The sequence below is a fragment of the Cupressus sempervirens genome, chromosome 10, assembly GCF_028749045.1.
Source record: "Cupressus sempervirens isolate cs-2001-9-10 chromosome 10, ASM2874904v1, whole genome shotgun sequence".
In the NCBI taxonomy this organism is placed as follows: Eukaryota; Viridiplantae; Streptophyta; class Pinopsida; order Cupressales; family Cupressaceae; genus Cupressus; species Cupressus sempervirens.
Window position 1 is genome coordinate 777,788,364 of NC_143127.1, and position 72,089 is coordinate 777,860,452.

Consider the following 72,089-nt stretch of genomic DNA (forward strand, 5'->3'; position numbering starts at 1 on the left):
ATCAATATTATATATTTTAACATCAATAATTAAATTTACAACCTCATTAATAATTTTCATTATTAATAAATCTTATTTAAATCATATTCAATTAAATTAATTAATAATTTATTTAAACAAATTACATTCTTTATTATTTTATCAAGTTATAAAATATTAATATAATTTAATAATAGAATTATTAATAAATGATAACATAAAATTAATATAATTAAAAATTAATATAATTAAAAATTAATAAAAATTGAATGCAAATTTATAATATTAAAAATTAAAATATATAACAAAATCGAATTTCAATTATTTTAAAAAGGGCATATGTTAAAAGTTTAAAATGATTTACAAATCATTGCATGCGTGCCCATATGACTTTGAATATAGTCGTGCGACAAGGCCATCGGCCTTTAATGCACCCTCCCCTTTATCATAGTACATTGCGACTGCGTAGTGCAAAGATATACCTGGAGCCGCCGAGAGTAGGTAAGAGGGGTAGGTGGTGGGTAAAACCTACCCCTCCCCAAAAAAAAATTATTATATAATTTTATAAATAAAATTTCTTTATTATTATAATTTGTAAAATGTTTGTTTAACTAAAATTTATTTGTTTTATAAAATTTATAAATATGTAAAATTTATTAAGTAATTCCTTTTTTAATATATATATTTTTTGAAATTATTTTCAACATTACTTTGATAGAGAAAATATTAGTAACCATCTGAATTTCAATCCAGAATTTCCCTATTTTTCAAATTCAAACCCTTCCCAAATTAAATTCTAATTTCTTTAATCTAGAAAAATGAGGCTTTCTAATTACTTTTCTAATCTTTACATGTGTAGAAGATATTGGCAAGTATTTAATAATTTACAATATTAAAATGTTTAAGTGTTCATCATAGAGAATTCAGATTTACAGTCAACAAGCACGAAGATGACAGGAAAGGAAAATTGTGTAATTAATCAGTGATCAAAACACAAGACCCTACCCAAACCAAATGCTAATATGCAACCACCCAAAGATTGTGATAGAATTTGCTTCTATCCAAAATCTCTCTCTGAAACTTTCCCAGAAATTCCCTTCCAAAATTCGCTTCCAAAAATTTGCATCCAAATTCATCTCCCCTGAAAAATGAACCTTCAATTGGTGATAAGGAGTTTTCTCCTCAAATCGGGGCATTAATTGTGCATTCACCCAAGAGGACTCCTTTCTCACAAGACTCAAACTCATATTAACTTTCTTTATCTTTTCTTTTATCTCTTCATGTATGTCAAATGAATAATTAAATAACTTTATTTAATTTTGCATTTGACTTCGCTTTCAATTAATTTATTAACTTTTAAATCTCATGCACACTTTATTAAAATATCTTTATTAAGTTCACATGTTTTATCTTTTAAATTAATTTCTCATAATTTTTATCTCATGCATGCATCATGTGAACTTAAATTTTTTTAATAAATTAATGCCTTTTCACTTTTTAATGTATTTTTGAAACTTTTTTTTTTTGAAAAAAGAGGGGTAAAAACTTTATTGAACTTTAGAACAAAACATTACAAAAAAGCAAAGGGTCAAAGCCCTAGGAACCACTAAAGACCACAAAAAAGACAACAACTATATCATCACTCCCTAATTCCACTTACATCCTCTACCAAAGTCCTCTCCAAGTCCTGGCATAACTCGCATGGCAACTGCTCCCACTCATCAATCTTTCCACCATCTACATTTTCGGACACCCATTTTTGCAGGCTATCAGCCACCCTATTCCACTCCCTTGGAATATGGGCATAAGACATTGAATCCATCATAGAGCTAACCTATAAAATTTGCTGCATTATCATAGACAACAACCATCTAACATTTGAAATCTTCCTCTCAAGGAGAAGATTAACTAGAACCTAAGAGTTAGATTCACAAATCACCTTACGCCACCCTAGAGTAAAAGCCCATTTCAAAGCATATAGGATAGCCAAACCTTCCATCCTATTAATAGTCTGCATCCCTTTATTGACTAAGAAAATAAAAACCACTAATCTAGAAGAGTCCCTACCAATCCCACCAATCCTAGCCAGCCCTGGATTTCTGTTGGAAGAACCATCCGTATTAATTTTCAAAATGCCAATAGGAGGGGCCTTCCATTTCCCTGTCCTTTGAACTTTTTTCTTCGCACTTCTACCTCTCCTGACATAGGCTAATGCTAGAGATATCCCTTGTATTCCAAACCTCTCAACCATCTCAGCATCATCTCTCTCAAGTGGCAACACTACCTCACTCTTAGCTAAAACTGTATCCTAAATCATTCCCATAATTCTAATCCAAACCTATTGAATTGCAAAAGTTTCCCTTGAAAGATTCTTCAATCTCATTCTAGCTAGACTTGCCATAGTAGAAAGATAGGTCCAGCATACCAAACATCTTGCAAGAAGGGAACTAGGAATGGGGGTCTCCCCAAGATCATCCAAAATTTTGCCAAGGAGGAGGCATGAATGCACGGGCATTTCCAAACACCACACTAGAAATGCCATAGCTGTAGGGTGAAAGAATAGTGGAAGAACAAATGCAAAGAGTCTTCCTCCTCACTACTACAAAGAACACACCTTGAAGGGCCAGAAAAACCCCTCTTAAGTCAAGCATCTATTCTAGACCAAAGTCCAAATAAAGCAATTACATTTTGACCAAGAAAACTTATTCTGAACTTTCTTCCACCAGTAAACCTCACCCCCTCCCCCCCTCGCACCAGTTGTTGGGAGAGCAACTCCTGATATCCAGAGGAAACAGTGTAAGCACCCTTGGGATTAGGGGACCAAGCCAACACATCATCATCCATAAGGGCACTACAGTTTTGTCCAGAAAGTATGTACTAAAGCTTAGCACGCTCCACTTCTAGATTGAAAATAGGCCATTCCTCTAGGTTTTTCCACCTTGCCTCCACTAACTGCCCTTGAAGGGAAAAGGACTTAAAATCACACACCCTTGACCAACTAGAATCACAAAACCTCTAGGCCAATATGTGAAAATGAGGATATTGAACAACCATGGGAGGGTAACCATCCCAAGCATCATGCTAGAAATGAGCCTCTGATCCACCTTTGCAAATCTAGAATAGGCCACCCTTAATGAGAGCAACCCCTTTCTTGAGAGTATTCCAAATCATCAAACCTTTGCCACATAAGATATATTGAGGGATATATTTCTAGGGGTCCCTGGAAAGTACTTTTGAGTCAAAATTCTAGCCCATACCTAGTCCTATTCCACACACCATCACCAATACAATTTGGCTACAAAAGTAGTACCAATTAGCACTGATTGCCATAATCCAAGACCACCAAATTGTTTTGGGCTACAAACAACCTCCCATTTGAAAAGACTCCACTTAGTTGAAGATAAATTGCTGGCCCATAAAAATTTTCTCCCTAAGTAATCTAGGTCCTTAACAAAGCTCATCACCGCCACCTGAACCATACTCCTATAGAGAGGAAGAGCCTGAACCACAGATTGTAGTAGCTAAACCCGACCAAAAAAGATAGCCAGTGATGGGTTCAATGAGTCACTTTGACATGAAACTTATCCATAATAACCTACCAGGAATCCCTAGACAACCTACCACCTGAGATAGAAATCCCAAGGTAGAGCAAAGGAAGACTTCCAATTTGGAATCTGAGAATATGAGCTACTCTCCTCTAAATAGAAGACAAAGTGTTGAAGAAAAAAATGGAAGATTTTCCCTCATTAATCAATTGGCCTGAAGCAGCAAGATAAACATCCAACACCTTACATATATTAGAAGCCTCCCGAATGGTAGCCATGCCCATCAAAGCCATATCATCCACAAACTATAGGTGTGATTACACAGGAAGGCCTCCTCCCCATTGCAAACCTTGAATGAAGCCCCCTTCTACATTATTTTTTATCAATCATCCCTAGAAACATTTTGCCAAAAGAAGAAATAAGTAAGGGGAGAGGGGGTCACCTTGTTGTAAACCCTGAGAGGCACCAAAAAGATCAGAATGTTCCCCATTAATCAAAACTAAGAAAGATTTCGAATTCACACAACTCATAACCCAACGGACCTATTCCTCCTCAAAACCAAAGGTTCCCAAAACCTTTTGGAGGAATGACCAACGAACTCTATCATAAGCCTTCGCATATCTAGCTTGATGAACATAGCCTTATGTTTAGAGTTGGCCATAGAATGAATTGTCTCAATAGCCACAACCATCCCATCCAAGATTTGGTGACCTATCACAAAGCCACTTTGTTCTTTAGAAATTAGAAATGGAGGCCACTTTTTTTAACCTGTTAGCAATCAACTTAGATATAATTTTACAAATAACATTGCAAAGAGAGATAGGGAAAAATTGACTTATCTGGTCAACCCCTTCCCCCTTGGGGATGAGAGCAAGGAAGGTAGAATTTAGGGCCCAAAACATTTTCTTATTCTTTTGAGATTCTTAAACAATTTCCAATAAATCTATCTTGATAATATCCCAAAATTCTTGGAAGAACTCAATCGGAAAGCCATCTGGATCTGGAGCTTTTCCTTTTTTCATCTAGAAAAAAGTCCTCTCTAACTCCTCCAAAGATATGGCACTCATAAGATCCTCTTTCATTTCCAAAGAAACCAAAGAAGGAATACAAGAGAGAACCTAAGCCTCTTCAACTGAGTCCCCTTGTGATTCCTCCCTAAATAAAGACACAAAATACTATACAACTTCACTGGAGATATCTTGAGAAGAAGAGACAACCTCCCCCTATCATTCACCAAAGTTGATATAGAATCACCATGTCAACTAGAATTCACCAAATTGAAGAAGAAAGTAGTATTCTTATCACCCTCTTGAAGCCATTCAATCTGAACCATTTTTTTCCAAAAGATTTCATCTCTTAGCTCCCATTTCTCCAAGGTTTTCAAAGCCCTAGCTTCCTTTTGCAACAAATACTCTGACACCCCATCCTCCCTTTAAATCAACCTGGTAATATCATTCAACTCAGCCTGACCCACATTTTTCACCTAGAAAATATTTCCAAAGCAATACATTTTCCACCATTTGAGTTGATACTTAACATATTGTAGGAGTTTAGCAAAAACATACATTGTTGTACCAAAGGTAGGTCTACCATCCTTCCACCACTCAACCACACATCCATATAGCTCCGAGTCCCTCAACCACATGAGTTGGAATTTGAAAGGTGGCCTTTGGTTAGAGGAAATAGCTAACTTAATGGGCCAATGATCCAAACCTCTCTGATCTAATATCTCAAACCTTGAAGACCACAATCTGCCCACCCAAAAACAAGAGACCGTAAATTGGTCTAGTCATTCAGCAATGCAATTGTCTTGCATCCTTCTATTATTCCAAGTGAATTGGCCATTGGTAGGCTTGATATCCACAAGATTGAGTGCTAATATATTATCTCAAAGAAGCAATAAAGAGGGCTCAAGTCTTGCAATAATTTTATAGATAAATCAAGAATAACATTAAAGTCTCCAGCAATAATCCATGGCAAATAAGGAAATAGACCAAAAACAAAATGAATATTATTCCATGTAAGAAGCTTACCTTGGAACTCAATAGGAGCATAGACATTGGAATAAAGAATAGACTCTCTCAACTTAGGGCATAAAGAGACCAAGGATAAGGAGGACCTAAAGGATATCCACCATAGAGGTTGGATCTTCCATGGGTTCCAGAAGCATGCCACTCCCCCTGAAGATCCCTGAGCTCCAATGCACTGACATTGACCATTCTTTCACAATTCAAGTGCTATACTCATCATGAACTCAAAAAAAACCTTGGTCTCCTAAAGAAAAAGAACATTAGGGGAATGACTTCTAACCAATTCTCGAACAACTTTTTGTCTAGGGCTGTTGTTTAAGCCCCTTGCATTCCATGAAATAATGATCATTTCGGGGGGTTGAAAAATGAGAATCCAAAGTCTTGATAGATCTTGACTCTACCAAAGTCTCCCTGATTATCTTAATCTTCTCTATGTCCTTCTTTCATCCACTTTTACCACTTTTCTCACAAACCCCCTTCTTGCCATCCTTCTGAAGAATACCAAGATGAGGAGAAGATTTTCCTCGCTCATCTGTATCTAAAATAGTAGTCTATGTAGGAAGGACAAAGCCCTCTTCTCCCTATCCCAAATCAACAATTGACCCAAGAATCAACTAAGCCCTTACTTGCCCATCAGTGACCATAGGCATGTCAGATTCCATGTGTGGAGTAGGAGGAGGACTAGAAGAGACAATCTGTAGGCTGGGCTCTGCTACAAATTGATCCACACTGATAAATCTAGGATTAAATTCTTGCTATCCCAATTCATCCAAGACTTCAAATCTATTAAAAGTATCCTCATCTTGTCTTTCCATCAAAGTCCTCTTCTGTCCCCTATACAATTATGAGCATTAACCTGAACAAAACCCTTAGCATCCTTACCCACACTACAAAGTGGCGTCTTCCCTTTATCAGGACCAGGAATGTAATGAGAGGTAAAGGCTATTGTTCTAGTGTCTTGGCCTTCGAGTACCTTCACAATAGGTGGCCATATTCATGACATAGGCAGCACCAGAAGGGAAGGGTCTCATAATCCAATTGATGCACCCAACAATGTGAACCTGCACACATCTCTATCGCATCTAGAAATGGTCTACTCAAATCAAGTTCCACACAAATTTGAGCAAAAGTCATAATCTTCTTACTAAGGGTTTGAGTTGAAGACCCCACTGGCTTCCCCAACATCCAAGCAAGCATATGAAGAACATCCTCTCGACAACACTCTATTGGAAATTTGGGTAACTGAACCCACACTAGAACCCAATTTGGAAGCTCCTCGAAGGGATTAAATCTTCCATGCCATGGCTTAACAAATAGCCCAACCTGGTCGTAAAAATAGAGCCTGCCCTCAAAAACCCTATTACAATCAGCCATGTAGGTGAATGTGACCATGAAAAATTTATTTACAAGCAACATGACCTCTATTTTTCCCTTTGGTTCCCAGATTCTCCGAGCCCAATTTTCTAGAAATTGAAGAGATACTCTTAATCCCAAAAATTTGCAATACAATGAATGCTTTTAATAGTATTCAACATCCTTAGCAGTCATTTCATAATGGATTACAAGTTTGGGTCTTTCTTTGCATCACTCAAGGCACCTGTTAATCTTCGTGATCTAGGATCCATCAGGTGGGCTCGATTATGTAGCTCCTGAACTCTGAGAAAAGAGGGCATTATCAAACACCCTCACCCCTTGTTTTGATAGATGTATATCCTTCACATCATGCAAAACTATGTCGGGCATAGCCCCAAAAGGCTCACCCTGTAACATAGCCTCCCACTAGCCTAGAATGATCATGGTAGGGGACCACCGTCCAGGCTCCACACAAGCAAGACAACCACTCTTCCTGCAATAAGGTGATTAGAAACAAGGATCAACCAATGATTTAAACACCAACAAGGAACAACTAGTGAATAAACCATTTTCCACTACAAAATCCCTCCCCATGCAATCAGAAACACACCTCCCCTCCTACACTTGCCCAGGAAGCATAGAAATGAGCTAGGGAACAACTGTCCTAGCTCAGTAACAAGAAACAGAGTTCGCATGCAGACATTTTTTATAGATCTTGTATATCCAAAAATTAATTGATAAAATATTTATTAACTTAAATAATAATGATATTTTGCATTTATTTAAAAATAGACTCTAAAACAATTTTAAGGGAAATAAGCTCTGCTTGCGAAAATGCCAAAAGCAAAGTTTTTCATTAATTATTCAGGCTCGAATTGAGGGCAGAGGGATAAAAGAAGACACCCTAGGAATTCATACGCTATTGAAGTAGCAAAGCATAGATGTTCTCTAACAAACTGAAGCAAAACTCATAACCAAAAATATGGAAAGACGGATGCAAGGTTTGATATCCCTACGACCAATAGATTTGAGGTACTGGATGAATCAATAGATGAATCTATCAGCTTTTATTAGGAAGGAGGGCTTCAAAAAGTTAAAACCAATGCAGATGCTTCTTCTGGTTACAAAGACCATTTTGAAGTTTGCCCCCAAATGCCAATCTTTATGGTAGATCAGCTTGACAACTAGATCAGGTTTTTTAACATGACTAAGTATGTGCATCCAAAATCATTCATAACTGAGCCCCTCTGGAGGAATGCCTCATTTCCTCCAAGCCTTTCAAATGTCAAATTAGATTTTAAACTAGTTTTCCCTCCTACATACATACCTCCTCACAGATGGCATATCCATGACTCCCATTCTCGTAACCCTAATAATTCTCCCAAAATGCTGTGGTCCTACCCCCATGATAACTCAAGTCACATCACCATTGATGACATGAAAAATTCTTGGCTCGAATGTCAATTGAAAGGGATCTTTGCAATTTGGACTGGTCCTTCCAAAGATATTTATCCTCTAATGGAATGGCTATTGGGTAATTGCCAGGGCCAGGTAAGTATTTTCCACCATTATGAAAACACATTGTTTTTAAAGTGTGAAGAAGAATCGGTTAAAAATGAATTTATTGTTGTCTCTGAATGTTTTTTTAAAGGCTACTGTGTCAAATTTGTAGAATGGTTTCCTAATTTCATATAGATAGGGTCGATTGCATGATCCCATTATGGTTTTCCATGTTGTCTCTTCCTTCAGAGCTATGTGATATTGATATCATTTATGAGATAGGCTCTGCAATAGGAAAAGTTATTGCTATTGAAGCTTCTTTTTTTAGCTAGAATAGTGTTCAAATTCTCATTAATTTAAATAGTAATCACCCTTCAGAGTTTCAAAAGAAAATTATTATCAGGAAAGCTTCTTATACTATAAGCTTTCAAGCTTATAAAGGGAAGATTATTGATATCTTGAAATTTGATATTACACATAATATCAAACCTGAGGTCCTTCCCCTTACCTCAGACTTCAGGAAAAAATTTCCAAGGCTGAGTTCTAAAATAGTCAGAAGAATCAAAACTCCAGGAAAATAGATCCGATATCCAAAAATCTAGATCGGTCAAGTTTCTTAGACAAGACAAAGGGCTTCATTGAAAAGCATTATTTTAGATAAGACAGAAGGCTCACCATTAGCCTCAAAAGTGGAATTAATAAAGGATACAAGAGTAATGAAGATTGGTGTCTCCCCCAAAACTGACAAGGAATTTAAGGAAATAGGAAATTGCAAGAATAAACACAAGATTAATAAAAGTGGATCTAGTGGCATAAAGACAAAGCTCCCAAAAGGTAGAAGAAACTGTACCAGTGAAATGGAAGAGCCAACTTGTAAACAGCACAAGGAATCTAAAGGAACAAAAATGCAAGTAAGCAAAGATTGTCAACTCAGAGGGATCCCTGACCCTCTATAAATAGATTATCCAGAAGATATCCAAGAAAATCAAGTAGTAGAGCTAGAAAACTACATGTTATTCACTTCATGTAGGGATAGCAGTGTTCAAGAATCTCAAAAGGATGAAAGCTTCCCAGAACCTAATCAGCCTAGGTTAGATGAAAGAATGCCAGAGAAAGCCACTGAAAAAAACAAGTTTTGGCAAACTCCAGTAGATACCTGCTACTCTCCATTTACCCCTAACAACAAAATTCAGTATCAAGTCAAAGACGGTGACACAGTAGCTAAGATAACAATCAATGAGTTTTAGGAATTTTTGAATAAGGAGATCTTCTTAGATTCATCATACACTGTATGAGACATGTCAGAGGCAGAAAGGGAAAAGATTGATCAGCTCACTGATGAATTAGTCCAAGCTTTCGGCCTTGAAGATTGTGACAATACTTCAACAACTCAAAAGGAAGAACTTATTCAAAGAATTATTCAATTAGGGGGGGAGAACTACACTCATGAAGATCTTAGAAGAGATATATTAAAGATTCAAATGAAAGATCTGGCAATAGAATCTACCAGTCAAATGGGTCTAGCTAAATAGATTCTATTAGAAGTTGAGCTAAAGGATCAGGAACAATCCATAACAAAAAAAAAAGGATATAGTATAGATAGCAGAAGTAAACCTAGATCAACTAGGTATCTACATGTCTCAATAAGGACCTAAATCTCCAAATTGTGGCAAAGTAAAGGGTAAAAGAGGCAGGAAATCTCTAAAGACTCTTAGAGAAGTAGAGGGTCTGAGCAAGGAATAGTAGAAGATAGACCAAATTTTCCACAATGGGAAGGGGAAGTGCCTTCCTGATCAGGTATGAAGATCACTACTTGGAATGCTAGGGGTCTCAACGCCCCTAGCAAAAAAAGGTTATTAAAAAAAAAACCTAATTTTTTTTAACTCTGATATTGTTCTAATTCAAGAATCTAAATTAAATTCTATAGAAATAGATAAGTTAAGTAGGATGCTTGGAGTATGGCGGTCCATGCTTCAGGAATCTTCAGGGGCATCAGGGGGGTTAGGAATCCTCTGGGACCCAAGAAAGGTTAGTTTCAATATCCTTAATAGTTCTAATAATTGGATTAGCGGTAAGGTTCAAAGTTTAAAATCAAACCTCAATTTCATTATCATTAATGTGTATGGTCCAGTTAATAAGACTGATAAAAATCTAATCTGGGAAGAATTAGGTCAATTCTTGAATAGTCATAATAATGAATTTTTTCTATTAGGAGGAGACTTTAATACCATCCTTAACCTCAACGAAAAAGTCGGTGGCATTCAGATGCTATCGCAAGCATCTAAAATATTTAAAGAGCGGTGTGCTATTCATAATCTAATTGACATTCCCACTAATAATGGCATTTATACATGGAACAATAGAAGAAAGGACTTTGCTTACATAGCAGAGAAACTCAATAGATTTATGATTAAAGGGGAACTAGATTTCATCAATCTTGACATTCAGTCTTCAATTTTACCCATTGCTGGATTAGATCATTTCTCGGTTAGATTTGAATTCATAGAGCCCCTTAAACCAGCCAGAAACCCATTCAAATGTGAGAAAATGTGGTTCCTAGATCCAAATTTTCTTAGTAATGTAAGATCTTGGTGGGACCAAGAGAGCTTTGTAGGGTGTAAAATTTTTGTCTTCGTCAACAAATTAAAAATGCTTAAGGATCATATCCTTAGGTGGAATAAAGAACATTTTAACAACATTTTTAGAGAAAAATTGGATATAGAAAACCAACTTAAAGATCTTAATTTGGAAGTGATTAGTAAAGGTATGGATAATAAGAGCTATCTCCTCGAAAAAGAACTGTTAGCCAAACAAGAAGATATTCTATCTAAAGAAGAGATATTCTGGAGGTAGAAATTGAGAGAAAGATGGTTGGCAGAAGGTGACCGTAATACTAAATTCTTTCATAATTCCACCATATATAACAGAGAAAAGAAGATAATCACGAGTGTCAAAAATCAACAAGGAATCTCAATCAAAAAACTAGGAGAAATCATGGACACCTTGGTTAATCATTTAAAAAAATTATTTAATAATCATAAAGGTTCAAATTACACAGCACAAATGAGCCTTCTGAAAGTCATTCCTAAAATTGTGGATCGCCAAGATAACATTAATCTGATCAAAACTATAACCTTAGAAGAAGTTAAGAGTGTGGTTTTCAACATGAATCTAGATAAATCTTCGGGTCTTGATGGATTCCAGGCATTATTTTTCCAAAAATGCTAGGATATCATAGGAGTTGACCTTTGGAAAGCAATCGAAGCATCCAGAAATGGAGGCTCTCTCCTTGCTGAAATTAATTACTCCTTCATTGCATTTCTTTATGCAACACAGTCTATAAAATCTTCTCCAAAATTATAGCGAACAGACTCAAAAAGATCCTCCCTAAGATTATTTCAGAGGAACAAACTGGTTTCATGCCGGTAGATCCATTCTAGATGGTATCATCACCATTCAAGAAACTATTCACTTTGCAAGGCTCAATAAGGAAGCTTGAATGCTCATGAAACTAGATATTTAGAAAGCATACGACATGGTATACTGTAGGTTCCTATGTAAAACACTAGAAGCTTTTGGGTTCTCACACCAGTGGATTAATCTAATCTTCAAATTTATTTCAATCCCTAAAATTTCTATACTCATCAATGGAACTCTAGAAGATTTTTTTGATATTTCTAGAGGAATTAGACAAGGGGACCCTCTATCTCCCTCACTGTTCATTATTATGGCAGAAGCACTTGGAAGAGTGGTTCAGGATGCATACAACAATCAGCAGATCTCAGGTATCATTGTCTCCAAAAATTTACCTAATATAACTCACCAACAGTTTGTTGATGACACTATTCTGCCTGGGAAAAGTACAATTGTAGAAGTTTGATCTCTTAAAAGCATTATTAACCTATATATGGAAGCCTCGGGATAGAAGGTCAAAAATATCAAATCCAAAATTTTCTTTATAAACACCAAGATAGAAATTGAGGAACAAATTTGTAGGATCATGGGTTTTAAGAAAGGAACCTTCCCTTGCAAATATCTTGGTGTGGCCTTAGAGAAAGGAACTAAGTCGGGTAAGGTTTGGGATGATACTCTAGGAAAATTAGATTCCAAGTTAGGTTTGTGGAAGGATATATGGCTAACTAAGGTAGGAAAATGTACTAAGATTAGTGTAGTACTATCAGCCATTCCTACCTACCCACTTTCTTGCCTCCCTCTTTCTAAGCAGAATCTTAAGAAATTTAAAACTAAGATGAGAAAATTTCTATGGAATGATAGGGATGGAGATAATAAGTGGGCTCTCCTCAAGTGGAAGCATATCTATAAACCTAAAGAATTAGGGGGATTAGGGGTCAAAAACCTTCAATGGAAAAATGAAGCTTTAAGAGCGAAACTTATTTGGCGTCTCTACAATGAACATAACCGTAAATGGGCTAAGATACTCTATAATAAATATCTCATCATAGAGGATTAGCTTTCAATTTTCAAAATTATTTCTCCTCCCAAAGGATCAGAATGTTGGAACTTCATGATAAAATGTTGTAGTCTGATTTATAAATTTCTAACTTGGGATGTAGGCTCGGGTGACGAAGCCCTATTTTGGGAGGATTCCTAGGATGGTAATCCACCTCCCTCTCTCCATCTCAATAACCTAACCCTCAAAAATAAATTAATGACCCTTTGGGGCAATAAAGTTAAAGACTACAAGATTCTATCAGATGTAGAAGATTCACCAAAATGGTCTTGGAAATCGCTCAAAGGACTAGGTTTTGAAAAAGAGATAACTAAAATCTTTGATAAGCTATTGGAAGGTAGAAAAATTAAACAAACTAATAGATAGGATACTCTAATTTGGGCAGCTTCCAATGATGGGAAATATACGGTCAACAATGGCTATAGGGCTATTGTCAAAGCTCACCAAACAGAGTTTGTGGATATCCCATCACAACTATGTTGGGATTCCTCTTGTCTCCCAAAATCTGGCTGCTTTCTTTGGCTAGCTATTCAAAAGAGGATCCTAACTATGGATAGACTATACATTCTTGGTTTTTAGGGTTCCTCCAGGTGTACCCTTTTCCATTGCAATATTGAAAGTTCTGATCATCTTTTTTTTTAACTGTTCCTACTCTCAAAGTTGTTGGGAATGGCTCAAGTGGATGTTGGGCTGGTCTACACCTTTTCCAAATTCATTGGCTGATCTACTCTTTGGCTGGCCTACGAAAATCGTAAAGGGTGTCTATAGTAAGCTGTGGAACATCTCCCCTTCTATCATTATTTGGGAAATCTAGAAATAAAGGAATCAATGTATTTTCCAGAGCTTGGAACTTGAACCGACAAAGCTCATGGTCAAAATTAAAGCTAGTATTGTAGAATTGGTCAACTCACACTTAAGTAAATCAAGGTTAGAGGAAGGTTCTTTTTCAAATTGGGATGGCCTTATGAAGAAGCGCTGGTCTAACCTGATTAACCCCCCTCTTATCTATATGAAGAAAAGTATAGAGGCTAGGAAAATTTGCAAGTGGGAGCCATCGCCAATTGGATGGGTCAAACTGAATTTTGATGGAGCTACGCACGGTAACCCAGGTATAGTTGGTATTGGTTGCATTATAAACAATGAGGCAGGATCTTGGATAGCTAAAAAAGCGATGTCTATCCAACCCACCTCTAATAACATAGCAGAACTGGAGGTTCTTCATCAAGGGATTCAGTTATGCCTTAAGCTCAATTTATCCAAAGTTATCATTGAAGGAGACTCTCAAATTATCTTAAATGCTGTTAGAAAAAGATCCACCTCCAACTCGGTCCTTAATTGACATTTAGAAGAAATTCTCTCCCTATTGGATAATTTGGAAGAGTATAGGATCTGTCACATATTCAAGGAAGGTAATTCACTGGCAGATTAGCTAGCAAATTTAGGAGCAGATGGAGTCAACTCTCTCCTCATTAATAAAAATACTCTAATTCACTCTAATATTTGACTAACTTGAGTGTATCTTTTTATTCTGTATAGTTTAATTATTTCTTCCAATAGGATATAGTTTTCGTCTTATTTAGTGACATCACTAAAGAAAAAGTTCAGTCATCTTCATCTTTTAATTATAATTTCTTGGTACATCTTTCTAAGGTATCTCGAGTGTGTGAAGTATATAGTCTGTATGATTTAGGTACCCTTCTCATCATTATTGCATAAACCATAGTTTGTAGGAAGATTTCAATCTTGTTTGATGATTTCCCTCTTAGGTGATATTTTGCGCCTTAAGTACTTAACATAGGCTAGCTTTGGAAATTTCATTTAGGTATTTTTTGAGATTGTATCTCTCATGTTTGCGTCTAGAAGTTTCCCCTCTGTATCTATAGGAGAGCTTGTCTAAGATATCCATCCCCAATTTCCCAATTTAAACATGGAATCCAACATTTACCTGTTCCATGCCTATGAAAGTCAAACTATGGCATTTTGTGGATCGGTGAAACCAGAAAGGTGGAATCGTATTTTATATCCGGTGGATGACATGATGCATTTTGCTATCTGCAGAGCTCTGGGAGAGGGAATGTTTGATTACCAATATACTTGGAGGACCAATAGTGACATCATCAGGTCATTTATCAGATGTTTGGCAAGAGCTAAAGTAGCGGCGAATGACATTATTAGGCTCTGTTGTGATCTATTTGTCCCATCATGGAGAAAGGGTCTAGAAAAAGTCATGTTTAGCATCGATGAAAAATGGAGGATTCCCCTCCCTAAAAGGTATATGAGTCTTCCTTTAGGGCATCCGAACTTAATCACTACTCCTTGCCATTAGTCCTTGACCATCTGGGATAACCTGGCCTTCTATAGAGAATGGCCCAAAATGGAGGCCAGTCTACATTTTCTCCTTCCTTGGCAAGGGATTATTATAGAAGAAAACAAAGAATGGCTCCTCAACTATCTTCACCACTTCAACGCCTACATCAAGCTAGGGGTTTCTTTCGACAATTTGGATGATCTAGTATTCAATACCCCAAATGTAGAGAAATCAAGCAGGGTGGAACACGACTATGTATTTCCTCCCAATTATCGAGTGGAGCATCCAAACGACATGGTAGAAGTGATTAATGTTTTTTGGAAGGAAGGAAAGGGCCCGACTAGTTAGATACTAGCTTTTTTGGTTAGATTTAGCCCTATAGAGATCTTTAGTGTGTATTATGATAGCGATTTTTTTATTACGCTTAATATAGCTAAGATGCTTGTCCTTCGGTTTTTAGCAAAAATGTATGGTTTGTAAATCGGTGTGATACATATAAATGTGGGGTCTGTAAATTGGTGATAAGCACTCTACTATAAATTGGTGTGTTAATACATTATGAAATATTTTATATAAGGATATTTGGATGAGGTTTTGTGTATTTCTTGATCTTGGATTCTTTTAGGATCCTATCTAAATTGAGATGGATTTAATCCCTTACTTTAGATTAGGCTTTTGATACATGTTAACACTGGGCAGTGCAAGGCCCAATTTATGTTGTTTTAATTTAGTTAGTAGCTTTCTTAGCTGTATATGTGATATCTCTAAGGTACAAATAAATCTTATGAAATTCACAGAAATTAAACACTCCGAGCTTTAATAAATGCTTAATTTCACCTTTAGATTAAGCTATAGTTTGTGGTAATTCTCATGAGGATATCATTAATCAGATGGTGATTTAAATTTAGAAATTATATAGATCTAGTACTTGGTAATCATCTAGCTTTCTCGGAACTGCTTATCGACTTCCATCCTTAGGAAATTCTTTGAGTTTATGCATACTGGGTGAAGTATCATTGTTTGGGATTCTATGTAATTTATAATATAGTAGTAGATTGTCAATGAGGATTAGACTCTGTTTCCCAAATTAAGACTAATTATTTAAAGTCAGTCAGATTTGCTCGATTGATCTATTTGATAGCCCCCATTTTCTTCCTTTTGGTCACTGGCTCTATCTCCATTAATGATTGGTAGGCAGGCAGCCTCTTGATATGGGTTCTTTAAATCTATAAATCTTTTAGTAAGCCTCCTCTATCAGTTATAGCTGGGCGATCTGATAGAAGAGGCTCATCTTCGCTATATTTGGTTAAGTTATGATTTTTAATTGTAATGATTTTTAGAAGTGCAATCATGGCTCGGGACTCCATTTTTTAATCTTTATTTATGATGTGGTATTTTGTCTCATATTGTTGGTTATTATGAATACATTCAGATTTTAGCATAGTGGTCTTCTAGCAGAGTTTCCCGCTATTCCCTCTCTAGTAGATTAGCTCGTTGTCCATTTTTGGTCTCTTTTTCTTTCCTTCATTAAACTTCTTTTTTAGTTAGGTTAGTTTTTTATGATTAGCTCTTTATCTTGATGGGTATCTATGTGTCTTGCTCTCTTTCTCATAAGCTTCTAACCCTTTGTTTGAGTGTCTAGCATAAAAAATGGTTGGATGTAGGAAGAAAGAATTGAGAGATTATAATCTATCCCTTGTTCGCTATCCTAGCATCACTCGGTAGAGACTATGGATTTTCTTAAGTTGTAAATTATTAGGGGTATCCCCCAAATTATATGTAAAAATTAGGTAAATAATTTCACTGGTACGCCCCTTTTAAATTTGTAATAATATAGGACATTTTGTCCCGGGCAAGACTGGAGGTTTTCTTCTCCGTTCTTTCCTACTAGTGCCCATTTGAATGGAGATATGTTCTGTAAGTTCTTTTAAATTAATAATAGATCAAGGCCTTGGCCGTTTATCGATCAAAAAAAAAAAAAAGACTCTAAATATTTTATTATTAAATTAAATAAATATTATCACATTCTAAATCAAACTTATAACTTTTATCTTCAAATTTAATTCTTTTATTTAATTAATTCTCCAAATTAATTAAATATAATTAAATATTAAAATATCGTAATAATTTTCCATTAAATTAAATCATTAATTTAATCTTTTAATTAGACTTAATTGATAGAAAATTCACCAAGGACTCATAAAGTAAAATATGAAAACCCATCAAAGAAATACACATAAAAAATCAAACTAAAGGGTTATAATCATGAATTAATGTCATTCGACACATTCATAAGGTACTCAACTCAGATACTTGTCCTAATTATCTAGGAAAAATGGATTAAAGGTTTAGGATTTGGACTTAAGAATATCTCCCCTCTATTACCATTGAGATAATGCAATAGGGTACGCTCATCTTGGCAATTTAGGGAAGTTGATACTCGGTACCTGCAACTTGCATAAAATTCATGCATGTACAAACACAATATTCTAAGCTAAACAGGCAATGGCAGAAAGTGGTGCATCTTGTAAATCTTGACTAGTAGGTGACTACGACTCCCTTCCTTAACCACATCAGAAATGCCATACATAAAGAAAAAAACATGTGCACCATACACATGCAGTATGGGGTAAGTGTCCATAAGAAAACCCATATCATAATCCATCTAACTAATCATCATCAATAAATCAAATATACTATATAATCATCATACATAGATGAAATATAGAGTACCAAGTAATCTCATCATATAATCAACTAAATCTAAAACAATATCTAATAATGTGAAAGCAATACTACTAGTAATCAAGCATAAACTGGCCTAAAAGATTTTGGCAATGATAATGAAAATGCAAACTAGGGGTAGGCACTATAGCGAGATATTTATCAGATGTGGGTCGAATTCCCGTGGTAGTCACCCATTAGTTATTGTTAGAGGAAAAGGCTAATTTAATTTCATTTATTAAATTACCTTTTCTCCCTTCTTAAGATTCCGCTATATGCATTTTTTAGTTTTCTCTATTTTATAATTATTAAAGAGCTTTCCCCTTTAGGTTACCTTTTGTAACTTATTAGGTTACCCTTTTTGGGTTTTGATTTCCTTTTATAAGGATTGATCTCCTTGTAATAATAATCTCTTCCTATTCTAAATATACAACTTGCATGTTTTTTTTATCAAACCCTTGCCTCTTCTTGTCTTTTTCTTCTTCGTAATAGGTTTTTTGCATGCAAGTATTCTTGGGCTTTGTGGATTTGATTTTCATATTTTCTTAAATCCTACATGGTATCAGAGCCAAACTTATTGTAGCTTGTTTGGAATTTGGAAGAAAAGGGAGAACAAGGGTTTGGTGGATCAAATTTGGTATTTTTTAGGTATTTCTAGAGAAAATAGGGGGGTCACTTGTTTTTGGAGTAGTTTGAGGCCAAGTAGAGTTCACAAATTGATCCAGAAGGTGTTAAAATCCCAGTTTTCATATAAAGTTTGTCTATTTTGCACAACGTTGATCTGGTAGGCAAAAGTCTTTTGTCCAATAGGCTCGTACAACCTTTGGTACATAGTTTGAGGTAGATTTTTTTTTAAAATCATAAAAAATATAAAAAGTGACCTTTCTTTTCTGCAACAGTTTAGAAAACCACCATCAATCACTGAGACCACTAGCGTTTGGCGATAACTACCTGCGGCAAACTGCCGACAGTCCTACTAATTGTAGCAGCTCTCAATGACCCGCAAACGGTGCCTCCTGCCTTCCCTCCACCATGGCTCTACCATTGCAGTTGTGCCACCTACAAGCTCCACCCACCTGCTACCCAACCACAACTCTGTTGGCGGTGTGGGGGTTGTGAGGTATTTTTAATTTTTAATTTATTATTATTATTTTTATTTTTAAAAAAATTGTGCATTTTTAGGGGCCTTGTTGATTTTTTCTCCATAACTTGAGCATACAGATGTATTTTTTCGATCCAAAAAATGTGTCAAAATTTGGTTATGAGACAAAGATAGTGGTGTAGCATTTTTTGGGTTTTGATGCAATTTGGTTGCCTTATTTGATAGTCAAAGTGAGATGTTTAGTTTTTCACTCCGGAGGGCATATCTTGAGCGTCCCATCTCCATTTTTCAAAAACATTATATTTTTGGAAAGTTGGTTCAGTCTACTTTCATAAATGATGTAATTTCATTTAGATTCTACTCCATGCTCTTTCTATCATATTTTTGGCTTTTTTTTCTCTATGATGGATATCTTGGCTATTTCAGGTCTAGGGATCATTTTCTTGGCATGGGATCTCTTCTCTTGGGCTATACCAACTTTTGCATCAACTTTTTTCCCTTTTTGATCATTTTTGATATCATTTGTAAGCATCTTTATGCAAACACACTAAGATAAAGTGTCACTCCTTGCTTTTCGGGATCCTTTTCATCATTGTGATTTATTTTACTCACATTATATTATAAAGTTCCATGGGGGATAGTTGATTGCCATTTAGTGCCCTCTTCCTTTGTCAAGTGAGTGTCCCTTCCATGAAATTAGCCCCATGATGTATCGGTGACATGCGCCTTCATAGGTGTCTACACCACTTAACTCACTCTCGATGTGCTTGGTTCTTTATGTTTTGCAGGAGATTTTTGACCCACTTTCTCAGCTGCCTGTCACCTCACCTTGTTTGCATTAAGGGGGGGTTCTTCTATTTCTCCTAATGCTTCCTTGGTTCATTGGAGTGAGCTATGTATTCATTATTTGATCCTATTTTTGGATATAATTAAGTAATTGTGTATTGTCTTTGATGTTACACAAATGGCATATCAGTTATCAGACAAAGTCTACCGAGTTCTGTCGGTCAGGAAAATAGTTTACAGAGTCTACCGAGCTCAGTCGGTCAGTAAAGCCTTTTGCAGTGTATACCGAGCGTTCCTGTATGTCACACGGTGAGTTAGTGTTAACCAAGTTTGCACGGTAAGCTAAGGAAAGTTTAGTTCTTACCGAGATCACTCGGGTATCAAAGGATTTTATAGCGGATAGTTAGTGTTAACCGAGTTCGCACGGTAAGCTAAGGAAAGCTTAGTTTTCACCGAGCTCACTCGGTAGTCGAAGACAGCTTTTACCGAGTCTAGTCGATTTCCAAAGGAAGTGGCAGGTTTACCGAATTCCTCGATAATTGTAGTTTTTACCGAGTTCTATCGGTTAACACAGGAAGCAGTTTTTTTTTTTTGTTCTGTATTGACCGAGCAGCGTCGGCCAGTGAAGAATTTTGTTTTGATTGTTAGTTCAAGCCGACTTTGGAATATGTTTTGTCAAGTTGGTTGGGCCGACCTGGTATTATGTATAGTATATAAAGAGGTGCCCAAGATGCGGAAAAGTATGGAATAGAGAGTGTATACAGATAGTGCAAGGAAGTGCAAGGAAGAGACTTGTGTGTGCCTAAGCAGAGTTGAGCAGAGGGAAATCTTGGAGCTACAAAGATATATTTAATTAGTAAGGATCTTGTGGAGCTAAACTGAGATTTGTATTTAGCAAGATAAGTTGCATGTATTTTCAGATCATTCATTGTTGCTTTCTAACCATTGTAACAGTGATTCCAAAATCTCCTAACAGAGTTGGTTTAACAGCCATTCCATAAATCCTTTAACAGGGTGGCAATTCAGTTGAATTGTTCTAAAGACCTCTTACAAGGCCACTCCTAATAGGGTGATTAAATCCTCTAACAGGGTCACACCTAACAGTGTGTTTTGTAACCTTTAACAAGGTTGGCTCCTAACAGGGCTTACTTCAGAAGAGTGAAAATTGGTGACTAATTGCTGGTGGTTTTTCCCATATTGGGTTTCCACGTAAATCTGGTGTCTACTGTGTTCATGATTACTTTCTTTTGCATGGTCACTTATTTCAGTAAATATTTAATAAATTAACTAAACATCTATCAAGTTTTAAGCAGTAATTTATGTGTTTACTGAGTAGTAGCAGCAACTAAGTTTAAGGCATCTTTGGGACTGTTGAATTTGTTTTTGTGGTAACTGATTCACCCCTCCCCTCTCAGTTACCCCATCTTCATTTTCCAACACCTATGTACTAGGCAATTGCAGTGGTTGGATACATATGCATTTCAGTGAGATGGATCATCTACCATATAGACACTCTTCTTTGTATTGTATTTCAGAGGAGGTTCTATAGATAAACAGTTTCTTTTTGATACAGTTTGCAACTTTTTCATGCTTCAATGATGTTCTTCATGATCTTCTTTTTGTTCCTATCTTCTGGAAAATTCTTCTAGTTGGAGGCTTTTGCAATCCTTTACTAGATTTTTTGCTATCTCTTTTTGGAGTAGAGTTTTTTTCACTGGGTTTTCTCCATTTCTCTATTTCAAAGAGATTTTGTTGTGATTGGGTACCTCATTAGGCCTTATTTTTGGGACCCAAGTTTACTTTCTACATTGTTTGTAGCTGCATTGTTTCTCATCTTAAGGGGAAGTGTTAGAGAAAAAGGTTAATTTAATTTAATTTATTAAATTACCTTTTCTCCCTTCTTAGGATTTCACTTTATGTATTTTTTAGCTTTCTCTATTTAATAATTATTAAATAGCTTTCCCCTTTAGGTTACCCTTTTTGGGTTTTGATCTCCTTTTATAATGATTGATCTCTTTGTAATAATAATCTCTTCTTATTTTGACTATACAGTTTGCATGTTTTTCAGATCAAACCCTTACCTCTTCTTGTCTTTCTCTTCTTTATGACAGGTTCTCTGCATGCAAGTATTCTTGGGCTTTGTGAATTTGATTTGCATATTTACTCAAATCCTATAGTTATCACATGATTGGTCAAAAATATCAATCCAATCACCAATGCAATATACATTTTAGATACATTTATTTTAAACATTTTTCCATCCTTTGCATGTTGTTTCTTATTGGCCCTGTAATGAACCCATTTTGGGGGTTCATTTGTTTTGTTCGAATTTTCTTTATTTGTATCTTTTTTTGGACTCCATATTGACTCCAGTGCTGTCAATACTTTATCATTATTATAGTCGATAAAATGTGTTGACAATAACTGTTGGATTGCAGAACCCCATATTCACCGTGGCCTCGGATTGCATATTATTTCCCAATTATTATATACCAGTGATTTTAAATATCTTTCTGCTACACCATATAGAACAATCATTTAATGAATCTCAACACAAGATTTGTGTTATCCAACTTAAATTGTTTCCACTCACCATGAAAAATGACAATACTCGTTATATCGGCTTATATAATTTTTCCCTCCATAAAATTGGATGACCTTCTATGTTCCCATATTTTATATTCCTGCTAGAAGTTGTGACTTTTGAAGGATGCAACTATTGGTTGTTGTCAAATTACTTATCTTCACTAATTTGGTGTTTCTAATATAATAATAGTTAGCAAGCATATTAATATGAGCTCAATTATTTATAATTGATTTATCATCTTATTATACTCATTATGTTAATTATGTTATACTCATATCATATTGTCATAATTTTGATTACAAGATACTATGCAATTTATAATTGTTAATAATATTTTTATTATAATCATCTTTATTGTGATATTCTTTCTGATATTATATTATTATCATAATATATTTAATAGTATTATTATAATACTATAATAATATTATGATATTATTATTATGTTTACTTGTTAATTATTCCTTCTTGGCTATTATCATATTATATGATTATTATCAACATAATTATTATAATATTATGTTCTCTTTTAAAAACTTATTATTTCTTTGACTCATTATGTTATTAAATTTGATTAGAAAATAGGGGACATGACAGTCCATCCTTCCCAAAATTGCTTGTCCTCAAGCAATCCAAATCTTCCATTTAGCATTGTCGATTACTGATCCTGAAATGACAATTGCGACTTGAAGTTAGAACTACAAAACATAAGCTTAACCAAACTAGAGATCATAATATTCACTAAGAATAATTTTTAAAGATGGGTACTTATCTTGATGTAATTTAGTATCTGTCCTCTAATAATTTTTGCTCGGATTCATTTGTAAGAATGTCTTTGTCACTTGGAGTTTACTAAGTATGCCTTGAATCCCCATCACTCACTAAGAATGTAGAGTCTTGTCATAGTTTATTTCTAAGCATTACAACATTCATTAGAGATCCTCTTGATCCAATCTTGATAGAATGTTCTAAATTTCCACACTTGCTATTCATCATCCATGGTGCATTGACCCTCACTAAGAATCCTTCATGCTTTGGATACTCAAAGATGTTGTCTCTGATCCTGGCACTCACTAAGAAACTATATACTAGAATATATGAAAACATAAGCATGCACTAAAAATGTATATAATTAGTGTACGGGACACGATGCAAACATGAAGTAGACACATGAATGCATGAAAACACGAAGCATACACGATGAAGACAAGTGATGCATAAGGGCACAAAGCATACATGATGCAGACACATCATACATTCTTTATTGATAATGAAGTAGAGTAAAAGGAATGAAAAATATACTTGTCAAATATGCCTTTTGATCATGGATCCTACAACACAAATAATTATTAGTATATAATAGCTCCAAAGAAATATGAGTGTTATGATGATCTCTTTCTCATTTACATAATTATTTGGAAGGAATCTTTCTCTCTCCTCATTAGGATCATTGTAAGATGGTAGATTTATGGCGCAGAGGGTGTGTGAAACAAGCTACAAGTGGTTCCCTGGAGGATATCCTATCATGTGCCCGAAAATTACTCTGCCTCTCCCTCCACCAACTCCCTACCTTAGGATATCATAATGTGGATGAGAAGATTAATCCAATGAATATAATTATTTAGAATATTTCTTTATATAGTACATAGACAACTTTTTACAATCATCTTGAGATGGTAGAATGATGGTGTAGAGGGTGCATGAAACAAGCTCCAAGCGAGTCCGACAAGTGCTCGAAATTACTCTGCCTCTCCCTCCACCAACTCCCTATCTTAGGATTTCATAATGTGGATGAGAAATAGACCCCTATTTACTATAATATGTTCCTAATGCCATCATGATTCCTTAGGAATGTATCTTAACATAGATATATACATGTATCTACTTATTTTGATATTTATCTAATTTTCATTTTTCATATATTCACATCTATAATTTTGTATATATACATATATTTATATATATACACACATTGTGATGATCCTTTTTGTGATGACCCCTTTTTAATCCTTTGAACTAATATTCAAATTTGGGCATAAGTTAGGGAGTCATCTAAATTAAACAAGCCTATGACCCTCATTGCTATTTGAAATATTTGAGGTGTTAAGCATTTAAAATTAATTTATTGGTTTGTTTGGGAGATTTCTTCTCATAGTACTAGATCATCTTCTCTCATCCTAGTTACAACCATCTCGAGATGGTAGAATGACGGTATAGAGGGCGTGTGAAACAAGCTCCAAGCGAATCCGACAAGTGCTCAAAATTACTCTGCCTCTCCCTTCACCAACTCCCTATCTTAAGAGATCATAATGTGGATGAGAAATAGACCCCTAGTCTAGCAGTCAATTGATATTATTCTCTTTTCTCATTGTCTATTGTTATTAAGAATACTAGTATGGTTTTTCTTATGTAAAATCAACTGCACACTCAATCCTTAATTGTTTTGTTATATTGCATATTATTCATAATCAAATTATTTGGTGTCTTCTTATTAAATTAAATCATATTAGTGATTGAACATTACTCTTCAATCTATAACTAACTGATGTCAATCGTTTTCTTGTAATTGGTGGTAATGATGTTAAAATTAATTATCATTTTACATAATCTCCTATTCCTCAATGTTGCAATAGTTCCTCCAATGTATTTATGCTTCCTTTGATCTATGTTTTTAATTTTATGAAGGTATTATTTTACTTCTTAATCTCCAATTCCTTTGTCAAGAATTCTTTCCACCATTTCTCCTCAAGGTGAAATCAATGCTTTCCCAAGTAGTTTTGCAATTAGTTTCAGAGATAGAGACTTTATTGATTAAATAAGATAATATACAATTGTGAATAATAATATATGATCATTCTAATAAATATCTAAATTAAAGACATACTTTAATTTATATTGTCTTATAATCATAACAGTGTGTATTACTATCTTGTTGTACATCAACCAATCCTCTTACATTTAATAAAATTTGTTACCAGACTATACTCTTGAATACTCAATAATTATAATATTGAGATAAGTAATTTCATCTCTATCATCAAACAATAATTTTATCTTATTCTCATTATTTAAAAATAACATTTATATTTATATTCATATTGACCATTATGAATTATTTTATATACCTAATAATATTATTAGAATTTGTTTCAAAATAATATTATCATAAAAATTAACATAACTTTATAAATAGATAATTTTGAATTAATACTCTTTCAATTAAATAATCATACTTACCTTATGGAAGTCATTTTTGTACTTATCAAGCATTTCCCCTTGTTTGTGTGTCTATTGTAGGTTGATGTAAGTTTCAATCCTTCAAAATATCGGTTGGTTGGTGCTATTGAAAGGCATTTCATTTCACAGGTAATTGAGTTCAATACTAGATATGGATTTGCTTTAAAGTATCTGCTACAAAAATCTTGTAACATTAAATATGATTTATCCTTTTTGGGCTTGGTCTATCAACCATCAAATGAAATTTTTTTGATGGTATTTTAAGTTGCTATCAAATCCATACAGAAGCGAAGAACATTAGTTCTAGTAGAGAAATGGTAAAAAGTTACTGTTCACTACATTGGAATTGGAAGATATTTACTTGAATTCTGAGGGATTTATCATTATTCATTGTGTAAAAGAAAGCACTATTTCATGATTGTAGAGTAGTTTTATGAGTTGTATTGACAATTAAAGATCTATAAACACTTTCTTGTGGTAGAGATTTTCTGGATTGATTTTTCATGTTGGTTCAGTTTGGCCTATCATTTTAATTGGGTCTATTTTTTAGATCACTTCCTCTTTGTTTGAATTTCCAAACTCTATATTCTTCCTTTTCCACTGAATTGGATTCTTCCAATCTTGATGCTTTCTCGGACTTCGTTCTATGTCTTCGTATTGTGAAAGAGTAATTCATGTTACTACTACAAATTCCTCTATTGATTTCTAGCTTGCTTCTCCGAAATTGGATATAGTTTTTGCTTCCATGGAGATTAGGCTATATTCATGAATAGTGATAATAACTTATCATGCTCCATCAAAAACTACTGCACCAAGATAAGTTTATGGCAGTTTGAAAGGAAAATATTAGCTATCTCGCTAGGCTTTATTTGTGCAACCCTGAAATGGAAAATTAGACCAATGATGAAATGTGCACCATAATACAAGTTTACTAGATGAGGTTCAAATGACACAATTTTGGAAAGACCAGGATCATCATTCAAGAGGCTATGAATCTGGTTGCGCATCAGTCATCTCTGTATGCATAAAAGCGCACACTCCCCACCACGGTTGCACTAATTTGTAATACATATCCCTTTGTTGGTACCAAATTACACACCATTATTATCTTTTATTTTGTTGTATCTAGGGTTTATAATATTGTAACATGACTAAAAGGAAGTATTTGATATGGAATTAGTAGCATTTTTGATCATATTCAACCTTCAACATGACTTGGAATATCGATGATTATGACTTCAATATTGGATCAGTGAGATGATTGACCTCCATATTTTCTGATGACATATATCAAATGTTTCTTTACTCACTTTGATCACATCGATGCGTGGCAGGATTTGATCATATGTGGCCTCGATTGCCTCTTATATTGTTGTGCAAACTCACAATTTACAAGATTAAGTAACCACTACTTCTCCTCCTCCTTTGGCTTCAAATCCTTTTTGTAAATGAGGTAACTTACTGCCCTTCCATTGAAAAGACACCATGTTCAAATTGAGAGGATGCCTTTGGTTGTTACTAAATTTTGGTTCACAATATAATCTTGCCAAGTTTCTCGGGCTCTTTGAGGCAAATGTTACACCTGTGTCTTGTTGATAACTCGATATATGAGATAGAGAACCTTCACGCATTTTGTCACATATTTCTCAAACCTTTATATCAATGCTCCCATTTTGGCTTGCAATTTCTCAAGGTGCAATTAAATATTCATCCTCTACTTTTTTTAAGGTTTACCAAATCTAGCAACATTCATTCTCTTCTATAATTTTGTCTCTTTGCAGGATAAGTTCGGGATGCCTACAATCTTCTTCATAGGGATCTTGTCAAATGGCTCATTAGCCCCTTAATTTTATCAGTGAGGAACTCTATGGTTGTTGGGACATCCCATCCAAGGTAGGGTGTATAGCATGATGGGCTATGTGAGCTTTCTTCATTATAACATCCATCAATAACCTTGTGCAATGTCCCGTAAAAACTCTAAACATGGATCCTTTCAATATCCCATCAATTTGTTGAACATTTGGTCACTATTACTATAGCGATGCCAACCTAAACCCTTAAACCTATTGCTCATTGTTGTAGCTTATTTTCTCAAAAAGTGATCAGTGATCAATTAGGTTTAGGGTTTTTCACTTCATTGCATTATTTTGTGCTATTTTTCTAGTACCAAGTGCCCAATATGTAGTAATAACACTAGGTATGCCTTCTGTAATCGCAGCAATAACCAAAATCACTGCAATCTCAAAGTAATACATACACTTTTCAAAAGAGAACTTGAAATTCCGTGGCCAACCATACACAATCTCCCAATTCAATTCAATACGTAGCAGCCATGGAGATATATTTTTTTTAGGTGTAATATCCTCATCAAGCATTTCACAAAGTCAACATCCTCCTCTATAGTAGCACTCATTGGATGTAGATCATACAACACTTTAGTAACCTCTATAACACTTCGCAAGGTTGTGTACTCTACAACACATTGGACATTCTTTTGTATTGGGCTCCGCTAAGCCATGCTTCCACTTTCAGAACACATAAAATCATAATTTGGGTCTGAAAAAAAAAATATATAAAATTTCATGTCTACAATTATCTTGTTTCTACAAATTTGTTCCCATAAACCTTTCCGTTACTTTGTTTCTAAATAAGCTTCACAGTTTGGCAGGACTTTTAGCTCTGATACCATTTGTAATGAACCCATTTTGGTGGTTCATTTGTTTTGTTCAAATTTTCTTTATTTGTATCTTTTTTTGGACTCCATATTGACTCCAGTGCTATTAATACTTTATCATTATTATAGTTGATGGAATGTGTTGACAATAATTGTTGGGTTGCAGAACCCCATATTCACCATGGCCTCGGATCGCATATTATTTCCCAATTATTATATACCAGTGATTTTAAATATCTTTCTGCTGCACCATATAGAACAGTCATTTAATGAATCTAAACACAAAATTTGTGTTATCCAACTTAAATTGTTTTCGCTTACCATGAAAAATGACAATACTCATTATATTGGCCTATATCCTTTTTCCCGCCATAAAATTGGATGACCTTCTATGTTCCTATTTTTTATATTCTTGCCAGAAGTTGTGACTTTTGAAGGATGTGACTATTGGTTGTTGTCAACTTACTTATCTTCACTAATTTGGTGTTTCTAATATAATAATACTTAGCAAGCATATTAATATGAGCTCAATTATTTATAATTGATTTAACATCTTATTATATTCATTGTGTTAATTATGTTATACTCATATCATATTCTCATAATTTTGATTACAAGATAATATGCAATTTATAATTGTTAATAATATTTTTATTATAATCATCTTTATTATGATATTCTTTTTGATATTATATTATTATCATAATATATTTAATAATAATATTATAATACTATGATAATATTATGATATTATTATTATGTTTACTTGTTAATTATTCCTTCTTGGCTACTATCATATTATATGATTATTATCAACATAATTATTATAATATTATGTTCTCTTTTAAAAATTTATTATATCTTTGACTCATTATATATTATTAAATTTGATTAGAAAATAGGGGACATTACATGCCCACATTCTCTTGCCATTACTACAACCAAATAATTTTTCCTTGGATTGGGCATCGCCTACCATTTTCCTGACGTGTGTCAACCACCAACCGCATTTAGCCAACTATTTCCTACTATGGGCTTGCATAGGAAGGTGCATTTTGTTCTTCATTTGACATTCCTACTTGTTAATCCCGCATAATTTTCCAACCTAGATTGGACTATAAGATATTATAATTCTATATAATTCACTCTTTTTTGGTCTAGAGATTGGCATTTCTTATTACTGCCAAAGTTTCAAAGTGCTAAGTGCATTGCCCATTGACTTGTGGACCCTAGTTTTCATAAAAGGCAAGTGGGTATGTGCAGGATCATGGTGTGCCAAAAAGTGGCGATGTTAACAAAATAGAGTTTGAAGACATCTAAAAGCGCTTCAAAATCCACTTTGACTTTTTTCCACCTATCCAGGTACCAAACATAGAAGGAAAGGCCAACCCTTATCGAATATCCGATTTGACATCAGATATTCGATCACATATCGGATATCTGATAATCAACAGCTTATAACATTATTATTATTATATTATAATAATATAATAATATTAGTATAATATATTATTTAATATTATATAATATAATATTATAATAATAATTATTATTATACTATAATATAATAATAATATTATTATTATATTATAATCATATAATATTATATTATAATAATAATATATTATAATGTATTATATTATAATAATATAATATTATAATATTATAATAATATTATAATATTATAATAATATTATATTATAATAATATAATAATATATTATATTATAATAATATAATATAATATAAAATATAATATAATGTAATATAATATATATAAAATATCATATAAAATATAAGATATATCTTATATCTTAGATAAAATATAATATGTCGTTGGTATCAGATATCCGATATAATATCAAATATCTGGTATTTGTGACATTACATTAAAAAAAATCAGACTCGCACGTCCTTATTTCGCATATTTGGGAGCCAGTATTTGCACCGCGATCGGATATCAAATATACGATCAGATATTCGATATCAAAGTATTTTTTGTTTTGTTTTTTTAATTCATTTTTAACCTAAATTAAATAGATTTTAGAATGATTTTGTTTGTTTTAGTTGAATCTAGGGTTTTTTTTTTTTAAATGGTTAAAATTAAGGTTTTTTTTAATATATATTATGTTTTGCAATTCAATAGGAATGGCTGATTAGAATGATGACACTGATGCAGGGAATAATATTCCTCGTAACCCCCCACCAAATCATCCAATACCCCCACAAAACCATCCACCAAATGATCCTCTACCCCCTCAAAACCCTTCTTGAATCGAGGATTTGATAAATGAAAATCTCACCGAGTTGAGAAGTTTGCATAGAACATATAATAATGTACCCGCATTGGCTCCTATGTTATCCACGTTAAACACCATAGTGGATAACATTGAAACCCTTATGAACCAACAAAATGCCACTCTTCATTGGCATGATGAAATGCACGAGATGTTTGATGATGGTTTGGACTATGATGAGGTTGTGGCCCTCAACATAACCAAAGACAATTTGGCTACCCATTTTGTGAACCCAAAAATGGATTTACCATTCAACCCAAAAAAATCCAAACTATCGATTAAATGGTGAACAAATGATGCCATATGTACAAACTTTTGGGATTGTTGGTGGATGGTCTTTGATATCCCTCCACATGGAAATTTAGACATACCATTTTATTTCCTTAGAAAATTATATGCAAAATTTGTGTTGAAACTTAAAGTGAACTATTGGAGCATGAAGCCCAACATGGGCTTAGGACTAGGAGCTCCTTAGGATAGACCCTCTTCCCAGTGAAAGAAAGCTGGCACTTTTGTCCCCCCCACTAAAATCTCCCCTCCTCCTTGACTGCAGCATCCAAATATTATGATAGAGGCTAGCTCTCAGACCATTAGAGCCATTCATAGGCTGAGTAGCCTAACGATATCTTAGCCTAGGTTAGTCCTACCTCCTCGTGTTGATGATGTTGGTGCCAGTTCATCATCGGCTAGCTCATCACACATTTGTGTGCCTCACACTTGCATTACATGCAAGAATATTTGCCTAGGTCCCATAGGTGATCTTCCTTAGTATCATTTTGTATTAGATGAGGATACACCAGACACATGCGTAGAGGCTACAGACCCTGATGTGAGAGAGGAGGGGAATGTAGAGACATGGACCCCTTCATTGTCGGTACGTGTATACTTTTTTTACTATGACATATGCAATTTAAAGTTAATATTTATAATAGAGTAATTTTAATTTTTAAGCCATATTGACTTTTATATGTATGTGATCTTCATTCATGTTTAGTTGATGACTGAGGAGGAGCTCAGATAGATTGATGATGCCATGCTCTTGGCCATTTCATTTGGCCTTCAGACATCTATAGTATATTATGTTGTGTTCGCATTTTTTTTCTATTTGATATTGTAGAATATATGGTTTCTAAACTTTCTTTTATCTTGCAAGTACCACTTGTCCTGGTGGGGACAAAGTGTGGGGGGTGAGCCAGCACGCATTGACAAAGGAAAGGTAATTGGGTGCTTTCTATTTGATTAAATATTGATGCATTCTTGTAACATGTTTTTGGTAATCCCATTTAATTAAATTCTTTATTGTATATAGGGCATGGCTACTGGCAATGAGCATGTACAAATTTCACATCATAGACCATCAGAGATTTCCATTCGCACTAAGAACACCATTGTATGTATAAGTATCATTTATTTTTTATTATCCTTATCTTCATAAATAAATTCAAAACTAATTTCCATGATATTAAGAACTACTATTTTGTATCTCATAGGAGACTCCTAGTGCACATGAGGTTCGACAAGAGAGTTATGTAGATTTGATGACGTGGCCACTCTTTCCTGAGGAGGATCCTACAATAGTAAGTTGTAGTTTGAATTCATGATTAAATATGTTATAAATTTAGCATGCTATGAATTATAATATTATAGTTTAAATTGTAGATTCATCTCACAAACATATTTGAACATATATAGCCCACAATCAGAGAGGTAGAAGCATTGCCGAGGGCATATGAGAGGACTCCTGACCGGTGTAGGAGGTCGACGAGAGAGGTATTTATTATGAAATTTTGATAGTATAAATCTTCATTACAAAAAAGATCATTATGCATTTGAGTAATTCAATGTTATATACAAAGAATCATATAAATTTAGTAGTCTAACTTTGGGTTTTTTGTTTTTGTTTACGTAGGATGCATCAAATCCACCTAGTGCAGCGAAGAGGTTGCATTTTGATCATCCACCATCACCCTAGGATAGTATAGTTGTCATAGGATGAATCATGAGACATTTTGAGATGGCATATGCCACATTGTATATAGAAACATTGATATTATACACATTCTGATGGCATGATCAACCATATTTTGTATATGGATCTATGTATTTTGATATATATTTGAGTACTTTGTCTATGGATACGTTGGTCTATTTTGATATGTTCATTATTAATAAATGGTATATTACAGTTCAAATTTTTATTATTGATTCATATTATATAAGTATTTTTTTGTATAGATTTATGACTTACAAGAATGTATGGTCTATTTAGCACTTATTGCATTCTGGAAATGCTAATATAGATGAAAAAACTTCTTTAAAATCTCCATCCTTGCACTACTCTAACTCAAAACCTATTTAACCATAAAACTTTCAAGGTCAAAATCAGTCAGTTCACTAGCCCATTTAAAAATTAATATCATATGAATTCAATATTAATTCTCAACGTCCCTGGCACTGGAAAAGTCTTATTCTGAGTGGTTGAGCTAACCAAATGCTTTTAACATATATTTTGTCTTTTAAACGTAAATTGTAATAACATAAAAAAGATGTGTGACTTAGGCAGATAATAATAGGAACAGAAGACATATAAGTAATTTTTGTAACATTAAATACTAACACATGATGCTAGATTCTCGAAGAAGCACCTCAGCCTTCTTACTTATTGTTTTTTTCTTAACCCTTTTCTAAGCATACCTACATGCTAACTTTCTATCACACCCACCTTTGATAACTAAGCATTTGTTAAATGAGGAAAAGGAAATTGTTATCACAAACTGTTAAAAAAGGTATACAATTTCCGAGGGATATCAAATTTTGCTACTTAGACAAGGTTTTAAATTCACCTCCTATTTCACATGCAATTGTCTTTTTATTACAAATATTACGGCTCTTGTAGACTTGGAGTAGAATGCTAATAAAGTTAACATGTGATGTTATTTGTTTTTGTAACAGTGGTAGTTTGGTCCAAGAATTTTTAAGAAGGTTGCAGTGCAAAGATCATGTTTGATAGTTGACTAGGATCCTTACAAATTTTGCAAAGAGGACATTGAGATTATTTGGTGTAGGACAATAGATTTCTCAGCATTCTATAGCATTGGACAGTCAAATGCATTTTTTCTAAAACTTCCTGATGGTATTGAGCTTACTAAAATCATTGAAAGCTTGTCTCTGCATAGAGCAATGATAGAGCAACTTATTCTAGAAAATGGCAATTCATTTTCTCCCTTTCCACGTATGGTTCCAACTGTTAATATTCTAGAGGGTGGTAATCTACCTTATGAGATACTATTTCAAATGAACTCTCTCATTCATTGTGGGATACTCAGTGGCCCAACACTGAATTGTCACTTTTTGATTTGCTAAATAATGAGAAGAAATCAGCTTTGCACATATGTCTAGCCTTAATAGAACTACATAAATTGAAGTTGACATGATTTGACCTAGAAACATGGCTTTAAAATCAAGTGAAGAAGTTGAAAACTAGTCAAAATCAGTTGAAGTCTTTGACAATTTCTGGACATAGTTACTCTGACTAGGGTCTACTTTTTGGGCCACAACTTGAATATTTCAAGTCGAGTGACAAGGAATTTTTCAAAGTATGTTGATGATTTCCTCAAAGTCTCTTTTATGGAGGAGGACTTTAATAAGCTTCATTCAATTTCTTTGACTACAAAAACTATATATGGTTTTCATGCAAGACCACAAAGATCACAAGCATATGATAGAACATTGTCAATTCTGAAGGAAGGCATTACAATAGGCAACAAAAAAATTGAATTCCTTGGTTTCTTGGCCAGTCAATTGAGGGAAAATTCAGTCTAGATGTTTGCTTCAAATGATGAAGTTACTACCAAGTCCATCAAAAAATGGATGGGAGATTTCCACTGTAAAAATGATTCAGCCATACATGCCACGAAAATGGGGCAACCATCTAACTCTTCAAGGTAAATATTAAAGATCATGAAGTTTCCCTTATTCCTGATAGTTATGTTCATATAGATAGTATCAACTACTAATATTTAGATGGAATTGAGAAGATTTCTTTACGTCTGGCAAAGAAAATAGCTCATATTTGTCGATTAAGTATGCCTCCTCCTTTAGTGTTCCAAATCACTGTGCTGAATCCAAATGGAATGTGATCTCTTATAAATGAGATAGATTATTGTAGGCGTCAGGATCACCATCATGTAGCATTTGATAGTTCATCGATAGCCCTCATGAGCTCCGAGTTATGACCCTTAGAAGATCGACCTCGAAATGCACTTAGAGAACCTTGGGGACTCCTCCATATGGGGTGGCTATGGATGATGGATGGTCTCCATTGCTAGAACAAGGGTATCACTAGAGTTCACATGCCCACCCAGAGCTAATGGCACTAACAATTCGATGCCAAGATCAATGGTTTCAAAGTTGCGTTGTGGTGCACCTATGAACTGAGGCACACTGCTAGTTTTGGCATCGAGCGAGATCATTGTGCCGAATCCAAATGAAATGTGATCTCTCAAAAATGAGATGGGTTATTGTAGGTCTCAGCATCACCATTTTGTAGCATTTGATAGTTCATCGATAGTCCTCATGATCTCCAAGTTATGACCCTTAGAAGATCGACCTCGAAATGCACTTAGAGCACCTTGGAGACTCCTTGGTACAGGGTGGCTGTAGATGATGGATGCTCTCTGTGGTTGGAACAAGGGTGGGAATAGGGTTCACGCACCCACCTAGAGCTAATGGAACTGATGATTCGATGCCAAGATTAGCGGTTTCAAAGTTATGTTGTGGTTCACCTATGAACTGAGGCACACTGTGAGTTTTGGCATCGAGTGAGATAGTTGTGCTGAATCCAAACAGAATGTGATCTCTCAAAAATGAGATAGTTTATTTTAGGCCTCAACATCACCATCTTGTAACATTTGAAATTTCATCGATAGTCCTCACGAGCTCTGAGTTATGACCCTCGAAAGATCGACCTCAAAATGCACTTAGAGAACCTTGGGGACTCCTTGGTACGGGATGGCTGCAGATGATGGATGGTTTTTGTGGCTAGAACAAGGGTGCCACTAGAGTTCACTTTCCCACCTGAAGCTAATGGAACTGATGATTCGATGCCAAGATCAATGATTTCAAAGTTGCGTTGTGGTGCACCTATGAACTGAGGCACATTGTGAGTTTTGGCATTGAGCGAGATCATTGTGCTGAATCCAAATGGAATGTGATCTCTCAAAAATGAGATAGATTATTTTAGGTCTCAACATCACCTTCCTATAGCATTTGATAGTTCATCGATAGTCCTCACGAGCTCCAAGTTATGACCCTCAGAAGATCGACCTCGAAATGCACTTAGAGCACCTTGGAGACTCCTCGGTATGGGGTGGCCATGAATGATGGATGGTCTTCATGGATAGAACAAGGGTGTGACTAGGGTTCACCCACCCACCCAAAGCTAATGGCATTGATGATTTGATGCCAAGATCAGCGGTTTCAAAGTTACGCTGTGGTGCACCTAATAACTGAGGCACACTATGAGTTTTGGCATCGAGCAAGATCACTATGCCAAATCCAAATAGAATGTGATCTCTAAAAAATGAGATAGGTTATTTTAAGCCTCAACATCACCATCCTATAGATTCAAAATTTCATCGATAGCCCTCATGAGCTTTGAGTTATGACCCTCGAAAGATTGACCTCAAAATGCACTTAGAGAACCTTGGGGACTCCTCAGTACAGGGTGGCCGAGGACGATGGATGGTCTTCGTGGTCAAAAAAAGGGTGTCACTAGAGCTCACTTGCCCACCTGAAGCTAATGGCATAGATGATTCGATGCCAAGATCAGTGATTTCAAAGTTGCATTGTGGTGCACCTATGAATTGAGGCACACTGCGAGTTTTGGCATCAAGCGAGATCATTGTACTGAATCCAAATAGAATGTGATCTCTCAAAAATGAGATAGGTCATTTTAGGTCTCATCATCACTGTCTTGTAGCATTCGATAGTTCATCGAAAGTCCTCATGAGCTCCAAGTTATGACCCTCGAAATATCGACCTCGAAATGCACTTAGAGCACCTTGGAGACTCCTCGGTACGGGGTGGCCGTGGATGATGGATGGTCTCTATGGATGGAATAAGGGTGTGACTAGGGTTCACCCACCCACTTGGAGCTAATGGCGCTGACGATTCGATGCCAAGATCAATGATTTCAAAGTTACATTGTGGTGCACCTATGAATTGAGGCACACTGTGAGTTTTGGCATTGAGTGAGATCATTGTGCCAAATCCAAATAGAATTTGATCTCTTGAAAATGAGATAGGTTATTTTAGGCCTCAACATCACCATTCTGTAGCATTCAACAGTTCATTGATAGCCCTCACAAGCTTTGAGTTATGACCCTTGGAAGATCAACCTCAAAATGCACTTAGAGAACCTTAGGGACTCCTTAATACAAGGTGGCCGTAAATGATGGATGGTCTCAATGGCCAAAAAAAAGGTGTCACTAGGGTTCACCCGCCCACCCAAAGCTAATGGCACTAACGATTCGAGTCCAAGATCAGCGGTTTCAAAGTTGCACTGTGGTGCACCTATGAACTGAGGCACACTACGAGTTTTGACATTGGGCGAGATCATTGTGGCGAATCCAAATGGAATGTGATCTCTCAAAAATGAGATAGGTCATTTTAGGTCTTAGCATCACCATCTTGTAGCATTTGATAGTTCATTGATAGTCCTCACGAGCTCCAAGTTATGACCCTCGAAAGATCGACCTCAAAATGCATGTAGAGCACCTTGGAGACTCCTTAATATGGGGTAGCCGTGGATGATGGATGGTCTTGTGGCTAGAAAAAGGGTGTGACTAGGGTTCACTCACCTACCTGAAGCTAATGGCACTGACAATTTGATGTCAAGATCAGCAGTTTCAAAGTTACACTATGGTGCACCTATGAACTGAGGCACATTATGAGTTTTGGCATCAAGCGAGATCGCTGTGCTGAATCCAAATGGAATGTGATCTCTCAAAAATGAGATAGGTTATTTTAGGCCTTAACATCACTGTCTTGGAGCATTTAATAGTTCATTGATAGCCCTCATGAGCTTTGAGTTATGACCCTCAGAAGATCGACCTCAAAATGCACTTAGAAAACCTTGGGGACTCCTCGGTACGAGGTGGCCGTGGATGATGGATGGTCTTCATGGATGGAATAAGGGTGTCACTAAGGTTCACTCGCCCACCCAGACCTAATAGCATTGATGATTTAAATAGTTCTAGCCATTAGGATTTAGATTTTGAAAAGTTGTCAAGAAAATTGTAAAAGTTGCTAAGCAACTTTTTGCAATTTTTGCAATTTTTGTGCTAAGACAAGTTTTATTGCAAATTTGATTGCAAATGGACTCTACAAACTCCTAGGGACCCTAATAGTGTTCTAAACATCTAGAATTACCTAAAAAGCATGGAATTTACCAAAAATCCACTTTATTGGACCAATTGATGGCCAAGGCTTATAGTTGCACCATGGGGTCTTGTGTCCATTACAAATGTGGATGGTCACAGGGAGATCATTAGATCTATCCCTAGACCTTATTACATCAAGAAAATAAAAATGATTAGGTTCTTTGCACTAGTCTCCCCTGTATTTCAATAATGTTATTGGACTAAGAACCAGTTTTGCTCTCAGTTGGAAGGGTGGGCCTAAGGGTTCAACACTAATGGGTGATGTTGAACCACCTTGGTAATGACTAGTTCATTTGGGGAGGGTTGAGAGACTATATGCAAAGAAATTCTTATTGGTTTTACTCTTGTTTCAAGGGGTGGGTCTAAGAGCTCAACTTATTAGAATGATGTTAAATCACCATATTAATGAATAGCTCATTTGGAGATGGTAGCTAACCAAAGCTTAGAAGATTATTTTTATAGTATTGTAAAAGTTTTTTGTGAGAACCTTGCTACTAAAAATTTAGAGTATATTCAATTTTCACAATGATTCTAAGCATGGTAACCAATGGAGGAAGAGTTACCATTGTTGTAATAATGCATGGTAACCATGATGAACCAACAAAAAGGAGAAACACTATGAACCATGATGCACTTGAACATAAAGATGATTATGGAGACGATCAAATGAAACATATTTCTTTAGTCCCAAATGTTGACAATATACAAGTGATGCAGAGGATAGGGTGATGGACCCAAGTAACAACCTAAAATGAGCAAATTTGTAACAATGTGCCAAGTGACCCTTCTAGGTCCTGATGGTCAAATCCCACAAATGGTCAACTCCAGGAGGTTTTAAGGCTTCAATGAGTTTTTTTTGACATATTCACCATGTTCCAACACTTAACCTTGAGTTTCAATACTTTTCAAGCCAAAATCCAAAACATACGAAAATATTGTCTATGCAACTTTACAATTTTGTGACAACAGCAAGACAAATAGGTGGCTAACTTCTTCTTTTTTCCAAAAGACTCCTTGAATAAATGGATGTTTTGGATACCCTTTATCATTTCACAAAAAATATATAAGAATTAGATGCCCTTCCTTTGGAAAATATCAATGAACTTTCACACTTCTATTTTTTAACAATGTAGAAAAGATGCATTTACAAAGCAACCACTAGAAGGACTTAAGATCTAGACACCAAACTCTGCATAGGCTCCTAAAATGACTTCAATTAGACAAATTCACTCTCAATTTTAGTCTATGGGTTCCCTAACCCCAAAAGCCTTAATTCACCTTCTCAAAACCCTTGTTCCTAGGGCATCACCAATCTCACACGTGTCGAGCCTTCTTGGACTAATTCAAAATTCAAAAATCTATATTTTTTCACCATAAACATGAATCAACTCACAAACACTACCCTCTTTAATGAAAATCTCTTCCTATAGGACTGTCCCCTCACTTTCAACCCTTGTTTTCACCCTTTTATGTTTGGTGGCCACCAATTAGTCTAGTTAGTTGATAATTTCAAGGTTAGAAGACATTATACATGTTACAAAAATGACATTGCATGAAGAATTAGGTAAGAATTTCATAGAATGACCATGATTAGATGGAAAAACTATCAAAATGCTTATGAAAAGGACTGCTATAGCTAACAGTCAGCAAGTTAGATGAATAACCCTTCAAAAATGAAATCAAAATTTGGTCCTAAACTTCCTTATAGATCTTAGAAGATGCTTGAATGCATTAGAATATCATAAAGAACTCAGAAACTCCAAAGAACCTTCAAATTGCTATTAAAATCCAAGCTTTTTTATTCAAAATTCTTAATCAGTCCATACATATTGCCCTTACAGTCCATACAAACACTATTTATAAGTTTCAGGGGATGGTTAATAAGCCCCTCAACCACCTCCAATCAGTTTCACTTCCTATTCCTTCATAAAATTTAAACTATGGAGTTTCCCTCCAAAATGCTCATGTAACCGTTACATTCAAGATTTGAATTTTCTAAAGCAATAAGCTAAATTTTAAGTGACTTATTGAATGTTTCAACTTATGAATTGACTTGAGATTATAATGAGACCTTATTAGGACCTATCTAATGACTCACTTACCCTATGCAAACCTAGCCATTACTAAATTTCAAATCTCATGGTCCTTTACAACTTTTCAATATGAAAGTCTTTCAAAACATTATACAATATTATGACACTTTATGCTTTCAAATGCCATGATTGGTTGCAAAATGGAAGAAATCAAGTATTCTAATTGTTCATCCATACTTTCTAGATTTTTGTTATTTGATTAGTTTGATCAAAATAGTTTTAATAATCATAATTTCAGCTTTATGTCAAATAAGGAAAAAGCCAAACTTGTAATAAGATATCCGCAAGCAATTATCTTTCATATAGTTATAAATGCTCTTAAAATTGTCCTTATAGCCTTGTATCACATGCAAATATGATTTGCAAGAAATTTTTCATTATCTTCCTCTTATAATTCCTTACAAAGAACCTACCAAAATACAAATTAGAATGTGCAACTAATTTAACCTAGCTTTTTCATTATTTAAAAAACCATATACAAAAAAAGTTCACATTTTACATCATAATACATCATAAATCTTTGGAATTCTCCCCAATACCACCCTCCTCCAACTCTTCATGATGTACCTACATTCCAATATCATAAAAAAATTAGTAACTTATTGTATTAAAGAAGATAATCATCATTTCATTGAATCATTATGAAGAAAATAACATAAGAAGTAAATATACCTAGTCAAGTGTTCCAATAAGGTCCTCTCTTTGTTTTAGGGTCTCCAATAGGTGTTATGATTAGCATTAGCAATAGTAAAAAGTTCTTTTACTTTTGGTCTTCATTGATGCTTCAACAACTTTACATTTGTTGCTATAATAAGATGTGAATATATGAGAATTATTTTGTGCTTCTGATAGTCTTCGAATGCAAGAATTTTGTTCCTTCTAAGCATGTCTATCTGTAGCCATGTTTCAGCAACAACCACTAAAACAATAGGATATGTGAATCCATCATCATCTATGATCGGTTGTGCAAGTTTTTGTTTACCTCTTACACAACGTGCTAACCAATAATCATATTTCTCATCATTCCCCTGTGGTACAACCAATGAAAAGACATGTCTTGGCTGAAGTAGATCTAATAGATGGTTATGCTCAAGTGAACTTTCCATGTCATCATTTCTGGTAGAAGGAATGATAGACAATGGAGTAAGATAATTTCTAGCCCATGTGTCCACCCACTCACTTGACTCATAGTGATCCCAATCACACTGAAAACAACTAGGACAAAAGCTAGCTAGTTGTCATGTTCAAATGGTCCATGTACTAGAATCAGAGCTCTGAAATGAATACATTTTTGATGAGTCTCTCACTGTAGCACAATCTGATCTATTAGCTATGGACCCTTCCTCAACCAACCAAAAGAACCTACGTACCATTGAATCAAGAGTCCCCCCCTATGATAATGCTAAACTAGACCAATCAACAATACTACAAGCATCAAGAAGCTCTATTGCTGAAATATTCAGTTGCTCCTTAACTAGAGCTCTCTTCACACATGCCCCTACTCCATCATGTTCCCATTTTCCATGCTCAAACTCAAAAAAAATCCAAATATGAGGCACCCCTCTCTCTACGTGCATCCTACACAACCAGTAAAACATGTGAGCATTCTTGAATTGACCTGTATAATTATCTGACCAAATGATATGTCTATCCATAGCAATTGTATGCTCATGTAAGAAATCAAAATAATTCTCGAAACAATGTTGCAAAAACTTGTGAGAGTGAGATCTATCATCACTCATATAAAAATGATACTCTCTACTAATCTTTTGATTATCTTGCACACTATCAGGGGCATGTCTATATGTTATGTGAACAAAAATAGCAATATGAATAGAGTTGTAATACTAAGATTGTGTCTCGTTTTGAGGTTGCAATGTGTAGTTCTTAGGAAAATCAACATCTAATATAATAGTGCCAATGGGAAAAGTCTCCTTACACATTCTAAATTGTTGATCCAACCACTGAGACCTGTGACTATGTCTTGCATACTTGTAAAAAAGATTTGCCTAGAAATCTAAAATAAAACCAACCACACTAATATCTTTTCCAACCAATTCACATCTAGAGCTCTCACACCCACTCTTAAATGTGTATTTAACCATTTCATATACCTTTTTTTTCACTATTGTCTTTCCAAGATCTTGTTCGCACCCCTCATGGAAACATGTGTCAAACTTGGATAAGCCACCACATTCTGAACACTTCTCATTTAAGCAAGCATTTCTATAAAAGATACAACCATCAAATCTATGACATAAAAGTTGATCTAGAAAGTCTCTTGATGATTTTGGAAGCCCACTAGCCCTACAATCCTCCAACATTTCTTTACTATGCAAAGTAGAATGGATGGAGCGTAATAGTTCATGGTGCATAGAAAACTCAAAATGATATTTGCAACAACATGTATTTCAAATTTTGAGTGGCACACAATAAAATGGCTTCAAAGATTCAAAATCCCTTTGTGATATATGAAGACTTGGATGACTCTCTCTAAATTGTTTGAACAACATAGTTTGACTTACCTCCAAATAGTGTTTAGGATGTGGTTTGCGATCTCTAATGTCAATTCTCAACTTTAATACATCTTTAGCATTGGGTGATATTCATGAGTTAGAGTGCCAAAATTGTGTAATTTCTTCCTTCACATCATCGGATAGCTTCTTATCAAAACATGGAAGTCTATCACAAAATGCTGATGTTTCATTTTGAAGAGGATCATCAACTTTCTCTCATCGACTAAGTGCTCTTCTCAAAGTAGTGCAATTTAGATTCAAATCAATACAAGTTTGTATCATATATCTACCCTTTCTCAAATGATGACTTACGAAAGAGGTTGTGATAACCCTTTGAGTAGCTCTGTTATCCTTTTCCCTGCTATTTTTCTCAATGCTATTGAGAGCACTGAAAAGATTCTTCACAATAATGAAATTTCTTTCCAACTTTTTATTGACATGAATCTTCAATTTGGAAATCATAGGTCTCATCTTTTTCATCTTTAATAAGTGCATGAAAAGCTAACATTTCTCTACCATTTTCTTGTAGCTAAAAAACATTTGACATAGTCTTGAAGCCCATAATCGAATGGTTCTTTTTTATTTTATCCCTTCCAAACTAGTAATAATCATTTCATCAATTTTAATTATCCATTGTGGTGTTTTAGAACCTTCATGTTGATTATAATTAGGAGATATGTAAGGTTCTTGTGCATTAGGTTCCTGTGCATTGTCATGTTCGACATGGTCAATTATGCAATTTGGATTATGACTTGGTAGCATTTCATCTTCAAAATGTCATCATGTAATGGGTTGAAGGAGGTCATAGGTCAACCTATGACCCCCTTTAACCCATAAGAACAATTCTAGTATGTCCCTAGGGGTCCTAAGACCCATAGGGACAAATGTCATCATTTAATTGGTCAAAGGGGGTCATAGGTCACCCTATGACACCCTTCAACCCATACAAATGATTCTAATATGTCCCTAGGGTTCCTTGGACCCCTAGGGACAAATGTCATCATTCAATGGGTCAAAGGGGGTCATAGGTCACTCTATGACCCCCTTCGACCCATAAGAATGATTCTAATATGTCCATAGGGGTCTTAGGACCCCTAGGAACATATTAGAATGCTTCATATGGGTCAAAGGAGTCAAAGGCATATTAGAATCATTCTACATGATGACATATGTCCCTTCGACCCATAAGAAAGATTCTAATATGTCCCTAGGGGTCCTACGACCCCTAGGGACATATGTTGACATGTAATGGGTCAAAGGGGGTCATAGGTCAACCTACGACCCACTTTCACCCATATTAAGCATTTTAATATGTCCCTAGGGGTCCTAGGACCCCAGGGACATATGTCATCATGTAATGGCTTTGACCCATATGAAGCATTCTAATAAAATATGTCATCATTTAATGGGTTGAAGGGGGTCATAGTTCACCCTAAGACCCCCTTTGAACCATAAGAATGATTCTAATATGTCCCTAGGGGTCCTAGGACCCAAAGGGACATATGTAGTCATGTAATGGGTTGAAGGGGGTCATAGGTCAACCCATGACCCGCTTTGATCGATAAGAATGATTATATTATGTCCCTAGGGGTCCTAGGACACCTAGGGAAAAATTTCATCATGTAATTGGTCGAAGGGGGTCATAGCACAACCTATAAGAATGATTCTAATATGTCCTTAGGGGTCCTAGGACCCCTAGGGACAAATGTCATCATTTAATAGGTTGAAGGGGTTCATACGTCACCCTATGACCCCCTTCGACCCATAGGAATGATTCTAATATGTCCCTAGGGGTCCTAGGACCCCTAGGGACAAATGTCATCATTTAATGGGTCGAAGGGGGTCATAGGTCACCCTATGACCCCCTTCAACCCATAAAAATGATTCTAATATGTCCCTAGGGGTCCTAGGACCCCTAGGGACATATTATAATACTTCATATGGGTCAAAGGGATAAAAGGGGTATTAGAATCATTCTAAATGATGACATATGTTGCTTCGACCCATCAGAACGATTCTAATATGTCCCTAGGGGTCCTACGACCCCTAGGGACAAATGTCATCATTTAATGGTGTAGACACTCAAAAATGGTTCGCATCTATGATTTCATCACTTCTTCATAATAATTTGTCCCATTTTCTCATTCTACTAACTTCGATCTTTTGGCCAAATTGATCATATTTTATCATTTATATCCTCTTTCACATGAATTTCAAATCAACTCAAAACCATTTCATATCAACTCAAAATCACCCCAAATCAACCTGGAATCACTCGAAATCAGTCCTAATCAACCTAAAACATATCAAACATCTCAAATCAATCATCATTTATCCAATTCCTAGGTATTTTAGTGGCTTTCAATGCCTTGGAAAGCTATCAATCTTATCAATTTGACCTTAGTACTGTCATGGCTCTCAGTGCTAGGTCAAACTATGATTCATGTCATCCAATCTTTGACATTGTTGAGGCTTTCAATGTCAGATCATGGCATCATCAACCATTTTAATAATATTGACAGTGTCTGTCAATGTTATTATGATCGAACCTTTTAAATCAATTTCAATCCTGTAGCATTTACAATGGTGGTTGAATGTTACATATCAATCAATTCATGTCATGTGTCCTTGGCATGTTGTCAACTTAAATCAATCAATCTAACCATGGATTTGGCCTAATTTTCATCATCTTATTCGATATCCATCATCATCACATTTTAATCAAAGGATACAGTCGCATTCATTTAATCAATTCGGCCAATCATCTACTAATTTTCCCTATAGGATTAAATAACCCATAATTTAATCCTATTATTCTTTCTAATTAGTCTTCCTAATTATCATCCTCAATTAATTAATTTTATTATTTAATTGATTTATCATTCGCAAACCATGGAAATTCTTAATTTCCTAAGTTCCATTTTCCATCATTAAATCCATTTTCTACTAATTCTTATTTTGTGGAATAAAAGGATTTTTAATTCAAATATTTCATAAAATATTGCATCATCATGACACTTGGATATGAAACCTCATGGATTCTCCTTTGACACTTGGATAAGATTTTTCATAATCAAATATTCTTATCTCTGATGCATGTCCCTATTTGGCTTATTCGTCATAGATTCTTGGCTTTAAGTGGGTTGAGGTGTCTTATGATGCGTCATAGATTCTCTTCCACATTTAGCCAAGTTTGACTTTCATGTGTCATAGAATCTTACAATTGGCATATTTTGTCATGTGTCATGGATTCTGAAAGGAATCTCTTGCCACATCACATATCTATGGGTGACAAATCCAATGCTCTCACCTTGAGTGTTGATTATAAAATGGACAATCTTTCTCTCATTTCGGGTCCTTTAATCCTTGAAGTCTTAATTCCTTAAGTCCTGGGAAGTCCTTAGATCGTTAGCTTCTTTTCATTTTCACACCATCTTCTTTCAAGCTTAAATCACAACTTCAAGTATTCTCATGGCATTATCCACATCATAGACTTTTGCTTCAATTTTGTGTGCACTATAGGCAACTTTGGAGCTACAATCATTTGGAGAAGAAAGAAGGACATGGGAGCTACAAACAAAAGAGGGGGTTTCTGTTGCTTTCTTTATTAGTTTGGCTTTCATGGTAGACTAGTGGGTGCTAATATGTGATTATTAAGTTTTGTGATTTTCTCATAGTATATTATGCATTTAACCCATTTTCTAGTTGCTACATTTGGTGAACCTGATGCGAACATGCATATCTAACTGGAGTTTTCTAGTTTTGTGCTTGTAGGTGCAAGGAAGGAGCTCACTTGGAAGGGTATAATGACTATCTGATTTTCTTTTTCACACCTAGATTAATTTGGGGGTCTATTAATGTGGTTAAATCCTTTCATTCTATGCATTTTGTCAGCTTTATATCCTAAGGTGCACTCTGCTCTATCAGGGCGCACTTGGGACTCCTAGGAGCAGTTTTAGGAGCCTAGAAGCCACCAAATCCCCTTTCTACTATTTATGACTTACCAAATACATCATTGATTTAGTTGGTACTATTTGGGCGCACTTGGTAGTATAGGTGTCAAAAAAATTCAGTTTTTGGGTCTTCATTAGGCACCATTTCCCCACAGTTTGCACCTGGACTCCCAATTGCTCCCAGAAACTACCAACTACACCCAAATAGGCCTCAACTATGTTATTAATGCAGTCTACACTGTCTAGGTGCACTTGGAGGTGTTCTGAGCCATTTTGGCCTTCTGGGGTGGAATCTGCTCTGTCAGAGCACACCTGGTTCACAGTAAGCACATACATTAATCAAAATCTACACATAAGGTTTCCATTTCCTTCTAGAACTTAGGTTAGATGATTTTTTGTTACTGATGGTCTATTTTTAGCATGTGACGATCATGGGATGAAGACATGATCATAAGCTACTAATGCTTTGTTTGCAAGATGTTGTTGAAGACCATTGTGTGCTTGTCAAAACTATGTGTGTGGATTTCCTAGATTAGATAACACTTCATTTGGTGCTTAAAATGAACTTTTTACTTTTTTCCCTGGCGTTTCTATAGTGTTTAATCCATAGGAGTTGCATTGGACATATTCTCTCCCCTTGCCATTCGTGGATCTTGGGTGTAAGAGAAATTCATGTAACTTCTATAGGAGGCCTGCCTTGGACCAAGATACTCGATATTGGGTATGCCAGGGGATGAAGTTAGAGCGATAATAGGCTAAAAGCCAAGTCAAAATTCCAGCCACTATATAAAATTTGATTATGTTGAAAGTTGTGTCAATGATATTGATGTGTGATAGCTCTCCTCTAGTACCCTTGTGGTGCGTCAAACCTTGGTTCTAGGGGCTGGGAGACCTTCTATGGAAGTTTATCATTCACTTGATAAATAGAATGCCCTTACTAAAAACCATGTTTTAGTGGCCAAAATCCTTTTTATCCACTAGCTCAAGGGGTCACCCATGCCCGTGAAGACATCTTACATTCTCGCGGTCCTTAGTAGAGGCAACAATCCCTTAGGAAGTCATGCTCCTTGGGAAGCAGATCTTGGTAGCCCCAAGAAGTGAGTGCACTATAAGGGAGGAGCCTTTGGTGCCAAGATCCTATGTTTTCCACTCTAGATAATCATGGTTGAACTTTGGTTCAAGTAGGAATTCAGTGGATATAGTCCTTAAAGCCTAGGTTGTGGTGTGTTTGTTAACTTTTAACAATAGCTATTCTTGTCTTAATGTGTCTTGCGTGTGTGTAAAACATAATCAAGATAAAAGCCAAACTTCTAAATTTACAACTTGGATATCATTTTAAGTTGTCAAAACATTACACATTGTCAAAAAAATTTTCCAAACTTTGGTTCAACACACGCAAACCTTGGAAAACATGGTGACTTGTGCTCCTAAACATGCTTGGCGAAACGTAGATCTCACACTTGCATAGACTTTACTTGCATTCACCCTAGTATAGGCCTCATTCACGCATCATATAGAATTCATATTGCACCTTTAAGTCCTCACTTAGTATCTATTACCTTTCATATTCCATCCATTTAGGTTTAGCTTACCTCCCTTAGTCTTTTGCATTCCCATCTTAAAATCAGCACTTTGCATTCACCACCTTGCATCTTTGCATACCTATTCATCATCTTGACCACTTTAACCATCATTTCAGGTGTCCTAACCATCATTTTGAGAATTTATACTGGTCCTAACACTATCCCCTACTATTTACCTCTCTATGACATCAATCCTGAAATCATAGCTCCCAGAATTGGCTCAGTTTCAACCCAGTTTACCAACTGCGCCCTGAAAGTACCAACTACGTCATAAAACTACCAATTGCATCATTGACATAGTTGGAATTTTTTGGGCACACTTGGTACTCCTTAGACCCAGTTTTGGATTTCAGATAGCATTTTGGGGCTTCAATAGTGTCCTTAGGTACTTGGTTAGCTCCCCATGCATTAGCTTGCCTAGATCTGCATTCTACATCACCTAGTCTTCATTAACTTCACTTAGGACATAATTATTGATGTCATAACCTATATTATACATCTAAAAACCCATCCTAATATCAATCCCAACATCTTAGCTTCCTGGCATATCAGTTTGGCAACAATACCCTTCAGAATCAACAAACATTCTTCCTAGCTTACCAACTGCGCCCAGAAACTACCAACTGCACCCAAACTGGCTCCAAGTGCATCAATGATGTAGTTGGTACTATTTGAGTGCACTTGGTACTATTAGGGTGCACTTGGGTACTTGCATGACCATTTTGGGCCTTCGAATTGCACTTTAGGACCCCAAAACTGCATCTAGGAGCCTCTGCACCTCCCCATTCTGCACTTGACCCAAAACCATATCTTGCACCAAAAATCCAATTTTTCAACATATAAATTGTCCATATCACACATTTTCTCAGTATCACCACCATTTTGATTCCCAAAAACATCATTTTGAACCCTTGAAACCTTTGAATTTAGTCAAAAATCTAGACAAAGTATGAGTCTTAGAGTATCTCCTAGTGTTGATAGATAATGGATCTTGACTAGTCTTTTTATCTTTTCTTATTACTTTTCTTGGGTCAAAATTTATCTATGTCTTGATATATTTGACCTTGATATCTTTTATCAATTTGATCTTTTCGTCTTTTGTCACTTTTTGGTCAAGATCCAAAGTCTTCTATCACAAGGTTAAACTCCTAGACAAAATACTTTCTAAAAGGTTTTACCTAAGTTCAAAACTTTCCATATACCTTTGTCATAGCATAATCATATCCCTAGCATCCCCAAACATCATTTTTACTTACCATAGTGGTATACCCCCTCCATCTTGCATGGTCCAAACCTTAGCATCATTCTCACTACCAAACCCTATCAAATTATCCATCAACCAAATTGCCTTCTTGATCATTTACCCTCATTTTTCATATCCTAAATGTCATTATCAACCCTTGGAAACTATCCTTTGAATATTATACCTTTCATACACCTACCTTTAGTGTCATTACCAGGTCCAAAACATAACCCTAACCTTCATTTTACATACCCTCATAACATCACCTTGCATTTGCATTTGCATAACATCCCTAGGACATTCTCACTTTGCACATCAAAACCCTAATTTATTTAGCATTTCCTCAAATTGTGTAACATTCCTAAACACTTGAAATTCCAAAAACACTCATGTCTTGCATACCCACCACTCTAAATCACTTAAAACACTCAAAATTTTCATTGTATCTACATTCTTAGGTATCATGCTAGCACTTACTAGGACACAATCAGCTCAGAGACCCGAGGAACTCTATCAAAGTTTATTTTCTAAGGTAAAAGAACAACCAAAACCTCATCCAAGATAGAGAAAGAGCAAGAAAACCCAACAAACCTGTCACGAAGACCAAATCAAGGCATCACAACCTTTACTTGTAGACCCCTTAAACATGTATCCACAAGAGCACCACAACCAAGCTATGACACAACAAACCTTAAACAATTCACCTATTGTGAAATTTCATCCAAACATTTCCCCCACACATGGGATGGTTCAGTGGAGTCCAGACTTTGAACCTATATTCATGCCAATACCACCAGGAGGAGGAAGTGTGCCAACCACACCCGAAGATGAACAATCACATTCCTTCAAATTTAGCCAACCTAACGCAAGTACCTTTAGTTATAACACATCAAACATAAAACAAGGTATTGCACACTTGAGTGATGACTCTGACACTAACTATGGCATCACTGATGAAGAAATGGCTAAAGCATGTCAAGACAAAAAAATCTGTAAAAACTTCAAACTTTTGGCAGCCCAAGAAATTGTCAAATTCAACCCAAACGTGGAAGGACCCAAGTCCAAACATCAAACCAACATAACTATTGAAAACATACAACCCATGATCAATTTGGACTTAGATAAGGTAAAACAACCTTTGGAGTTTTCAAACACGATAATGGCACCTATAAGGTCCCATCAAGAATCAACCGTTCAAATCCTCCAAAGTACATTTGAACACATCAATGTTAACCCCTTGTTCAAAAAAATACCACCAATCTCTAAACACCCCAAAAGGACATTAAGACTTGATTTTAGTCACATTATGCAACAAAAAGATGCACCTAAAGGGACTTGTTCTCTAGGGATGACAGACATACCTTCGATGGAGGAAAATCAACAAAGTACACCTTTGCTCCTAGCTTTACCAAGTGCTATGACATCAAATGCTACGGAGCCTCACATAAGTAAAACATGTGAAACATCAAGTGCAACCATCCCTATGGACACACAAAGGAAAATTCTTATTGACATTATGCTCATTCCCAATAGGGACACATCTCATAGTCAAGTCAATATGATGTCACAAGCAGGAACATCTAACACACAAAGGTACCAAAACAACAATCCAAACATGACATTCAATTCTCAAGGACTTAGTCAACCCCCACGACAACAAAAATCTACAGTGGTACAAGGACTCAACACTTCCAAGGTGCAACCAAGTCTACATCCACTTAACACACATCCCACACATCAACAACAACATCAACCACAATGACAACAATCTCAAGTGGGGCAAATATCCAACATTCCTAATACACAGTCCCATGTGAACCCACTTGACTTACACATAATTTATCAATAACAATTTCAGCAACAATTCCAACAACAACAAACGATGTTTTCTAAACAACAAGACCAACTCAAGAAATAGTTGGAATACCAAAGATGCCTTGAGAAACAAATTGCATACCAACAACATTTGTTACAACAACAAAATGTGCCACAACAACCTCAACAGATACTCCTACAAAAATACTCACATACATGGTCTCACATACAACCAACAGAGGTATCCAAACAACAACCACAACACATCGAACAACAACCACACATGGTACAATAATTGTAAACAATCCCATAACAAGTGCCACATCAAATACCACAAAAAGTTCCCCAACAATAGGGACCCTTCTATCTTTGAGGTACCAACATACCTCCACCACCTAGCGACACTTCACCAGACTCATCAGACACAGAAATGTCAAAATCGAGTAGACATAGCTCCTGCCATAGCAAATGGTCTACTCATAGACACAAAAGAATTGAAGGAAATAACATCATGAAAGACTCCAATGAAGAACTATTAAAACAATTCAAACAACTTTCCAAACAAGTCAAGGCACTGGGAGTCCAGAAGAAATAGGCCCTATATACAGAAAGGGACCTATGTCCTAACCCATTCGATAAAGTCTATATATGCCTCTATTCCCAAAAAACTTTGAGGATCCAAGGTTTGAAAAATATCAAGGAAAAGGAAACCCTATTGATCACATCCAAGAATTTTGTGCCTCATGTACTAAACTCAATGATGAGCCCACTTACCTCATGAGATTGTTTCCACATTCTCTAGGTGGGCCCGCACTTGAATGGTAATCCAAACTTCCTGGTAATATCAAATCTTGGTCGAAACTTGGAGACAAGTTCATCTCCCACTTTGTCTTTAACATTATAAATGAGGTGTCACTTTCCAATTTGTGCTCAACTAAACAAAAGGTAGGAGAGCCATTCATCACATTCTTACACTGCTAGAGAAGCTTAGTTAGTCAATGCTCACTAGACATTCTTGAAGAAGAACAAGTTAACTTGTGCATTGAAAACTTAGTCCCAAACTTAATGTATGAACTCAAAATCAAGAGCCCAAGCACAATTTCTAAACTAATGAAAAAATGGGCTAGTATTGAAGATGCTCTTATCCGTAAGGGAATCCTCAAGACAAACAAGGACAACACCAATACCAACTCGTCTAATAACACGCCAAAAATTTTCTTCAAAAACAAGAACATGACTAATGATGGCATTGTGGATGCTCGAACAATTAGCACAACACAACCTCAATTGACTTTGAAAGGTGCAAACCTCACAAATTCACAAACTCCTAATCAAAAAACACCTCAACAATAGAAAACTAAGACTTCCACACAAGAAAAAGACATCCTAGAACCAAGGACAAAAAATTCACACCATTGGGGATACCTCTTGAGAATGCATTGCAATAGTTACTGAGTAATAACTTCCTGCAATTACCCCCAATCAAAGATGAACCAGTGACTAAAGCCGATTGGTGGGATGACAAAAAGTATTTTGATTACCATCGCACCAAAGGACATAGATTTCATCGTGCTTCCAAGTCAAGCATGCAATACAAGACCTTATTGATGATGGTGTAATCACGGTTAATCCATCACTGTTAACATCCAACTCTAATCACACTATTTTCAAAGATCCTTTGGGTAATCATGATAAAGAGAAACCCTCAAGTTCAAATTCAAGCTCAAAAGCTAATGTTAATTACATGCGCATGGGATATGACTACACTATCAACTGTTTCAATGAATCAGATTCCTACATATCCATTTTCACTTTAAAGGCCGAAGAACCTCATTGTGTTGTCACTGCATGTCATAGTAAGATCACCCTACCTGGAGCACCATCTAGACCTACTACTCCTACTAGACCTGCACCCCCTAGTAGACTTGTTGCTCCTACTTCATATGATTATAGCCTTGTTGAATAGCTCGACAAAACCCCTGCACAAATATCCATCTTGGATGTACTGCGCACATCCCCCCAACACCAAAAGATCTTGGAGCAAGCCCTTAAAGAGTAAATAGTCCCAGATAACATGGATGTTGCCTAGTTCCAACCCATGATTGGGAACCTATCTACCTCACCGAATATCACCTTTTCTCCTTAGGATATTCCTAAGGAAAAACCTAACCATAATGATTCCCTTTATCTCAAAGTCTTCATCCATAATGCCAAAGTCAGACATGTCTTAATAGATGGAGGAGCAAGACTGAACATCTGTACTCTTAAGGTTGTCAACAATTTGAGTTATTTTGAAGATGATGTAGATCCCTCTCGAAGAATCACAATAAAATCTTATGATGATGGTGAATGCTTCTCCAGGGGCATCATCACATTACCTGTCAAAATTGGTCCAGCTACTGAAGACACATTATTCCATGTCCTAGATATAGAAATGAACTGCAACATGATACTAGGATGCCCTTGGCTTCATGCTATGAAATTAGTACCCTCTACATATCATCAATGTCTGAAGTTTTCCTATAATAACATGGAGATTACCATCCCTGGTGATCCAGATCCTTTTCAATTTTGCGCCAATCTAAGACATGCTACTACATATTGAGTACTAGCAAACAATGAAGCACAACCCACAAATTCCTCTAAGTATGTGGATGCCAATATACTCCTCAGTAAGGCCAAGGAAAAGATGAAGACTGAAGACAATGGGTGTGGATTATACTTTATGTCTCACATATCCCATATTAGGGAGTCACCACTTTCTCCCATCAGTACACAAAATACCACTTCTACTAATGAGAATACCTCTATTTGTATGGAGAAAGAAAAATCAGAACAAGAACCCACTTTGATATCTTTTAGCAAGTATGGACTTGGGTTTATTATCATGCAAAAATAATGCTATGATGGCTATAGTGTTCTTGGATCTTAAAAACAAGGAATCATTGAACCTATCACTACAAAAGGATGACCTCCTACTTTGGGGCTTGGATTTAAACCATTATGAATAGGTCCTCCTAGTACTATGTTACCTACGTGTAAGACTATGGATGTTTTGAATGATGAAAAGGCATTTAATGATATCTCACTTGAAACCAACAATCCTCTACCTTCTGAGCATAACCCTAATGACCCAACTAAATTAGATACCCATATATCTACCTTCAACCAAAGCCCATTCAACATTGATGATGACATCTCCTCAAGTTATCCTGAACCTTTGGATTGGGGCCAACGTGGACCACCAATTTTTGATCAATTCAACAATGATGACACTCTTATAATAGACTTTGAAGGCATTATTACTGAAGATCATAAAGAAGTAGTTTCTCCTAAAGAGAATGTACTGGCATATTTTGGGGAGCCAACTCCACCTTCTAGTTGCAAAGCAAAAAGAGAAAAAGATAGCAAGCATAGGTCTCTTAGTGAAAATCGAAAGGCACCATTAGACTATAAAAAAATTAAAAGCTAAGAAGCTCCCAAGGATACAAAATGAAAAAGATGATGCCATGAATATTAGTGTTCTAGTGTTCAACATGCCACAAAGTCTTTTGGAGCTCCCTCGATCAGCATTCATGTGGAAGGTCATTGGTCTTAACCCTCCCCACCCTCCCTTATATCTAGTTGTTTATCCCCACATCCAACTACCTAATTTTCCCAACACCCAAGATCAAATCCTTCTCTAACAAGCCTTTGCATATGTCATCATCAGTGATATTCCATACACAACATCCTTTGACCCAATTATCCTCAAATGCCTTGATTTGCAAGAGACAGATATTCTTTTACAAATGGTACACGATGGTATATCTCGAGGCCTTTTTGGTGGTTTGATTTTAGCTACAGACTCAGAACAAATTCTGCGTAGTTATGATCAGTCATGGATCTAGAGCTTATTAGCTAGTAGCACCAACAATAGATATCTTCTTAGCATTTGCTAGTAACATTCTTGATTGCATCTAAAAGTCCTAAAAAAATATCAAAAAAATAGCAAAAAGTCATAAAAAAGGAAAGAAAAAAGTGAAAAATTCATGCAAAAATGGATGCCTTGATCAAAACCTGGCAAGCAGGCATCTTGGCATGAAAATTTGAGTTAAGAGAAAAATTCTATCCAAAAGTGAAAACCTGGAAAACAGGTGCTTTGGGCAAGTACCATGGTGAAAACCTGGCAAAGAGGTGCCATTTGTAATCAGTGTTGCTCCTCCATCTATCGGGATTCCATCTAGTCTTTTCCCCCTCTTTCATTCCTTGATCATATTCTTCCTATTGCAAGACATCCTTGGCTCCTTGACCATGGCTCACAAACTAGTTAATGTCCTTTGTTACCTTGCCTAAGCATCACCAGTCTGCACACACTCTATCATTGGCCTTTGTACATAGTTTCTGTCTTGTTTGGGGGCATATTACCTACACAGTGCATGAGTTTGAATTTGAACTAGGGGCATATCCCTAAGGACTTTTTGTCCATTGGACCTATCGCATAACAGATTGGAGCTAACACTTGTATATGCTTATACGATCTTGAAAAAATCACTAAAAAATACATAATGTCCTAAAAAAATCCTAAACATTCAAATACGATCCTAATAAAATCACTAAAAATCACATAATGTCCTAAAAAAATCCTAAACATTCAAATACGATCCTAAAAAAATCACTAAAAATCATAAAATGTCCTAAATAAACTCTAAAAATCATAAAATGTCCTGAATAAACCCTAAAATTTGTAAAATGTCCTGAACAAACTAGATACGCAAAAAAATCAAATGTCCCCAAAAACCCTAAAAATCACAAAACCCATCAAAAATATGCAATAAACCTTGTAAATATTCACTATGGATCACCACCCCTTTTGTGTACCAACTTGCACTTTGCAAACTGAAACTCAAAGCACTACACTTTCAAGACAATCACCCTATCCGAACAACGTGAACCAACAATCAATCCAACATGTCACTACAAACCTTTCAACTAAATCCACAACCAAAACTATCACATTGTCAACCTATCAAACACCATCTAAACACCTAAAAGCACTCAAAAGTAAGTACTTATGGAAAAGAATGGTTTTTGGCTCATGCTAATTAGTGAGTGATTTATTTTTTCTTTATTTTAGATTTTTGATCATGTTCTTATGCCACTCGATGATATAAAATTGATCTATGAGAGTGGCCGGGAGGGTTCATGGTCATCTTTTTCTATTTTTGTCTGTTAAAATGTAGCTTTGAGAGTCTAGGGCATGTACATATGCCTTAGGAAGGACAAGGTCATTCTTTGTCTGCATCGTGCTTATTTACACAAAAGGCTTGCATTTGTGCTCTATCCCTTTATGTCATGATGCATTGCATTCCATTTTCCATATCAAAATAAAGCTCCATTTGACATATAGTGCACTTTCTAAAAGAAAAAGTCTTTCCATCATACTAACATCTCCTCATCTCATCTTTATTTTTCATCTCATTCTCCATCACCATGATCCTGTCTTCTAATTCACCAAATCATCTTCATCTAGCATTCATGCATTCCTGCATCATCCTACTCTGTTAATCAACTTTTTATGCCTTTTCACCTAGTTCAACCTCATTCTAACATTTTTCTCACCATATTTGAAAAAATATGACCATTTTTGATGATTTCACTCATGCTCTGACATCTTTCCATCATTTTGGGCATGCACGCAAACTTTTGGGTCATTCTGAGTCCAATCAGGCTGATTCTAGGCCCCAGAACCTTTTAGGGGACAATCTACACTTTTAGGGTGTAGTTGGGGTTTCCAACTACATCATTGACACACTTGGTCATACCAACTATATCATTGATGCACTTGGTAGAGTTTTGGCGCACTTGGGGACCTAGGTTATCTAGAACTACTCTTGGAACCCCTATGTTGCACTCCGAAGGCCATAACTTTTGTGTTTCAACTTCGATTTACAAACCATCAGTTGCATTGGACTCATATCTTTTTTGTGAAAAAAATGAGCTATAATTTTAATTATTCTTTCATTTTATGGAGTGGTAATCCTTGAAACTACTCTTGGGCTCCTGGTTACCCCCTGTTATGTTGATTTTGGCCCCCCAAAGCCTTTTTGGGCACATCTTGCACTTTTTGAGTCCACTTGGGCTTCCCAAGTGTGTCACTGACACAATTGGTACTATCATGGTGCACTTGGGCTTAACAATTGTGTCAATGACACACTTGGTTGATTTTTGGGCGCAATTGAGTTTTGGGCGCAATTGGGGACTTGGGATACCCAGAATTGCTCCTGGAGCCTCTATGTTGCACTCTAAAGCCCATAACTTTTGTGTTTTAACTCAGATTTGCAATCCGTCAGTTGCGTTGGATTTGTATCTTCATTTTGGACAAAATGAACTATCATTTTCATCATTTTTTTCTTTAGTGGTAACCCATGCAATTACTCTTGAGCTCTCAATTGACCTTGTTCTGCACTCTAGGCCTCATAACTTTCACATTTTAGCTCTGATTTTCATTCTGTCAGTTGATATGGTTTTGTCTTCTTGTTTTTGACAAATTGACTTATCATATTCTTATCTTAGTCAATTTCTTGAGTGGGCACCCATATATATCATCCCTACTAGGGCATGTTGTGGCTTTCTCATCAATTATTCTTTGATACAACGCTGTAAATCACATTGTATCAAAGAGGGGCAAAATGAAGATGCTCAAAAATGGTTCACATCTATGATTTCATCACTTCTTCATACTAATTTTTCCCATTTTCTCATTCTACTAACTTCGATCTTTTGGCCAAATTGATCATACTTTATCATTTGTATCCTCTTTCACATCAATTTCAAATCAACTCAAAACCATTTCATATCAACTCAAAATCACCCCAAATCAACCTGGAATCACTCAGAATCATTCCTAATCAACCCGAAACATATCAAACATCTCAAATCAATCATCATTTATCCAATTCTTAGGTATTGTTGTGGCTTTCAATGCCTTGGAAACCTATCAATCTTATCAATCTGAGCTTAGTACTGTCGTGGCTCTCAATGCTAGGTCAAACTATCATTCATGTCATCCAATCTTTGACATTGTTGAGGATTTCAATGTCAGATCATGGCATCATCAACCATTTTAATAATATTGATAGTGTCCACCATTGTTATTATGATCAAACTTTTTCAATCAATTTTAATCTTGTAGCATTTACAATGGCGGTTGAATGTTACATATCAATCAATTCATGTCATGTGTCCTTGGCATATTATAAACTTCAATCAATCGATCTGACCATGGCTTTGGTCTAATTTTCATCATCTTATCTAATATCCATGATCATCACATTTTTATCAAAGGATACAGTCGCATTCATTTAATCAATTTGGCCAATCATCTACTAATTTTACCTATAGGATTAAATAACCCATAACTTAATCCTATTATTCTTTCTAATTATTCTTCCTAATTATCATCCTCAATTAATTAATTTCATTAGTTAATTAATTCATCATTTGCAAACCATAGAAATTCTTAATTTCCTAAGTTCCATTTTCCATCATTAAATCCATTTTCTACTAATTCTTATTTTGTGGAATAAAAGGATTTTTAACTCAAATATTCCATAAAATATTGCATCATCATGACACTTGGATATGACACCTCATGGATTCTCCTTTGACACTTGGATAAGATTTTTCATAATCAAATATTCTTATCTCTTACGCATGTCCCTATTTGGCTTATTCATCATAGATTCTTAGCTTTAAGTGGGTTGAGGTGTCTTATGACGTGTCATAGATTCTCTTCCACATTTAGCAAAGTTTGACTTTCATGTGTCATAGAATCTTACAATTGGCATATTTTGTCATATGTGTCATGGATTCTCAAAGGAATCTCTTACGACATCACATATCTATGGGTGACAAATCCAATGCTCTCACCTTGAGTGTTGATTATAAAATGGACAATCTTTCTCTCATTTTGGGTCCTTGAATCCTTGAAGTCTTAATTCCTTAAGTCTTGGGAAGTCCTTAGATCCTTAGCTTCTTTGCATTTTCACACCATCTTCTCTCAAGCTTAAATCACAACTTCAAGTATTCTAATGGCATTATCTACATCATAGACTTTTGCTTCAATTTTGTGTGCACTATAAGCAACTTTGAAGCTATAATCATTTGGTGAAGAAAGAAGGACATGGGAGCTACAAAGAAAATAGGGGGTTTCTATTGCTTTTTTTATTTTTTTGGCTTTCATGGTAGACTAGTGGGTGCTAATATATGATTATTGAGTTTTGTGATTTTCTCATAGTATGTTATGCATTTAACCCCCTTTGAAACATATGAACAATTCTAATATGTCCCTAGTGGTCCTAGGACCCATAGGGACATATGTTGTAATGTAATGGGTCAAAAGGGGTCATAGGTCAACCTATAACCCCCTTTGACCCATAATAACAATTCTAATATGTCAGTAGAGGTCCTAGGACCCCTAGGGACACATGCCATCATTTAATGGGTCAAAGGGGGTCATAGGTCAACCTATGACCCCCTTTGACCCATATGAAGCATTCTAATATGTCCCTAGGGGTCCTAGGACCCCTAGGAACAAATGTCATCATTTAATGGGTCAAAGGGGGTCATAGGTCACCCTACGACCCCCTTCGACCCATAAGAATGATTCAAATGTGTCCTCGATTCTAATATGTCCCTAGGGGTCCTAGGAACCTTAAGGACATATTTGAATTCTTGATATGGGTCAAAGGGGACAAAGGGGTATTAGAATCATTCTACATGATCACATATATCCCTTCGACCCATAAGAATGATTCTAATATGTCCCCAGGGGTCCTAGGACCCATCGGGACAAATGTCATCATTTAATGGGTCGAAGGGGGTAAAATGTCACCCTATGATCCCTATGTCATCATGTAATGGGTCAAAGGGGGTCATAGGTCAACCTATGACCCCCTTTGACTCATAAGAATGATTCTATTATATCCCTACGGGTCCTAGGACCCCTAGTGACAAATGTTGTAATTTAATGTGTCAAAGGGGGTCATATATCATAGTCATAGGTCACCCTATGACCCCCTTCAACCCATAAGAACGATTCTAATATGTCCCTAGGGGTCCCAGGACCCCTAGAGACAAATGTCATCATTTAATGGATTGAAGGGTGTCTTAGGTCACTCTATGACCCCCTTCAACCCATAAGAATGATTCTAATATGTCCTTAGGGCTCCTGCGACCCATAGGGACCTACTAGAATCCTTCATATGAGTCAAATAGGTCAAAGGGGTATCAGAATCATTCTACATGATGACATATATCCCTTCAACCCATAAGAATGATTAGGACCCTTAGGAAAAAATGTCATCATTTCATGGGTCGAAGGGGGTCGTAGGTCAACCTATGACCTCATTTGACCCATAAGAATGATTCTAATATGTCCCTAGAGGTACTACGAAGCCTAGGGACATATGTCATTATTTAATGGGTTGAAAGGGGTCAAAGGTCAACCCCCCTTTGACCCATATGAAGCATTCTAATATGTCCCTAGGGGTCTTAGGACCTTTAGGGACAAATGTCATCATGTAATAGGTCGAAGGGGATCATGGGTCAATATATGAACCCCTTTGACCCATAAGAATGATTCTATCATGTCCCTTGGGGTCAGAGGACAGCTAAGGACAAATGTCATCATTGAATTTGTCGAAGGAGGTCATAGGTCACCCTATGACCCCCTTCGACCCATAAGAACAATTATAATATGCCCATAGGGTTCCTAGGATCCCTAGGGACATATGTCATCATTTAATTGGTCAAAGGGGGTCATAGGTTGACCTATGACTCCCTTTCACCCATATAAAGAATTCTAATATGTCCCTAGGGGTCCTAGGACCTCTAGGGACATATGTCATCATGTAATGTGTCAAAGGGAATCATAGGTCAACCTATGACCCCCTTTGAAACATAAGAATGATTCTAATGTCCCTAGGGGTCCTATGACCCCTAGGGACATATGTCATCATGTAATGGGTAAAAAGGGGACATAGGTAAACCTATGAGCCCCTTTGACACATAAGAATAATTCTAATATGTCCCGATGCGTCCTAAGACCCTTAAGGACATATGTCATCATGTAATGGATCCACGAATGTCATAGCTCAACCTATGACCCCCTTTGACCCATATGAAGCATTCTAATATGTCCCTATGGGTCCTAGGACCCCTAGGGACATATGTCATCATGTAATGGGTCGAAGGGGGTCATAGGTCACCCTATGACCCCCTTTGACCTATATGAAGCATTCTAATATATCCCTAGGGGTACATAGGTCACCCTATGACCCCCTTTGACCCATATGAAATATTCTAATATGTTGTAAGACCCTTAGGGACATATGTCATCATGTGATGGGTCGAAGGGGGTGATAGGTCAACCTATGACCCCCTTTGACCCATATGAAGAATTCTAATATGTCCCTAGGGGTCCTAAGACCCATAGGGACATATGTCATCATTAAATGGGTCGAAGGGGGTCATAGGTCAACCGATGACCTCCTTTGAGCCATAAAAAGAATTCTAATATGTCCTTAGGTCTCCTCAGACCCCTAGGGACAAATGTCATCATGTAATGTGTAGAAGGGGGTTGTAGGTCAACCTATGACCCCCTTTGACCCATATGAAGCATTCTAATATGTCTCTAGGGGTAGTAGGACCCCTAGGGACATATGTCATAATGTAATAGTTCAAAGGCAGTTATAGGTCATCCTATGACCCCCTTTGACCCATATAAAGCATAGTAATATGTCCCTAGGGGTCCTAGGACCCCTGAGGACATATGTCGTCATGTAATGCGTGTAAGGGGTAAGAACGATTCTACTATGTCCCTACGGGTCCTAGGATGGCTAAGGATAAATGTCATCATTTAATGGGTCGAAGGGGGTCATAGATCACCCTATGACCCCCTTTGACCCATAAGAAGGATTCTAATATGTCCCTAGGGGTCCTAGGACCCCTAGGGAGATATGTCATCATTTAATTGGTCGAAGGGGGTCATAGGTTGACCCATATGAAGCATTCTAATATGTCTGTAGAGGTTCTAGGTCCCGTAGGGACAAATGTCATCATGTAATGGGTCAAATGGGGTCATAGGTCAACCTATAAAACCCTTTGACCCATAAGAATGATTCTAATATGTCCCTAGGTGTCCTAGGACCCCTATGGACAAAACTCATCAGTTAATGGGATGAAGGGAGTCATAGGCCACACTATGACACCCTTCGACCCATAAGAATGATTCTAATATGTCCCTAGGGGTCCTAGGACCCCTAGGGACATATGTCATTATTTAATTGTTCGAAGGACGTCATAGGTTGACCTATGACCCCCTTTTACCCATATGAAGAATTCTAATATGTTCCTAGGGGTCGTAGAACCCTTAGGAACATATGTCATCATGTAATGGGTCGAAGGGAATCATAGGTAAACCTATGACCCCCTTTGACACATATGAACGACTCTAATATGTCCCTAGGGGTCCTAGAACCACTAGGGACATATGTCCTCATGTAATGGGTCGAAGGACCTATGACCCCCTTTGACCTATAATAACAATTCTAATATGTTCGTGGGGGTCCTAGGATCCCTAGGGACATATGTCATTATTTAATGGGTTGAAGGGGGTCATAGGTGAACCTATGACCCCCATAGACACATATGAAGGATTCTAATATGACCCTAGGGGTTCTAGGACCGCCAGGGACATATGTCATCATATAATGGATTGAAGGGTGTCATAGGTCAACCTATGACTCCCTTCGACCCATAAGAATTATTCTAATATGTCCTTAGGGGTTCTAGGACCCCTAGGGACAAATGTTGTCTTTTAATGTTTCGAATCGAGACATAGGTCACCCTATGACCCCTTAGGGACATATGTCATCATGTAATGGGTCGAAGGTAGTCATAGGTCAACCTATGACCACCTTCAACCCATAAGAATGATTCTAATATGTCCCTAGGGGTCCTAAAACCCCTAGAAACAAATGCCATCACTTAATGGGTTGAAGCAGGTCATAGGTCACCCTATGACCCCCTTTGACCCATAATAATGATTATAATATGTCCCTAGCAGTCCTAGTACCACCAGGGACAAATGTCATCATTTAATGGGTCAAAGGGGGTCTTAGGTAACCCTATGACACTCTTCGATGCATAAAAATAATTATAATATGTTCCTAGGGATCTTAAGAACCCTAGAGACATATGTCATCATGTAATAGGTCGAACGGGGTTAAAGGTCAACCTATGACCCCATTTGACCCATAAGAACAATTCTAATATGTCCCTAGGGGTCCTCGACATATGTCATCATTTAATGGGTTGAAGGGGGTCATAGGTCAACATATGACCCCCTTGGACCCATATGGAGCATTCTAATATGTCCCTACGGGTCCTAGGACCCCTAGGGACAAATTTTGTCATGTAAGGTGTCGAAGGAGGTCATGGGTCAACCTATGATCCCCTTCCACCCATAAGAATGGTTCTAATATGTCCCTAGGGATCCTAGGCACAAATGTCATCATTTAATGGGCTGAAGGGGGTCAAAGGTCACCCTATGACCTCCTTCGACCCATAAGAAAAATTCTAATATTTTCGTAGGGGTCTTAGGACCCCTATGGACATATGTCATCATTTAATTGGTCGAAGGGGTTCATAGGTTGAATTATGACTCCCTTTGACCCATATGAATCATTCTAATATATCACTAGGTGTCCTAGGACCCCTAGGGACAAATTTCATCATTTTAATATGTCCCTAGGGGTCCTAGGACCCCTAGAAACATATGTTTTCATGTAATGCATCAAAGGGGGTCATAGGTACACCTATGAGCACCTTTAACCCATATGATGCATTCTAATATGTCCTTATGGGTTCTAGGACCACTAGGGGCATATGTCATAATGTAATGGGTCAAAGAAGGCCATAGGTCAACCTATGACCCCATTTGACACATATGAAGCATTCTAATATGTCCCTATGGGTCCTAGGACCCTTAGGGACATATTTCATCATGTAATGGGTTGAAAGGGGTCATAGGTCACCCTATGACCCCCTTTGACCCCTATGAAGCATTTTAATGTCCCTAGGGGTCCTACGACCGCTATCATGAATGTAACATATCATCATAGTAACATATCTATAATACTCCCCATAGGAATATCATCAATATACATGCTTCCAACAATCTTCTAACAATCTCTTGCTTTGGCATTTATGGCAACATAGATGAAAAACATCTAGTTCCAAGAATACCAACAATTAAAAATAGTTAACCTTTCAAATCCTCTTCATCAATCATTCTCCCCAAATGTCATCTTCTCTTGAATAGGTTGTACTTGTTCTTACTTTGTTCTCCTGCATGATGTTTCTCCTTATTATGTTTTTCATGCTAATCTTCTCCCCCCATTGACATCAATGCCAAAGGTTTTAGCAACCATCAAACTCTACAACGACTAATTCTTACTAGCTCAAGTTTCCAAAGACATTGTTCAAAACAACATCCAACAAGAGCCCTAGGTGACTCTATCCATCATAGATACTCCCCCATATAGGAAGCATCAACATTTAATCCAAATAAATAATTGTGCTCTATTACACTAGACTAATGCATCCTTGCATCTTCTACTCTAATGAAGTGAGGAGCATAACCCCTAGCATACCTTACAAATACTCAAAAGTCAATTTGGGAAGAGGGTTAGTGAATATATTTGCAATCTATTCTTCAGTGCTCACATACTCCAATCTAATTTCCTTTTCTACAACTTTCTCTCTCAACATGTGAGACTTAATAGAAATGTGCTTGGTCTTCAAATGCAATAATAGATTCTTAGACATATTTACTGTCCTTATGTTGTAAAAATGTATGACAATAGGTCCATTGATTTCTATTCTTATATCTTTCAACATCTTCTTAATCAAAACAACTTGATTATAATTGTTTACTATTGCCACATATTTTGCTTTTCTTTTACTTTATGATGTATAATCCTACTTCTTGCTTAGCCAAGAAACTAATCTTCCTCGAAGAAAGAAGGCTCCACCACTGGTGCTCTTTCTATCATCCATAATACCTACCCAATCAACATCAGTATAAGTACTTAGAGTAAAGTCATTAGATCTATCATACCACAATCCAAACTCTAGTGTTCCTTTCAGATATCTAAATATCCTTTTGACTATTGCATAATGTGCTTCTTTGGGATTAGCTTGAAATGTTGCAACAATTCCAACTACATTTTTTTATATCTAGCCTTGTGTGAGCCAAATATTGTAAACCTCCAATCATAGATCTTTACTTCTTCTACTTAATAGTAGGTGTCTCATCCTTTATAGATAACTTGTGTTTAGCTACCATAGGTATTCCAATAGGTTTACATGTTTCCAAACCAAACCTTTTTAGTAAATCCTTCAAATTCTTAGTTTGAGAAATAAAGATTCCTTCTTTATTTAGTACAATCTATAATCCTAGAAAATATTCCATTTCTCCTATCATATACTCATGCCAAATTATTTCTTCATTTCTTCCACAAACTTTTCACTTACCTCATCATTTCCTCAAAATATAATATCATTAACAAATATTATCATAATCAATATTCCATCATCAATTTCTTTTGAATATAGATTACTATCCTCCAAACCTTCATCACTTCAAGCATCAAACTTACCAATATGATCATCTCTTTTGATATAACACTTTCTACCAAAAATTCTGAAATACTTAACTGGGTGAGTGACCAAACCATAGTTTATAATGGGTCTTGTTTGTGTCTTTCCTAACTTGCACTCTATTCATAGTGTAGATTGTTGTATTCATAGCTTCTCTCCAAAACATCTTGGATACATCATTCCTAGCTAACATGGCTCTTGCTGCACTTCTATAACTAACTTGTTCCTTCTCTCTGTAATGACATTTGGTTCATGAGTTCTCAAAGCTGATAACTATCTTTTGATTCCATTTTCTTCATAAAACATGTTAAACTCATTTGAAGTAAATTCTCCTCCTCTATCCAATCTTAAACATTATTATTTATACCAGATTGATTCTCAACTCTATTCTTGAATATCTTAAACTTATCAAATGACTTAGATTTCTCTTTAAGAAATGCAATCCACATCATTCTAGAAAAGTCATCAACTAGAATCATAAAATACCTTTCACCATAGAATCCTTTAGTCTTTGTAGGACCACTGAGATCTATGTGTATAACCTCCAATTTTTTTTTATAGTAGTAAACTTCTTTCTGGGAAAAGAAGTTCTATTATGCTTTGCCAAAACACACTTCTTGAAAATTGTGTTAGTAGGTTTTACAATCTTAGGCAAATCTCTAACTACAAACATACTACTAGTCTTCACAATATTGTCAAAGTTTATATGATAGAATTTATAATGTCAACCAACTATGATCTACTTTTGCAACCAAACATGTCATTTTAGTAGGATTCAACTGAAATACTTTATCTCTAGATCTAGTTCTTGATCCAATTATCTTTCCATCTTTTTCTTTGATCATGAATTTCTTTTTTGTGAACTACAACTGATAACCTTTGTCCACTATTTATCCAACACTCAAAATATTGTGCTTCAAACTATCAAAAAAATATATATCCTTAGTGTTAGTTTTACCATCAAGAGTTATAGATACAATATCTTTAACTTGACATGCTACACTACTTCCAACTCTGACAATGCCTCCATCCTAACTTTTGAAGTCAACAAACTTGTTCATATCACCAATCATATGATGTGAAAAACGACTATAAATTATCCAATTAGATTTATTTTCATCTTGTGACACCAAAGCTACTTTCTTTAGACTTTCTTCTTTAATTTCCACAAATCCCATCTCATCATCACTAACACTTATTACTTGTTCATCAGCATCATTTTCTTCATTTACATACAAACACTCTCTTCTAGGTTTGTAATTTCCTTTATAATTTTTCTCTCTTTTAGGACACCTAGATGTATAATGACCATATTCATCATAAGTCCAACATTTAAATATTTTCTTACTGTCTTTTTCTCTTGTTACCAGAAGGGCTCCTCCTTCTTCAATCTTTTTTCTTCATAAGTTCTACTACTACTAGCAAAATCTCATCTAGCACTTGTGCTCCTTGATAAACTAGGTCAAATATTCAAGGCACTAAAAGGATATTTTAAAGTTCTAGTCAATTCTCCAAACCGTCTAAGCTCATTCTCAACTACTTCAAGTCTTGCAAGCAATGTCTACTTTCTGAAATATTTGGTACTTGAGATATCAATTAGATGGTCATGTTAAAGTCTTTGATATATTCCATATAACCTCATCATCTTGTTTGGTCCTTCCTTGAGATTTAATACCTATAGTAATTTCTAATATCCTACCTACATATGTTCTTATAGATTCATCTTCCATCATTTTAGTATCTTCAAATGCACAAATCTAACTTTGTAGCCTCAACTTATTAGAATGTGCATCACCTTCAAAACTAGTTTCCAAAGCTTTCCAAATCAAATGTGAAGTAATAAGTGATCTCACCTGATTGTATTCAATTTTAGGAAGTGCATTCAATAGTGCTTCTCTAACTCTCATGTTGCACATAAAAAGATCTATTTCTTCCTTGGTACAAGTTTCCAAATACATTTCAGCAATGATTGTCTTTGCTAATTTTATCAAGATCCAATATCCTAAACCCATAGACAATATATACGACTTCATCTCTTCCTTCTAGTTGTTATAATTTGTTTTATCAAACTTCAAAATATCTTCCTTGAACAGGATCACCATGGATCTCCCAAAGTTGTTAAAATTTATCTTTAAGGACCTGATTCTTTGATACCAATTGTTAGAAACAATAGTCCACCAAGATAACTAGGAAGGCGGGGTGAATCCATTATCCAACAATTAAAATATTTATCTTCTTCAGAAAAACATAACCATTCAATCAAGTTAAATAGTAACCATAACAAGATACAAAGACAATTACACCAGATATGTTAGCTAGGGAAGCCCTTGATTAGAGAGAAAACCCCAGTGGGAAAGATGCCCACAAGATGATGTACTAATATAAATATTCCTTATTAGAGGATGGACTCTATTAGGAGTCTATTACAACATTTAGTACATAGATTCCCTATTAGGAGCTATAGTACAATGTATGCAAGAAGATCTCACTGCCCAAACATGCAATTTCAATTACAAGAAGAGCTCACTGCTCAAACATGCAATTTACTTATGTTCTTCTTTCATTTATTTTTTCAATTGAATCAATCACTGTCAGACCTTGCAGACCATGTCACAAAACTCAGATCCAAACATCAAACCTTGGATCACATAATAAAACCTTGGCAATGAAGTTTCCTTTACTTCTGCTCTACTTTTCTTATCTTCACATTCCACTCTCTTATGCTACTTACAATAAATTCTCATTGATACACACCATAAAAGAAAATTTCCTTCCTTTATACCAAATCCATATAAAATTTCACTGAGTTGGCTGTTACACCTTCTCAATTAATTATTATAGGAGCACATTAAGAAACCATTACACTTAGCAATAACATAAATCTTCCACCATGCAACTTGAATATCTTTCCATACACATAATATTATGATGAGAGAGCTTGACCATGTCATCATCAATATGTCTTCTTCACATCATCAATGTCAATTCTCAGAATAACAACTCTACTAAGAGATATAACAAGTTTACAAAAAGATTCCTCTGTAAACTCTATCTTAGAACAGACATCACCGAAACTTATAGAACTTCATCCAGATATAACATTTCTTCACCCAACATTAATTGCATATACTATATACAAAAAATATCTCTCATAACCTTGGATAGTGAAAATTCTCAACTAGATATCCATACCAACTTGATCATTCCGATGTTCTTTTGACAAATACTACAAAAAACTACTATGTTCACATCAATGACCAACTCAGTCATGAATGTAACATATTATCATAGTAACATATCTACTATACTCCCACATAGGAACATCATCAACATACATGCTTCCAAAAATCTTCCAACAAAACCATCCATGGAGGATCTTGATGAAAAGGAGGAGGACCTGGAGGAGGAGGGGAGCTATCCCATATGTTTTCTTTTATTTATTTTTGTTTAATGTTATGGTTAACTATGAACTTTAATACCACGGTGGAGTTTTTATTTTTTGGGTAAGGCCAAAATAATGATTCCCACTTTTCATCATGAATAAATCAAATGAAAAGTGGGAAAATCATCTTCTAGGGCCTTCAAATGAACCCTATGTTTTGAGTGAAGCCCCCCTTAGGGGTTCATTCAAAGTCATGGCCCTAGAGGCTTTATTCAAAGCCCCTTTTGCCAACTAATATAGGTTCTTTCAATGAAGGCATGACCCTAGGGCCAATAGGTGGCCAAAAAGTGGGCTAGGGGTCTTTATTCAAACTCCCTTGGGGTGAATAGGTGGCCTAAAAGTAGGCTAGGTAGCTTTGTTCGAACTCCCCTATGACCACCAGGTAGCTAAAAAGTAGGCCAAATGGCTTCATTAAAAACCCCTTGGGGCCACCCAAGTAACCCCTTAGGGGGCTTTGAATGAAGCCCCTTCATTCGAACCCTCTCCAAGGACTTCATTCGAAGGTCCCAAAATTGGAAATTTTATAAACTTACTCAAATTTCTATCTTTTTCTTCCCTTTCGAGGGCTTAAACAAGGGCTAAATAGGTCTATATTCTAAAACTAAATATCAAAAATTATTGTACTCTAAATAAGCTTTCCAATTGGTATATTTTTAGTATTTATTGTCTTTATCATGATGTTTAATTTTTTGTTTTATTAAATATAGGTTGTCTGACCATTTCATAAATCTACATTTGAAGGTAGAAGAAAAATAGATAATGAGAAAATAAAAAATAAAAAAATATGTCCATCGAAGGTATGTGTTTTACCTTTCTAGAAAATCAATAAAAATTTCATTTCAATAAATACAACTCAAATTATATTTATAAAAATCAAGTTGTCTAAGTTATTGTTTGCATCAATTTGTCACTAAATAAAATCATTTTTTTAATAATGAAATTGAATGAAAGCAACTAAACTTGCTAGATATTGATCTTACTGTTATATCCTTGAAAGAATTTTGTCATTATCATTTAAAAAAAAAAAAATTATCTTGATCAAATGACTAGTTACTCTTTCAAAACGTCAATTTTCATATAAACCACTTCTCAAAGGAGATGGAAAATACTTCAACTGAGTTTTTTCTAAAATAAGTTAAAATACTTTTAGAAACTAGATAGAAAATGCTAAAAATCACTAGTTTACATTATCATCAAATTCTTTATGGTTTTGTAGCAATATGCATTTGAAAATCAAGTTTTTGTTAAAAATATCTACTTTAGTGTGAAACTTGGCCGAAAAGTGGGAACCATTACCATGGCCTTACCTTGTTATGTATATTAAGCATTTTATAACAAGCATTTGTAATCTCATTTGGATCATTTTTTGGCATAGCATTTATCTTAACGGTAGTATAGTGGATATTGGGGTTTTGAAGGTTAATGCTATGGGGTTAAATGTTAAGATGTTTTTTTTGTGTTTTTTATGTCTAGAAAAGAGATTGGTTAGATAGTAGTGGGTAACTTTGAGCAAAAAAGAAGAGGATGGTAGGTGGTAACTATTGGTTGGTCTCTAGCCCTTTGTACCATGAGGTCAACCCCACTCTTTTGGCTTCTATATAAATACATTAAAAAAAATTAACTATAGTATAATATCCAATAGAATTTTAAAATAGAAAAAAATAGGACATATATACATTACACACAATTAATTTAGAAGATATTTTCACCACTTCAAAAATAATATCTAATATATAGATATTAGATAGATAAAAATAATAATTAATATATAGATATTAGGTTGATGAATATAAGTTATTTTAAACACAACACATTATATTTTTAATAAAAAAATTGTATTCAATGTAATAGTTAAAACATGTTAAACAAGAAATATTTATAAAACATTTAAAAGATATAATTCATGTGTATAACATAAATGAAATCTAAAATCTAAAATATCAGTACATCCAAAAAAGTAGCCTTAAGGATTAGTGTTTCCTAGAAATTCTCTTATAATTAATAAAGTAAATATTTGACATACACACTATAAAAAATTTCAAAAGAAACTTTAGAAAGGAAAAATTCTTACTAGTTATTGGTTGAAATGGAATAATTTAATCACTAGCTAATGAAAAGTGATTACAATAGTATATTTCCTACTATAAATACTAATAATATAAATAAAAATAAAAAGAAAAGGTTTAGAATAATATTTATTTATATACAAAATTCAAAATAAAATCATTACTCGAAAGAACCATCAATTTACTCTCTTCTCATGAACATAGCCTTTGTGTGCTTTCAATTTTTTATTTGGATGGGATTTTAAGTTTTCTACAAGTGAAGACAACTTTTAAAAAAACATAATAGTGGATGTGATCGGTTATCACCATTACTAGTGAGATCAACCAAACCCAATCCACATTGTTAACCAAAATTCAAAAACATTGTATATCTTTTAGTTCTATTTAATTTATTTTATTTGGCTCCCATTTATGTATGTATATAGATGATAGTTGAGCCCTCAAAGTAGTGGAGTGTGATGATTAAGCCAAGTCAAAAATTTGTTTTGAGTACCATAAAAGATTAGAAAAAGTTGGTAAAAGAATAATAACTATTTTAAAATAGTTGAAAAGTTACATCAAAATCTCTAACTAATAATCCCATCATTAATAGATTTTTTATTGAAGAAGCCCAATATTTTTTGATTGTTGAGAAAGAA